This window comes from Halichoerus grypus, chromosome 10 (genome assembly GCF_964656455.1).
Source record: "Halichoerus grypus chromosome 10, mHalGry1.hap1.1, whole genome shotgun sequence".
NCBI classification, from domain to species: domain Eukaryota; kingdom Metazoa; phylum Chordata; class Mammalia; order Carnivora; family Phocidae; genus Halichoerus; species Halichoerus grypus.
The window spans coordinates 11932580-12004446 of record NC_135721.1 but is presented as its reverse complement, the minus strand read 5'-3'; the positions used below and the strand labels follow the sequence as shown (position 1 = coordinate 12004446).

General features: G+C 48.0%; 1 long non-coding RNA gene and 1 pseudogene across 2 annotated transcripts; both read right to left on the bottom strand.

The window, feature by feature from the left end:
- Positions 1 to 13466: 13466 nt before the first annotated feature.
- LOC118528834 (U4 spliceosomal RNA) lies at positions 13467 to 13544 on the bottom strand (annotated as a pseudogene).
- A 5222-nt stretch (positions 13545 to 18766) lies between these two features.
- LOC118528826 (uncharacterized) lies at positions 18767 to 60790 on the bottom strand. 2 transcript variants are annotated; one of them, XR_004913818.2, is made up of 5 exons: positions 60357 to 60790; positions 50113 to 50177; positions 26010 to 26210; positions 24573 to 24688; positions 18767 to 23573 (listed from the first exon to the last, which is right to left on the bottom strand). It is a non-coding gene; the product is annotated as an uncharacterized LOC118528826 (long non-coding RNA). The 2 variants fall into 2 exon arrangements; XR_013441602.1 differs by lacking the exon at positions 50113 to 50177.
- Positions 60791 to 71867: the final 11077 nt, after the last annotated feature.

Here is a 71867-nt window from a genome sequence, read left to right as displayed (position 1 = left end):
ACGTGCTATCCAGTGCAGGACCCTGGAGGCAACTGCACAGAGCGGAGCCTCAGGTTTGAGATTCCATGTCATCCTGTAGGAAGGACTGCGTCTCACCGATCCCTGGCAATGCCAGCCAGGTGACAGCTGCAGCAATGGCCGTGGGTGGCAGCCCATCCTATAGACATTTTTATAGGAGGTGACAGCTTTCCTACTGCACAGCCCATATCTCATGGGAGGCAAGGGGCAGCTGGACAACCACAAAAGGACTTTGATGTCAATATCAACTCTCTAGACCATGAACAGTCAGTTCTCGGGAAGAGGGAAACAAAGAGCCAATAACGGCCTGAAAAATGTCCAATCTATCTCCAACTCAAGGAAATGTTAATTAAAGCAACAATGGGTTATCAATTTGCCTTTATTAAAATAGCAAAAAAGTACACGCAGAATGATACTCAACACAGGAAAGAGACAATGGAATGAGCAGTTATCTTTCATTTGTAAAGGAGAAAAAGTTAGGACACCCTTTTCTGGGAAAAGAAGACATTTGGCAATACAAACCAAGTCGCTTTAAGAATGCGTAAACTTGGCCTCTAGCAAGCAATCTTAAGGAAGTAATCAGAATGTGTTTTATATAGAACGGTGGCTCTCACGGAGCTACTTAGAATAGCGCCAAATAGTAAACAATATAAATGCCCAGCAAAATGGGGGAAATTAAATAAATAATGATACTTTCAGAAGATGAAATATATGAAGTCACTTAAAATTTACATTTTTAAGGCAATGTAATAAATGAGAAAATATTTATTTTAAAACAAAAAGTGAAAAGAGCAACACAAAATTACACCTACCACTTCATACCAACTCTGCAAATAATGTGTTTTAAAAGACTGGAAAGAAATACACGAAAGCAATTAACAGCGACTATCTGCTCATTGGATTACAGCTTAGGTGAGAAATTTTTCTTCTCTATAAATTCCAAATTTTCTTCAATACTTATACATTAGTGTTCTAGTTAGAAAAATATTTACAGCAATTTACTTTGTTTTAAAATATAGACATGTGTGTTAATCCGTCTAATTATACGGGTATACGGACAGGACTCCATTACAGGCCAAACAAAGAATATTTACGTAGTGAAAGAGAAGATAGTGGTGACTTCAAAATTGTCACTCATTGCGCCAGACGTCTTTGTATTCAATTGTGTTCAGTTGGCATAATCATTGTTTTAAGTATCTGGCTGCCTTGGGGACACCTGAAACATTGCTTATTTTTCAATGCCCTGTTCAAGTTTCATCTCTTACTGGAAGACTCCATGAAAAATCAGTCCACAGGATCAGCCTGCCCCTTGAAAGTCTGTCGGATGTGGCACACCGCACAATTCACTGATGCTCTACCGTTTGCTTCCGTCCCATGCGTGTGCGTCATTGCTTTGCTAGACTCTGCTGCACTCTTGGGAGCAGATGGATTGGTTAACTCTTATTGCATAACAAACCATCCAAAACTCAGTGACTCAAAATCACAAGTCTAGAATTGTCTGAGGGGCTGCGACTGGTTGTTTTTAGCTGCATTCACTCCTGTGCCGATGGTTAGCTGCCAGGTTGACTAAGGGCTAGCTGGACTAGAGAGTCTATCTCTGCTCGTGTAGTCTAACCTCCAACCAACTAACCTGGGCTTTTTCTCCTGGTGGAGACAGGATTCAAAGATAGTAACTGAAAGCACATGGGGCCTTTTGAGGCTTGGGCTCAGGACAGGTATACCATCACTTCTGCTATAGTTTATTGGCTCACGCAAATCACAAAGCAAGCCTAGTTTCCAAAGGTGGGGAACAAGACCCCACGTCTCAATGAAAGAAGCTGAAAAGGTGCATTGCGTGGATACAGAAAGGAAATAGTTGGGGCCATTATTGCCATGGAGGTTCGATTTGTTTCAATTCGATATTGTGCCTCATCACTTGTCTAGTGGTAATATATGCACCAACCATTTTACTGATTGCTAACAGCTTCATTCCCACTTTTTCCCCCACTCTGTTCTGAATTGCAGGAGGCTGGAAGCCTGGAAACTATATGCAAGCCCAGATTCCCTTGCCAGATGGCTTCGGATTTGGTTCTGCCAATGAGAGGCGCTGCCAGGAGATTGAAAGGCAGGAGGAAAAGAGAAGCCACTTTGTTTTTCCTACTTTTGCTTCTAGCAATAGCAAGAGAAGCGGCAGAGAGATGCGGGCTCCGGGGTTTCTGCGCAGGTTAACACAGCTCCATTGGCAATGACCGGGAGGTAAGGGACGTGCCAGCAACACCATGCACACGGGCTCTGGCTCCAGGAGCAGCAGCAGCATGCCAGCCATCCTGGTGACGTGGTCCCTGAGGGCTCTGACTCTAGAGGAACGATAGGCATGACGGTGGCCTCTCAAGATCCCGTGGTGGTAACGACAGTAGGCTCCTGACTTCCTAAAAGCAATGCTTTTGTCTCAGTCCCAGCAGCAACCCCAGCAGATCGGTGCCACAAACCGTCATAGACTCTGGGCAACCAACTCTCCAAGCTGGCTACCTGAAATGCGTTACCTGGATATTTGGTCAAACAGCGCGTGAGTAAACAACTTTCTAGAAAGTACTAGAAAGTACTAGATGGCAGCTAGTAGCTGTGCGAGGACAAGTGGCTTGAGTTCTTATCTGCGATTGTCTGTAACAAGGTGGTCATTGAAAGCAATGTTTTCAGAGAGGAAGTCACCAGTGGTATTGGACAGAATGATTACGAGAAATGGCACGATGGAGAGGGGCTTTCTCTGACTCCCCTGGAGAGCTTACCTGAAGAGAAGCTTAAGGGACTTTAATACTTAGCTTAAGGTACATTCGGAAAACTGGAAAACCTCTGTGTCAGCCCTAAAAGAATCTCCAATTTCTCATATCCTCCAGGTTGACACAGGTTAGAGTCAGACCCAAAATTTATGTCTACAAGTTGCAGAATTATAACATCGATTGAATTCACAGCCTTGCCGGGATGAGCATAGGACACTGAGTGGAAAAGAGGGGAATTCTGAATGTTGGAACAAGTCAGTTGAGATGACCTCAGATAAATGTCAGAATCTAGATTTATCAAATCCCCTGGGAAATGTTCTTTGCAGAAGCATGCTGTCCTTCTCTCTGTGAGGAAATCCTGGAATGCAAAATGACCATCATGATATAATACATAAATAACTAGAGGCTGATAGATTCAGAATATTCACAGGAAATGACTCTTAAAGAAACGATAGAAAGAGCAGAACTGGGCCTTCAAAAAGTCATCCCACCTCACCTCCTTAGTCACTTGGGTAAACTGAGTCCCGGAGAAGCTCTGATCAGAACCCTCAGCCCTTCCTATCACTTTATGAAAATGAAATGGGAGCTGAATATTTGCAGGTTCAAGTTCAAGTCATCTTTTTCGGGTCCACTCAAGGACTCATCTCGAGTGTCGTCCCTACCGAAAATCCCACAGGAATGTGACATCGGCTTGTCAAATGCCACTACTCACTGCTACATTGGATTAACATATATTCCAGTCTGGCTTTCTACAGACTTATCCAAAGGTTATAAATTCTGATATACACGCTTAGAAGGCAGACAATCACTGTCTGTGAAGAATCCCATCACTCAACTTTAGAGTCCACAGGGAAAGGTAGCCTCACCCATGAGGAGCACAATACTAGATAAAAGCACAATATTGTCTCAGCAATCTCCCCAGCATGCCATCCTCAACATGATGCTGAAGCTTCACTTCCTTTTAGACTTGCTTAGACTTGGGCTATTTTCCAGGGCAGTATGAAGTGGTAAGCAGGGAGCACTATGGGACCTGTCCAAGGTCAGAGCCAGGATGGAAAGAGAGCAGGTGGCTTCGCAGCTTATGCTCTTAAGCCCAGATTGCCTCCCCCGTGATGATATTCCTGAAATATCTCTTTATGATGTCCCCTCCTCTCCATTTCCTCGGCCACTCCCATGGTCAACACATCTCTTCTGAAGGGTTGTTCCAATGGTCTCTTAACGCCTTGCCTACGGTCTCCTTCCCACAAACATTCTCCAGAGTGAGCTTTCTGAAATGTCAGTCTGACCAGTTCCTTCGACCAATGGCTCTCAAAGGTCCACAGAGGGAAGTCCAAACTAAGTAGCCTGAAAACGAGGCTGCCCAGCATCCTCCCCCTGCCATCACAACTGCAAGTGAGCCTACGTCCCAGCCGGGCAGAACGGCTTGGAGTTGCCCAAGCACACCAGATCCCACACGAAGGTCTTCTCTCATGGTGGTCTGCCTGCCACCATTGACTGTCCCCTTCCACCTGGCTCCCTCCCACTGCCACTTCAAGATTCAGCTTGCTCAGTGTCCCGTTCCTTGGGAACCGCTCCTGGGCGTTTCCAGGCTTTCTGTTCCACCACCTGAAAGTTTAGCTCTATTCTCAAGCCTATCCCAATATAGTGTGCTTGTTTAGTGACAGGACGCTCTCCCACTATGTGTGCGAGCTCTCTGGAGCCACCTCTGCCTCCTACCACAAAGTCTGACACTTAGTTCATGCTCAATGGTATTTAACGGATGGATGGATGATGGATGGACGGATGGATGGATGGATGGATGGATGATGGATGCCTAACATGCTGTTTTCTTTTGCTAAAAAAAATTACCTCTTACCCACCCCCCCCACCAGACTAGACTTTTTTTCTCAATCCTGCAAATTAGAGGATATTATCGCTTCTATCAGTCATAGTTTCAGAAATGTAAAGATTAATACTCACTACAAGCAGCAAATGTTTCATCCTTAAGGTGCCACAGGAATAACATTTGCTAATTTGTATTTGCATTTGAAATTGAAACACAAATTGGCACGAGAACTATTACACATCCCGGCTAATTAATGTTCTAAAAATGAATTATGCAAATCAACCTCAACAGGCCTCAGAAGCTCTCTCCCTGTATAATGAACGACTCGGAATGTGAACCTTGTTTAAGGGCTGATTCTGACGGGGTCGTGCGGTGGAGAGACGCCGGGCTTTGGAACCAGACTTAGCCAGGTGGCAGTCTGCCTGCGCCTCACTTTATTCATCTGTTAACTGGGAATGAGAATGCCTACTAAATCGGGTTTCTGGAAGATTAAAAAAAACAAAAAAAGACTATTACAGAGTCCCTGGCTATTACAAGTAGCTGCCTCTACCCATTTGCTTCCTTTGTCCTTTGGCTTCCTGATGGCCCCCTTCAGACCAACCCCCCCCACTGTCCCTGCCCTGCCCCCCTCGCTGATGCCAGTCTTTCCCCCGACATGGACTCTGCCTTCTGGATCCCGTTTTCATTTCATGTCCTAAGAATCCAGCGAATGACGTAACATCTAGCTTGGCCACCGAGCATTCCTTAGGCCTTGAGAATGGAATGTCAGAACAGCCGGGGGGAGGTCATGGTGACTGATTAGGGAGCAAAGCAGACAGCAGTGAAATTTGGGGCAGCTTTCTGTGTGGTCTGCAGCAATGCCCGGATAACCTACCGTCGTGACCGCTAGCTGTCTCCTGGCTCGGCTGGGCCTACACCTGTTCCTACAAACCCGCCCGTACGATGCAAGAGCGTGGATCGGGGACATTTGCTCAGGAAGGACTGGTGGGCTCTCACTAGAGTCTCACCGCAGGAGGTCTGATGGTGAACACGATGATTACAAGTAACACATTAATGGGCTTCAGGGAGCCCAGCAAGAGCTAAAGCCTGGAGCACATGACAGGAATGTGACCATCAGGACAAAGTAAGGACTTACCAGGGAGACTCGTTGGACATGTAGCTCTAAGCTCTTGGGGCCAAGTCCACTGGCATGTTGGGATTTCCTTTCCAGCTGTAGACACACTCAGTAAGGGTCACAGCACGGTAGGGGCCGGATAGCCAGTTCCCTTCTGAAACCACGACTGCCGCATATTGGTGACCAGCCTGACCTGGACAAGCCAAGTCCCCAGGAGAATGTGATATCAACAGCAAAACCGAGACTGATGGTTCCTCCAGTCAGCCTTCCACAGCCAGGCCAGAGGACTTTCCTACTCCTCTAGTGAGGAAGAAAGGCAGTTTAAGGGAGCATCACACATCACCCAGGTGCACGGTGGTCAAGCCTTCGTGTGGAACCCCGACACAGACGGGGGGGCAGCATCCTCATCTGTCCAGGGCAGATAATTTAGGTCCTTCTCGTTTTTTCCTTTGAAAAGTTCAAGTTAAGGGCTCTCAAGCTAAAGGTACTTTTTAAATAGCAGTAAGAGAATCAAGAGCCGCGTGCTCCCCATCTCAGGAGTAGGGACGTTACCCTCTGATGGAGAGAGCTGAGCCCCTACTCCGCACCCACGCTTGATATGGGTCTCAGACACACAGAAGAGAAAAGCCTTGGGGTTTTCTGTGCTATACAGTAGGAACTAGCTCTGAATTGAAGTATTTAAAGTGGGGATTATAAGAGAAAATTAGAAAGTCTCACGAGAGAAGCTGCCTCTAAATTATTTATGGTCAGCGCCATGTTATTTTACACTTAAATTTAAGCACAGTCTGGTGACTGACAAAAGCAGCAGCGTCGAAGCCAGACTTCCCAGCGTCGAAGCCCAGTTCCACGGCCGGATGCTTGTGTGACCTTGGGAGAGTCATTTTAGCATTCATTAAGCGTCTGTTGCCTCAGCTACAAAATGAGGTTTATCCTGACAGCATGGGATGGCGCATCAATCGGAAAGACATCCAGAGTAGCGGCTACAGGTGAAAGGTCCGGAGGCAAGGGTGTCAGGAACCGGATCCTGACTCCAGCACCCTCCAGGTGCGTGGTTCTACAGGGCCCCCAGTGCCTCCACAGCCAAAGAGGGTCATAATCCCACCGGCCTCCCAGGACTGACGAGCGTCTTCAGTGAGTCCACCATGGGCTGATTGTCCGTGCGCCCCCAGAATTCACGTGTTGAAATCCTAACCCCCAAAGGTGCTGGTATTAGGAGGTGGGGCCTTTGGGAGGTGCTTGACTCGTGAGCGGGGAGCCCTCTGGATTGAGATTAGCACCCTCATAAAAGGGACTCCAGAGAGTCCCCTAGCACCTTCCACCCCGGGGAGGACATCCCCGGAGGTCAGCCGTCTGCAACCCAGAAGAGTGCCCTCACCTGACCGGGCCGGCCGAGTGATCTCAGACTTCCAGGCTGCAGAACTGTGAGCAGTGAATTTCTGCTGTTTGTAAGCCACCCAGGCTGTGGCATTTGGTATCGGCAGCCCGAACGGACTAAGAGTTCATACATTCATACAGTGTCTGGTTACCTAAGAGGTTCTAACGTGTTAGCTTTCAGGATTATTGCTTCATCCCAACACTCATCGAGTGCCCTGTCCACACCAGGTCCTGTCCTAGACACCATAACGCAGGGATGAATGGAGCAGCATGCTCGGGGGCTCGAGGACCACGGGACAAGAAGGCACATGCACAAGTGATTTCCCCTGAGCGCAGGCTCAGAAGAGAGCCAGCCTGGAATCCCAGAAAAGGCGACGTTTGAGACGAACCTTGAAGGACAGCAAAAAACACTCAAAAGGGTGACAGTATGTTCCAGAGAGCCGTACCTGAACGTCCAAGGCACAGAGGTGAGGACAGCGGGGAGCCAAGTGTGCCAGGTGGGAGCCTGCAGGAGAGGTGTGGTCCAGCTTACGCAGACTCTACCCCTTGGGACTGTGAGCCAAGAGACCTTGGTTTTAAACTCTCCTGAGGACCAGCTCTGAGAGTTTGGATTAATTTCCCAACTTGTAAAATGAGCCTATTAACAGGCATGATCCTTGAGGGCCCTCCCAGCTCTAAAGCAATTCAATTCTCACCAGATTGCAAACTTCCTGGAGGCAGATTTCGTGTCCTATTCCTCTGCTTCCCCTCGCGCACCTCAGCGGGGGGCCAGGTTTGGTGCTTAAAAACGCCTTTTTACGCTTCCTGAATTTTCTAGTCTTTTCTAGCTGGGAAAGCTCTCATTTTAACAGTTTGTTCACAAGCAGGTTTCAGAAAGCACATATTTATAAGACTGAGACTCCCCCCCCCTCCCCTCTTGAAGTGTTTTCTCATTATACAAATGATGTCAAGGCTTTTAAAATTTCAAACCAAAACGTGACCATCCCCTGACTTGTCTGGTTCAAAGGACGCTGAGGTCAGGGAGCCTCTCGGACAAAGACAACCCAGGACTCTCCCGAGTAGAGGACTTGAGTATGTGAGAGAACTGCTTCCAGCCCAAGCTCCTGCCGCCCGATAAAATTAGCCTAAAAATGATCTCCATGGCAACAGGAAATTTGTTCTTAAAGAAGGTTAGAAATAATGCCTTTGGAAGAAACTCGGCAGCAGATAGAATATTCTCAGATTACACATAAATGGTGTCTATGCCAACAAAGTGACAGGCCAGGCGGCTCAATTATCTGGATAATTTAGGCCTGAACCAGTGATTTGTAAAAGAATAGGTGGTTTTTAAGACCTGAAGAATGGAATGTGGCAGGTAGGTCCAGGCGATCAGAAGCCCTGCCTCTCTTCCAAGTTTTCTCTGCCCTTCTGGGACCTGGAACAGGACTCGCAGGCCCCCGGGTGTCAGCTACACCGCAAGAACCAAGGAGGGGCGGACAGAATTGTTCGATGGATGGTCAGGAAGTTGTTGGGGAGCAAGGGTGAGTTCTGGAGGGCCCATTCCGGAGCAGTGCCCAGACATTCTCCTTTTTGCCCGAATAAAAAAAGAGCCAAGATCCCAAGACCCTCCCACCCGCTTTCTCTCCAATAGATCTCCGTTTGCTACACGTTAACCTTCTTTCTTCTCTGCCCCCACCTTTACCTCCTTCATTCCATCCCTCCTTGGAAGATTGAAAGTCATTTGGGAAACTGAAACCCATTCTGCTTTGATCAGTTTTGGGAGCAGACAGTAAAGCGTGGCCGACTCTGGAGCCAGGCTGCCCAGGTTCAAATCCTCCAAAGTCCGGGCCTCGGTTCCTCATGGGGAATGAGAACAAACGTGACTTCCTTGTGGCATAGAAGTGAGGATTGAATAAGTTCATGTTTGTAAACATTTGAAACAGCGCCTCGCGTGCAGTCGGAGCTATATCTGCATTTGATGATCCCCCCCAATCATTTAAAAGACTCAAGCCACTGCAAAAATCAGCCTGGACCCCCAGACACAGAGGCACCCTGGTAATTCCTGGGTTGAGATCTCTTTCACTGTGAATCATTAAGGAATCACAAATGATGTGAAATGCCATGTGTCATCCTGTGTCCTTGTCACACAGATGAGAAACTGACTCCCAGAGAGAGAAGGCATCTCTGGGGTAAGGAGTCCCAGGTAGCCCCGGGGGCTTTCTGAAGGTGACGTCCTGTCTTCCAGGCAATGCCACGGGGATCTGGGTGTGGGACTCTCTGCAGCTCCCAGCTCGGGCCAGGCCCTGGCCAGCCCTCGGTAAATGTTTGCCTAACATCTCAGCCTCCCTTTGGCTTGTGTGTGTTTATTTATTTACTTGTTTGTTTGCTCATTAACGCATGAAGGTATTCCTCAGGCAGAGATAAGGATCCCCAGGGGCCCATGAACTTTTCAGGAGCTGAACATATAAACTGTATCTCCAAAGACATTACATCGGATAATTCATTTTGAAACCATCCAGCTGTGGGGGTTCCATGCACCACCCCTTAGGGGGTTTCAGTAGTTCCAGAACCTGGCGGAATCCAGAGCGTAAGCTTTAGAAGCAAAGTGGGAATCCGGGCTCTGAGACTTCTCAGCTTTGTGAGTTAGCCAAGTTACTTAACTGCTCCCAGCCAGTTTCTCCATCCTGAAGTATAATAATATCCAACATTTTTTGAGCATTTACTGTTTGCCAATAACTGTGTTCACAGCTTTATGTATATTATCTCATTTAAATTTCACCATCAGAGAGGAGAAAACAGGGGCATCCAGAACGTATTTTATCACTGAGTAAATAACATACCCATAACGCAAATTTACTTATTGGTTAATAAGTAAATGGCACAACTTGGGCGATTCTCCTCAGGGTCTTCCTGGTGGCTGCGAGCAGTGAGTTTTATAATCAACTGGCTCAGAGTGGGAGTCAGCAAATATTACTTCCTTCTTTCCTCTTGGTTCCAACTACTAGACTTGATCCAAAAGAAAATGTCCTTATTTCCCTCCTTCCCTTCCTTCCCTCTTTTATTTATTAGTCAAACATTTATTGAGCACGTTCTCAGTATTCAGTACCAAGTTCCTTACTAGCAGCTAAGCAACCAACACTGAACCAGGCAGGACTGTCCCTGCCCTTAGGCAGCTAATAGTCTTGTCTTTTGTTTTGCCATGTTACCTAATTCCATGGAAACACAAAGATCCCCCCACACACACACACACAAAAAAGAACTAGCCAAGATCCCAAATTTCCATTTTGTTTTGTTATCCATCAAAGAAGAAAGAAAATTCATTTCTCAAGCGCCTCCATGGGCAAGGTTTGCTTCTTCTATCACCTCCTTGAATGAATAACGCCGCCCTTTGGAGGGTATTATTATGCTTATTTTTTCTGTAAGAACTGCTCGTGGACTTGTCCCTGGAAGCCAAGATGGGCTTGACCCTCCAGCGTCCCTCCCCTCACCGGACACCTACGGTTTTCCTGTTGTCCTGGGCTTCTCAATGTCCACTCCTCTGGGCTGACTTTGAGGAGAACTCAAAGACTTCTGAGAATGCTTTTCTCCCCTTTTGTGGAAGTATTTCTTTAGCCATGCACATTCCCACTAATAAGCCCCCTTCCCGTGAAGGATCACAACTGCTGCTGGGAGGTAGCCCCGCCCTGCACCCCCTGCCCCGGGGAAGGCCTGGGCCAGGCCAGATTTACAGCCGCTCACACAGCTGTTTCCAGCCTAGGTGAGGGCTTCCTCTTAATGGTGTCGTTTACAAGTCAATAAAGCCATGGAGCCCCGTTTCCGCAGCCGGTCCCACCTCGGGGGCTCTGTTGTCTCGCCCTGCAGTCAGGGTGCCAAGGGGCCGGCTAGGGGCCTCATTCCTGCCCTAATGGCCCTGCTGTCCCATCAGCCCCAGAGCCCCCCCCCCCTCCCCCCCGCCAGGCCATAAAGGCCTCCTCCCCTCAGAGGGCAGAGTTCAAACCTCTGGCTCCCCAGGACCCCGGCCTAAACTGTCGGCCCCGCCCTGCTTTAGGGCTTCTGCTCCCCTTCGCTCAGCACCAGCCAAGCCTGGGTTCTTATCTGCCCGGGAGATAAAGACTGGGGCTCTGGGAAGCCTGCGGCCACCCGAAGGCGCCTGGGCCACCGGCTCCCACTCCCACTGCTCTCTGGGGTGTGTTTACTGAGCTCCAGGAAAGAAGGCCTTTCTCAAACCACAAAGAAGACACTCCCTCTGGCGCTGGCTTTCTGTCTTCTGGGGGGAGGGCCAAGGGGAAACCTCTGAACTCTCTGGGGCTCACTGCTTCCCCGGAGGCTTCCCCAGGCCAAGGCGATAATGAGGTGAGAGAAGATGGCGGCTTAATGGGTCTGGGCCTGAGGAGAAGGGGAGACGGTCAGGCCCAGGCCCTGCTAGCGGAAGGGGGAGCAAGTCAAGGTCACAAAGCCCAGGGATGGCACAGCAAGGTCAGAACCGCTCAGGCGTTCACTTATCCGCCTCTCCAAGAAGCAGAACTAGAGCACCTCCCGTGCACACAGCCCCGTGGTAGACGCCGCGCGCTGCAGTGTGGGAAGAAGCACAGGTCTGGGGATTCTTGCCAGAGAGAGGGTGCATCCTGATGAGGAACGGGAAGAACAAGGAAGTGAAGACATTTGCAAGAGGGAATGGTGCCTACACAAGGCCCGGTGTGTTCAGGGAGGGCCAACAGTGTAGGTGACGGAGGTGGAGGCCGTGGGGGCAGGGCTGAGGGCTGGGCTCGGTCCCTCTCCTTATAGTTTCACACTCAGAGGGGAAAGAAGTGCTGGCTGTTCTGTCTCGGCCCCCTGGCCTGTGTCAAAAGCAGAGACACCACACTCACAACTTTCTCCCATCCGGTGCTCACGGGAAGCCCCGTGGTGGGGGCCAGGGTCATCTACTCCTTACCCACACGGTCCAGCAGGGAGGGCCTGCATTGACCGAAACCCAACCCAGGAACTGGAATGACCCGTAGGATACACCGTGAGCCCCCCAGGGAGATAGGAATTCAAGAGATGCGTCGCCTTGCCCCCTGCCAGGTCACAACTCTACCAAGAGTGCAGCGAGCAGCCTCACCCTTGCTCTGTGCGTGGCCTGGCAGAGAGGGTCCTGCTCCCCTGGAGCCCGCAGCAGACGGGGTCAGATTCCCGCTTCTCAAGAGGAACGACTGAGGCCCAGAGAAGTGACAGTGACCACCGCTAATATAAGGCCATCTCCAGCCGATTCAGTCCCTTTGTGTGAACTAGAAAAGGATGCGGCCCCGTGGGCACAGGCGTCTGAGCCGACAGAGCCCCTGTGCCGAGGAGCAGGTGCCCTTCTCCTGGGCAGGTGCAGAATCGAGGCCCACACACAAGGAAGCATCCCCTGGACTGCGGCCTCCGTGGTCGGGCATCCTGTGCAAGTTACAACAGCCACCCTGGGCTAATCGGAGAAAGTGCCTGGGCCACATAAAGCCGAGGGAGAGAAATGGGCTGGGACCGCCGTCAGGCAGAAGTGTCATTCAGCCCCAGCTCCATGACACCGTCTCCTAGCACCGCAGCCATGGGTAACTCACTATCCTTTATCTGTGGATGAAGGCTCATGATGCCGTCTTCACCAGGGTTGGCAAAGATTTAAAAGTAGATAGCAGGTCTTACTATTCCCGTGCCTCAAGAGCAGAAGATAAAGGATCCCCAGAGCCCTGGATGTTTTCCTTCCTTCCTCACTTAGAGACAGGTCTTAGCTATTTGTTTCCTGCCTACATATAATTACAGAGCAAGGACCTCATTCTGCAGGCCTGTTTTCGTGAAGGAGGAAGGAAGTCACAGGCCTTTCCACTCCCCGCTCAGAGACGCCAGCTGGGAATTTGACGAATCTGATTGCAGCCAATAACCTCTCCATGTTCCAGAACAAGGTGCAGCCCGGGCCATTCGGGACTGCTCTTGTGGCCATCAATCCACCACTGTGCTCAGCCCCGACCTCCAGGACACCCATCCCCTCCCATGGCCCTGTGAGTCTATGCCTGGGGAGAAGGAAAGTCCCTCCACACATACCGCACTGCACACCAGGGCAGGCCACTCCAGCCACCAGCTGCCCTGACCTCGAGCTGGACCAAGAATACACGCACAGTGCGCATCCCTCTCTGGAGGGTCTGCGCAGAGTGCTGTACCAGTCTTGATGGAGCTGGGAAGCCGTCAGATGATGAAGCTCCCTCAGGGCGCAGCTCGGAGACCCAAGGTCTCCAGAGAGGACCACTGGCGTTGTCCAGAGTCATTTTCATCTGTACAGGAATCATTTCCATTGAGTTAAGGGGAAGAGATGCAACTCCAAGACTGGCTCTGTTCCATGACCTTGAACAAGTCCCTTCCCGTTCTGCCGCAGACCCTCCTCTACAACAGGGGAGTAGGTTTCAATTAGCAATAATCGCGCCTTGGATAAACCTCATTGGCTACGATACTGTCACTGCACAAAGCCACAACAGGGGAGTAAGAAGACAGAACCCTGAGGGCCCTTCTGGAGCCCACAGTCTGGGATGCTGCGATTCCAGGAGTTAGAGAGGACCCTCGCCTAATCAGGGTATGGATCAGAAGAGAGTATTACTTGTGAAAGTTGAGCTGCAAAAAAGGAGAAACCCCCTTCCCAGGGTGAGGGCTGTGGGATTCAGGTAGCTGTTACAGAAAAAGCCATAAAGTTGTTTGGCAAAAAGTTGACTTTAATGAAGAGTCTTGTGGATGGATAAAGAGACTCCCGTCAGTGCACTAAGAGTTCAGATCCTTGAAAAGAAACAGTCTTTTTTTAAAAAGATCTTATTTATTTATTTGAGATAGAGCAAGAGTGTGGGGGGATGTGGGGGGGGGGTGTGGAGAGGGAGAAGCAAACTGAGTTTCCCCTGAGCAGGGAGCCCTGAGTGGGGCTGGATCCAAGGACCCTGGGATCAGGACCTGAGCTGAAGGCAGATGCTTAACCAACTGAGCCACTCAGGTGCCCCGAAAAAAACTGTCTTTATTATTTAAAGTATCAACAGGGCAGGAAGACTCCAGTTAAGGTCCACGTGCTTTAGAAAAGGCTATTTCAGCTGAGATGTAAGAGACTTACAGCTTTACTCATCCCGGACCCACAAAGTACCTGCCTACCCTGGGCCAGGCCCTGTGCTGAGGACAGAGAAGAGCGTACCTCCTGCCCACAGAATGGGTCTGCTCTAGGGAGAGTCATAAAGAGGACAGTGGTTGACCTCACACAGTAGCTTACCAACGATCCTCGGGAACATGACAGGCCTGAGAGGTGGGTTCATCAAGAATTATCATCTCCCTCTTACAAAATGTTAACTGAAGCTCAGAGAGGTCCATTCATTTGTCTAAGGCCACACAGCCAGGGAGCAGAAGAGAAGTTTGCAAATTCTGAACTTCTGACTCAGTGGGCCAGAGCTCTTTCTATCTTCCTCTGTGTCTATCTCCAACAGAGGGCCCAAGACCAAGAGGTTATCATCCCTCAGGACCTTCTGCACAGAGTAGGTGCTCCATGAGCATGTGTTAACCAACTGGGTTCTTGGCTCCACGACCCTAGACAAAGGCTTGATTGCCTCTTTCTGAGCCCTTAATTTACCTGTCTCCAGTTCTTTCATTCTGAGTGTTTGCTAGAGGATTGTGGCTTCTGCAAACGGAAAATCCTAAAAGACATTACTCCTGCAATCCCCTTAAGCCTCCTGGTATTCCAAGCACAAACCTCAAAACATGCTGCTCATTTCCTCTAAAAATCATAAGCACTTCTCTCTGTCCCAATGGCAGGAAGACAGAGCAGAGCTTCGGAATCAGGCAGGACTGGGTCCTTGTCTCTGGCCTATCTGAGCCCCAGGGGTCCAGTCTGTAAAGGGGATTGATGCTTCCCTTGACAAGATGTTGGATTTGCCCAGTGAAATTCATCAGAGCCTCTGCCACACCTCGGGCTTTTTAACGACGTGAGTGGCCTTCTCTACCCCGGCTCCCTTCCACAACTGGACTTAAACAAGTCCACTTCTCTGGCCCATTTACTTCTCTGCAAGAGTTTTCCAACGATCACACTGTCTGGCCCACTGGTATTTCAGATCTATCTGAACCGATGATCAGAATTGGACCATGATGGAGCACTCAGAGCCTCCTGAATTATTTGGTCATCTTCCTGGACCAGCTTGTTCCATTGACTGAGTGGCAGAGTTTCCTGCCAACAACAGCATTTAGAGCAGGGGGAGATCGCACACTCGACCCAAAGGACAGCTCACAATGAGGGATGATTCCTCTTCATGACTTCAGCTTTGAAGACACAACCACAGGGACTCTGGGGAGGCTCTTTCCATTGGAAAAGCACTAGCCTCAGCCATCTTATTTGTCAGTCTTCATAGCTACAGGATCTGGCTTATGAGCTTTTTAGGATTCCACAAAAATATTTGAAAGCTGAGAAAAAAGAACTATTGTTTCTAAAACACAAAACAAAAACAGCAAAATCGAAGTAGATAAATGTTTAATTAATTGTCAAAAAGAAATAACGTTATGTCATATGCCACTTCATTAATTGTTAAATTTATCACTTGTGAACATTTCATTATGTTAGTAAACAGTGTGTAGGTTATATTTTCTCACTTGGCATGAATTTCCAAATAGATCGAGAAGGAAAAAAAAAAAGAACTTACTGTAAATTAATTAAGTGACCCATAGCTAAATAATTTCAAAAGCAAAATTACAGAAGTTCTTTTGAACTTTTTTGTAGCAAAAGTAAAGAAAACCCCATAATACATAATATGGAATGATGGAGTCGCATCACATGTGATGGGATATTGGGTGAGATCTCCAAGAATGAGAGCCGGGGCTTCTAGAAGTCTCTCAAGAGTGCAAATCATTGTTTGATCAGTCCTGATGCTTTTCATCCAGAGGTAGAGACCCACCTAGATGTCCAGACAGTTGTAAGGACTTTCAGAGATTTGCTTACCCAAGAACTGGGTGCCATTTTCAAATGTTGGGCCACCGTTTTCCCAGCCCCTTCTGCTGAGCATTCCTTCAGCTAATAAAACACTGGTCATCCAGCACTGGGTGAATATTTACTCAGCACACACCATTCTAGAGTTAAAGGCTGAAGGCCACGCTAAAGTTAAAACATTAAAAAGGAAGTCTTACCTCCTGGGTCAGTGTTACAATTTTCTAGGAGTGGAATGTGACCCCTGGTGGATTTTAATCACAGCAGGTGGCATTACCTGGAGTAGAAGAGAGACCTCTGGGACTGGAGCAGAATATTTAGATCCACTCCCAACCACATCCAGTGCTAACATTGCAGAAATTCTTTTTTATTCCCTTCTAGACTTCAGTTTCCATGGCTGTAAAATGGGGTGATGATCTCTACCAGGAAACTGTGAGCTACAAACGAAGTGCCTTCCTCTAATTCTTCTGAAACCCGAGAAACACTGTACAGTTTAACGCGCCTTACGCATCATTTAGCCAAGAATTTGTTTTTTACTTCGGTGTAACAATAAAACACTCCCAATTGAAATGATTGCAGCTTCATTGAACATTTTAACAGTAAATACTGAGATTTAGTTGCGAGAAGTTATGTTTCCCAAAGATGGCCACATCAGTGTATCTCCCTTCCCATGTACCCTCCCTACCGTGGAATGGTCACATTCCTCCACGAAGAGGTGGGGTTCATGCTCCCTCTATTCAAACCTGAGTGGAAATTTGTAACTCCCTCCAGCAATGCAATCCGGTGGAAATGAGGCCGAGTGACTTCTGAGGCTGGGTCACAAGAGATAATAGAGGTTCCGCCTGACTGTGTCTTGGGACACGGCTATTTGGAGCCCTGAGCTGCTATGTAAGCATTCCAGCTACCCTGAAGCCACGGGGCTGGAGGGACCGCAAGGAGACAGAGAAGAGGCCCAAGTAGCCCAGGGTCCCGAAGTGGTGCGATAATCGTTTTGTTCATTTATTTTTTTAATTCTTTTTGCTGATCCGCATTTGTAAGATTTCTGTAGCAAACATATTACTTTCCTCAAAATACGTCATTTTTTAATTCCCCTCCTATCCCCACCCCCTCAAAGCATCACCAGGCATTGGTTAATATCTCCATGGAATTCCAACAACGGACTCTGCAGAATTCACCAAAATAACTTCTCGCCCTGGAATCCTGACAAGCTAATGCTGGTGGACAGACTCCAGAAACCACAGAGGTCCTCAGCCGACACGAGTGGATCCGAGGCTCGGGTTCACCCATAGTGAGATCCACCAGCCCAGCTGCCCCACAGACGGAGCAACCTTTCCTGAGGCTTGAGCATCTTTTGTTGTTGTTGTTGTTGTTGTTGTTTAGCCATGGGAAAGTAAAACTTCCCATATATTCATTCATCCAGTATTGCTGAAGCCCCGTATGTGTCAGGCACGGGGCTAGGCTCTGGAAATACAGCTGTGAACTGCTGGGGGGCTCTGCCTTCTGCCTTCATGCGATGAAAAATACCAATGGAGCAACGATCTGAATGTGGTGTGAGTGCCGCGAAAGGGGGCACCCGAGGCCGTGAGTGGACGGAGAGGGTGCACCTGGCCCAGAGGTGGAACATCCAGATAACACGATACACTAACAGGGATTTAAGGAATCCCAGTGTCCCAAGGTAGAGTGCAGCGTGCTATAGACCACATGTTTATTCCTCTCTGAAGCCTTATGTTGAAATTCTAACCCCCAGGTACACCGGGGTGGCTCATTCGGTTAAGCATCCAACTCTTGATTTTGTCTCAGGTCTTGATCTCCTGGTCGTGAGATCGAGCCCTGCGTCAAGTCTGCTTGTCCCTGTCCCTCTGCTCCTCCCCACCCCCCCACTCTCTTTCTCTCAAATAAATAAATAGAATCTGAAAAAAAAAAAATCGTGCCCCCAATGTGATGGTACTAGGAGGGGGGGCCTTTGGGAGGCAATGAGGTCATGAGGGTGGCATCCTCACGAATGAGATTGGTGCTCCTACAAAAGAGATCCCAAAGAGGTCCCTTCCCTTCTTTTCCGCCCTGCGCAGACACATTAAGAAGACAGCAGCTGGGCCATCTATGACCAGACACGGAACCTGCCACTACCTTGATCTTGGGTATCCCAGGGTCTAGGACTGTGAAAAACTAATGTGTGTTGTTGAAGCCCCCCAGTCTATGGTATTTTTGTTATAACATCCAGGACCGACTAAGATACAAATCAAAGGAGATCATCTTCATGAGCACACTTTGCAAAATGGAAATGCAAGGGGTGGCGGCCTGCCGCTGCCCCCGCGGCCTCCGGCTGCTTCTGTAAACCAGCCGTGGTTCTGACAGGGCACGAGGCTTCTGTTTTCCACATTGGTGAGCACGAAAAACCTCAGACCGTGACACTGACACAGGCCTTCGGTCGCCATAGGATCTCGTACTCCCGTATGCTGTTCACTAAACCGGCAGGACACCGAGAGCCTTTCTCGCGCTGAGGCCATTGGCCAAGGTCCAAGATGCTGCTGGGGACACATCTCCCCTGCCGGCCTGGCCTGACCATGCTGCCGGCCAGGTGGGGCTTGTGAGACAAGTGCCCTTAATTTGTTCTGACGGCCAGCCAGGGAGAGCGCCAATCCTCCAGGGAGCACGGAGAGTTTGTCTTGTCTCCCCGCCCCCCCCCCCAAAGCCACTAGAAGCAAGATTGGAGGCCGGAGTTCTACCCCTCTCCTGCAGCCACCGCCCGGGGCGGGTGGCTCAGGATCCTGGCCCCAGCCTCCCAGTCCCTATGTGTCCTTCCGTGTCATCGTGCGTCACTGCTAAGAGGCTCTTTCTAACAGGAAAGCCCTGCCATCCGCCCTGGGGGTCCCTCGATACCTCCCCTCGGGTCCCTGGACAAGGAAGCCCAAACTCATCAGCCAGGCCCACTGTCTCCTGCTCTTCACCAGCTGCCTCATCTCCTGCCATTTGTTCTACCCAAAGCCAATTCTGACCATTTGTTCCTGCCAGGCCCCAAATGGGACCCCATGCCTCCCCCTTCATATAACTCCTGCCAATCTCTTAAATCTTTGTTAAAGTGTCACTTCCTCCAAGAAGCCTACCGGAAACTGCCGGCCTTCAGCCCCTTCCCTGAGATCCCACAGATATGTACCATGTATTAATCTTGCTGCACCAATGTGGCGAGACAGCGTTCTCCCACCCACTGCCCTTCTTTCTCTCACCGCACCCCGGGGGTCCTGGGGAGTCTTTGGTAAAACGGAGACTGCGATTTGTTGGCAGAGACGTTATGATGCAACAGGAAGAGTCCATATCGGCCACAAAAGTTTTGTTCATATTGTAGATGCTTAACTCTGAAGGCCCCACAAAGGCCTCAGCTCCCTGGGCTGCCCCCACCAGGTAAGAGTAGGAGCTGGGGTCAGATGTTCTTGCTGAGGGAAGAATCCAGTCTGCCCACGAGGGGCAGAAGGGGGAAAAGGTCAACGGAATCCTATGTACACAGTGACTCTCCTAAAGAGATAGAACCTGGCTTTCTTTGTGGAAAATGCTTCTGCAGACTCCAGTTCCCACAAAAGGTCCAGGAAAACCAGTCCGGCTGCATGAGTTCAGGGATTCCCCCAAATACTGGTTCTGTGGCCAAAATACTTAGGGAAATAATTATTTAAACCAAATTTACCAGGTTTCTTCTCGGCAGACTCCTTCAAGTCCTCAGGAGAATGGATGCATTGCAAATCTCCAAGAGGGACATACATGTGAACACTAACTATGTTTATCTGGCCACAGCATCTGATTCTGAGGAACCACCTCTTGATGTCTCCCAGAATCAGTGTTTCACAGAACACAATTCAGGAAATGCTGCTCTAAAGATATTTATGAATTTGAGAGTTCCCAAAGGGTCATATCTCCTAATATCTAGATCTTTTAGAGAATTTTTCTGATATTATTTCTTCATACATCATCCAGAGTCTGTTGTTATGGAGGCAGCTCTGTTTCTTGTTGATACCACGAACCATGGATACGAGTGTTTCCCTCATTACTGTGGTTACCAGGGAGCTCAGAATTGAGTCCTGGCCTGCATTCAGCTACTGCCCAGGCCTCTGGAAGGGAAATTTTGTCTTCTTACCTTTTTTTTGTTACCATCTTATCTCTATTTTTGTTTTCTCTTAGTCATGATTCCTTTATTCATTGTAAACCTATTTTACTGGTATGTCAAAAGCCTTTTGAAAAAGAGGCAAGATGGAGGCACCCAGGTGGCTCAGTCGGTTGAGCATCTGACTCTTGATATCAGCTCAAGTCATGATCTCAGGGTCATGGGATCGAGTCCTGAATCGGGCTCTGCACTCAGCAAGGAGTCTGCTTGAGATTCTCTCTCTCCCTGTGCCTACCCCACTTTAAAAATAAATAAATAAATAAATAAATAAATAAATAAATAAATAAGATGCAAGATGTACATAAATAAATGTAAAAAACCTGTAGTATTGTTAGCAATAATGATGAGAAAAACACTTTGATTCCAAAGAAGAGGTGACTCTCCAAGGAATATTAAGGATTAGCTCTTTTCTGACCAGGAAAAGAGGACCCAAGATGGGTTTCGTCCTCGGCTAAACACTCACGTTTAAGTGTTTCTAGTCTTCAAAGTCAGAAGAAAGGCCTTCTTCCCTCCCCCCACTCCCTTGAGAAACTGAAACTAAACCACCCTCAAGATCAAATAGATTACATTAATGACACAGAGAAGAGAGGATGGTCTGTGCCCACTCTCTGAGCTACCCAGACAACAGGCTTTTGTGCTCAAGGGAGAGACAGGGGACAGGGGGCACTTGATAAGTTGTATCCACTGGATAGGGCCTGCCGGCTGACATGCCTGCCTTCCAAGACTCCTCAAGTTGGGTGGACGGAAGGCCTTTGATTCTCTGCCACTGCCCCCACCACTGAGGACCCCTGCCAGCCCAACACCCAAATAGCCACTCCTGGGGCCTTTTGAAGACCCAAAGGAGAGGTTGAGTCTTCAGATGGCCCTACCCTATTTGAATGTTCTTTCTCTAGACAAACTCAATTTCATCCTCTTCCCTTCTGACAACTTGACTGTGAAGTGACCCACATATGGTAATAACTCTCCTGCCTACCTGTCTCTCCAGAGCTGGAGCTGCAGCTTGTCACCTACAGAGCCCCTTGTCCCCATCTTTGAACAATAGCCATGTTCTTCCTCTTAGTGCTTCCCTCACAGATGGTCGCCTGGGAGCAGACCAGTGGCTGCCTGTATCTCCTTGGAGTTCTCCTTGGAGGCCATGAGCCCCTAGGGGGCCAGGGAACAGAACCAATTGTGTCTCTTTTCCGTTGTGCACACCCTCTCCCCCCGCCCCCAATACCGAAGGGCACTCCTGGCAAGAGGAGCAATGGATATAAAGATGGCTGGATGCATGAAGCTGGGGAAGGTGTCCCCCGGACCCTGAGGGATAGCGGAAACAGCCAGAACCACATCTTCCCTCTCTGAGCCAATAAACACGCCCGGTGCCACCTCATTATCAATCTCCTTGGCTGTGCATCCCAGGAGGTATGAGCTCGTTGAAGACTAGAACCTCAACATATCTCTGCCAATGCCCACCTCTGAGTATGACCTAACGAATCAGGAGGAAAGGCAAAAAAGGGGGTAGAGAGAGTAAGGTCTTCAGAGTTTGGGGAGGTCCGATGTTTTAGTCATGACCTTCTTCAATCTTCACAAAAACCTGAAGGGTTCATATGCTATCATCAACACCATCTCAGAAAGGAGGAAATCAGGCTCAACTAGGAAGGAACCAGTCACGTTGGGACCAAGTTCCAGCCACTTCCACGGACCTGGCTCTCCGGCTCCACCCAGGGCCAGCCCAGGAGTTTCAACTTCATCCCAGAGGCAGTGGACCTTGAAATCTTTTTGAAAACTTGTGAGTTGAGTTTGCAAAGCAATGTTCGAATTAGAATAGGGATTTTCCCCCATGGAATTGTCAGCTTTTGGCTGCAACCCCGACTGGACATCAAAAACAGACTCTTAGAGCATCATATTTGTTGGACACTTAAATCAGACAAATCAGACATCAAGAAAACAGAGATTTTCCCCATTCTTCTCTACACTCAGACTAGGGTCCTTCCGGAAAGACCAGACTTCATTCCACAGGCTTCCTCCCTTCCCCTGGGAAAAAAGGACAGGATGTCTAGGCCTATTGGCCAGGTCAGCTCACTTCAGTGTAACCAACAAGGCCTCATTAGGCAGCCGTGGGCACCAAGGAGACCCCGAGGCCACAGACCCCATCCCCGGCCCATTGCGCACTAGCATCCAGATGGGAAGCTGGAGTAGAAAGAAAGTGTTCACAGGTTCACCACGTGCAATGAGAGGTTTATGCGAGGCCCGTGAACGTTGGGCCAAGCCAGGGTTGTAAAAACTGCAAAAGGATTTCTGTGTGGCTGTCCCTTCGGTGGGTGTCTGCTCCAGGGGAAAAAGCAAATCTTTGTGAGGGACCTGTTGGTTCCTGTGCATGGCTCACTTTGCTCAAAAGAAAAAAAAAAGTCATTTAAACGATTTAATTGGCCTAATTTGTGTTCTTAAAAAATGAAAATGAAAAAACTGAGATTTTTATGGGTGGTGTTACATTTTTAATGGGCAAGTATCCCAGGCCCATACTTTTAATTGGAAAATGTCAAACACCTGGTTGTTTCAGGCTCAGAAATAAGAATAATACCCACCACTTGCTTGAGGGCCCCCATTTACAAAGCACTTCGTGTCAGATGCCGTGCTTGCTGCTAGCACATGCTGAGATTAAATTGTGAGCTCCGTATTTATCTTCGCCATGCTGTGTTCCAAAGGTGGTTTGAGACAACCAGCAGCACTTGCTCGTACAACACACGGGCATGAGGCCTCACTGAGATTAAGCTCCATTACAGAAGGTGCGTCCAAGAACTTGGAGCATTGCCACGGCCGAGACTTTTCCGGAACGTAGCACTTGGATCCTCCTACTTGCCGTTAATCTTTAACAATGCCTGGAAAGACATTCAGCCTGTCCCCACACTTCTTGGCCATTTGCTAGAGCAGGAAGGACCACGTTACGTCGTCTGAAGCTGGGTATGTTGGGACAAGTGCGGAGCTGGAGGCAGGAACAGCCTAGTGTCCCCTCTTTTGCCAGCATCCTCCTCCTCGATGCCTGAGGCCAAGTCTTTGTCCTCCCCGAGCTCCCGTTTCCTCATGGGCAGAGACCGAGTCCTGCCACGTCCGATTGTCAGCCTCACGCCACGGAGGCTGTGTGATCATGTGTGAGAGCCACAGACAGTTCTGCGCTGCTATTTTGTTGTTGTCCTAGACCTCCGTGTTGGGAGGCCCGGCTACCAACTGCAGCTCTGTCTCTTGCTGTGAAACCTCGGACAGGCTCCTTCTTCTCTCTCAACCTCTAAGTCTGCGTCTGTCAAATGAAGACAGTGAAGACTGCCTGTTCTTGGTCAGTGCGCCTCGAAGTGTAGCCATCAGACTAGTGCAAGATAAGGAGCTTGCGCTAGAATATCCATCAGTCCCCTGCCCCCTTCTTCGAGAAGGCCTTGCTGTGAAAAAAAAGAAAAGAAAAGAAAAGAATAAAGAAAAAAAGCCAACTAAACTAGACCATAGGCTGAATGAGCAGGAGTGCTATGTTAGCCCTTCCATGACTAGACAAGATGATTCCAACGACAGTCTTATCCTACTGACAAGATGAACAGGGACCTAGGAAATGGGTTTGATTCAGAGATATTGCTGTCCAGGTGGGGCCACTATTCTAATTAGCCAATAGGGCTTTGAAGGGGACCTAACAGGGCACAGCAGGACCACAGTGGTCCCTGCCCGGGAGCTTCCAAACTCGGTGGGGAGATGAGACACGAGCAAGAGCTTATCAAGAACGGGCCAGAGCTCTAGCCAAGGGGCGGGCAGCAAGCAGCCCTCCAGGTGGCCGTCGGCAAAGGAGGCATGGAGGGAAAATTCACTGAGACAGCGCAAGTGGGGAGGGCTTTCCAGCTGACATGGCGTTGTCAGAGTGAACCTTCCATTGAGTAAAATTTGGATGGTTCTAGGAACATGGTGCCCTGCACACATTATCCTTGTGTTCGCTTTTCCGTAATCTAGAAATGAGTTCTGGGGCTCGTTTGTGAGATGGTAGCCAACTTTCTCAGGCAGGTGATCTAGACTTCTGACGCATAGTGAGATTCTGGTTAACACCCCGATACACTTGTGCATATAGGCAAGCATCGATGTCGAGATCTACGTGGATATACACTAGCATCTACGCAGGGGACCCCACTTGCTGGTGGTAGTGATGCTGCTGCCTCCCTCAACCCCATTCTCAGCTGGGACTCAGACCTGCTTTTTTTTTTTTTTAAAGATTTTATTTATTTATTTGAGAGAGAGAGAATGAGAGACAGAGAGCACGAGAGGGAAGAGGATCAGAGGGAGAAGCAGACCCCCAGCCGAGCAGGGAGCCCGATGCGGGACTCGATCCCGGGACTCCAGGATCATGACCTGAGCCGAAGGCAGTCGCTTAACCGACTGAGCCACCCAGGCGCCCCTCAGACCTGCTCTTGAACCTGTTCTCGTGTGTCGTCCACTCCATCCTCTCCGTGTTCAATTTGCTTTGACAACTGGAAAGTTAGATGCACAGTCGTCCCCTTTGTTCATTTTCCACACTTCACTGTAAAGAACAAGAAATTATTAGGGAAAATATATAGGTACACCTGCTGGGAAACTCCTTTCTCCCCTGGAGGTCAGCATTTTGCATATGGGGATGTTTGTCATATTTTAAATCACCTGATGATAATTGGCTAGGACCCTATCTGCCTATATGGTACTCTTTTTTTACCTTCTGGTTTCAGGCATGAACTTTCTCCTTATCTCTCTGAATTTCTTTCTGTCTGTCTGTCTTTTGGTGGACTGTCTTTTTTTTTCTGTCTTTATGGTTTTTCTATACAATCCACTGGCCATGTGATTGTTCAAATTTAACTTCCAACTTTCAAACTGCTGCGTGTGTGTGTGTTTGTGTGTGTGTGTGTGTGTGTGGTTTCCCACCCCCGTCTAGAAAGGAAATATTCCCATGGGAAAAGATAAGTGTGAAACAAGGGTGGCTAGGGTCCTATCTTTGAGGTGTCCAGACTCATACAAAGAACTTTTTAATGAATTGTTTTCCCTCAAAAAAAGGAAGACATGTGTAGTCTCTCCCCCAGAGGGTTCTGAATTCTTGGCTGAGGAGGATAGAAAGAGAATGCTTCCAACCCCTCCCCCTTCAAATCCTAAATCTTTGAAAGCTACCCTAGAATAAAGCAACGTTTTCGTGTAAATTTTGCAACAAGAATTCTGGACGGTTTGAGTGTAAGGCATATGTGAGCTTACTAAAGGAGTGAATCGCCTTGGGTTTTCGGGGGCCATTCTAGAATCCTTGGGAAGGGCTCCCTTTATTCCTGGACCGCCTTTGATGACACATGACCTTTGACTCTGATCAATGCATCCTCCTCCTGGAGCAGCAGAGAGCAGATCAACTCTCTCAGCGCCCAGAGGAAGAGTGGGCAGTTAGGCCCTGACCTCCCGCCCTGCCCCTAACCTCACTGATAATTGAGTTTTCCATCCGTGCTCATCAGCAGGGTCAAAACACAAAGAAATAAGCCCCTCCTGACTCTGTCTTTGCCCAGATGAAACCTCAAGCCAAATCTGTCCAGCTCACACCAACATCCGGCACCGGAACACACGCGAGAGGGGCTGAATCTCCCCCATTCCAGCCTGGGCCTCCTGGCACCTCCCACGTCCCTGCCACGGGCTGTGTGGCTCCAGCCGCATCTGCTCCTCCTAACACAGTGCTCCGAGAGAGAGGCCCCGTCTCCCTGAAAGATTGCACAGCGACTGAGAAAACACACCCCCCATGACCCCCCCCCCGCCAGGGCCCTCTGTAAAAGTGTGTTTCCCAGACTCTCCTGGAGGACTAAAAAGTTAAGAGAATTTAAAAGGAATTTTCTCCACCTCACCTTCAGTCTTTGTAAAATTTCTTGTTTTACAATAATGTAAGTGATAAATAAGCTTCTTCAGAGGACTTGCCCCCTAGGTGTGCCCTCCTCGTGGAAGGAGCGGGCGGCTAGCATCATGACCACGGCCAGCCGCAGGCCAAGCAGAAGGTCCATCCGTGGCTCGCGGCTCCCCGGGCGGGGGAGAGGCCCTCCCTGGGTCGCCTGTGAATAATAACAACCTCATTAATGGGATGCCTCCCCACCTTGCGGCTTCCACCGTCGCCTCTGACCCTCCCGCCCCCACCGAGGGAACTATATTATGTCCCAAGAAACCAAAGGGCAGCCAGCTTCTCCAAGGTCGCCCGGGCTCGAAGAGGTGGAGCAGAGAGCTGGAGCCAAGGTTGCCGACTCCGCGGCCCATGAGCTCTCTGGAGCATCTCGCTCCTTCTGGAGGAACACTCCGGAATGCAGAAGGAAGGAGGAGGCTTCCAGGCTCTGACAAACACCCAGAGAAACAAAAGCGGAGGTCGGAGCAGCCCAGAAAGATGGGTAGAGGGAACCAGGAAAGGTGCTTCAGCAGAGGGAACAGCCTGGGGGAGGCTCCGAGGGAGAAGTCAGCCCAGGGACCATGGCGAGCCTGGCCCATGGACGCTTACAGACCCGCAGCCCCGACCGCGAAACTCTTAGGGGCCGAGGGAGGGACCAGGTGTGGAGGGCCTTAGCTGTCTGGCCAGGAGTTAGGGCTTTCTTCCAGAACCTCGTGGAGTAGCTACCGCACGGATGTGGTATGTGTGCAGCATTGAACAATCAGGATCTTTTCCCATTTGGAAACTGAATAATGGAAAACCCCATCCATAACAGTGCCTGTTACCTGGGCCTGTCTGAGTGGTCTTCCCAAAGCTGGGACCTATCAGCATAAACATCTCCTCGCCATCCCTGCTACTTGCCCTCTTGCCTGCGTGGTGGGAAGCTCCCAAGGCCCTTGCTAAACCTCCAACCACCAAGGTCCCTGTGCTGCCCGTTCGGATGCAGAAGGTATGGAAGTGAGGCAAGAAGCTGTATTTTGGCCCAGTGCCCACAGGTGGTTATTGGCCATGGACAAGTTTCAAAAGAAAAAACAAAACCATAGACACCACCCAGGGCACTGGAAAATAATAGGGCTCCTCTTGGAAAGACTGAGGTAGTAGGTCTGGGGCCGGGGGGGTGGGGAGCAGGAATCTGGATTTTTTAACAAAAGCAGAGACAGGATTGGGGTAAGATAAGAGGTGGGTCATGCAAGTGAAGACTCAGACCCTTTCTTTATTTAAAAGCTTGCTCTGTTGCTCATCATTGATATCTTTGCACTAATTTCTTTTTTTTTTTTTTTTGGAAACTTATTTTATTTCAATTCAATTAGTTAACATATAGTGTATCATTAGTTTCAGATATAGAGTTCAGTGATTCATCTGTTGCATATAACACCCAGTGCTTATTACATCATGTGCCCTCCTTAATGCCAGCCACCAGTTATCCCAATCCCCAACCAACTCCTGTCCCGCAACCTTGTTTGTTTCCTAGAGTTAAGAGTCTCTTATGGTTTGTCTCCCTCCCTGATTTCATTTTGTTTCATTTTTCCCTCTCTTCCCCTATGATCCTCTGTTTTCTTTTTTAAATTCCACATATGAGTGAGATCGTATAATAATTGTGTTTCTCTGATTGACTTATTTCGCTCATTATAATACCCTCCAGTTCTATCCATGTTGTTGTAAATGGTAAGAATTCATCCTTTCTCATGGCTCAGTAATATTCCATTGTATATATGTACCACATCTTCTTTATCCATTCATCTATCCATGGGCATCTGGGCTCTTTCCATAGTTTGGCTATTGTGGATAATGTTGCTATAAACATTGGGGTGCAGGTGCCCCTTCGGATCACAACATTTGTGCCCTTTGCACTAATTTCTGATGTTCTATATCTCGGTAACTGAGTGTTTTGGCCCTCCTTAAATTTTGTACCCAAAATGAGTTCCTCATGCTCCTTACCCTCGTCCTAGCCCTGAACAAAAGCCCCAGATGGTCCTGAGTCCAACCACTGGGCACCACCTTCCAAGGTCTTGCCTGCATTTCTGGCCTCATACCCCTCAGCTCCTCACACTGCCAATGGCCTCAGTCATCGGCACTGGCTCTGTACCCCTACAGCATCCCACCCTGATGCCCGGCTCTTGACCTGGCCCTTGGACATGCTGTCCTGCAAAGTCCTTGTTTCCTCTGGGATCCTCACTCCTCCCAGTCAGCTCCTCCTCCATGCCACCCCGGTCTCCTTCCTGTACACAGCACCAGGAGCCCTGCAACACACTCTCCCATCTACATCACTGACCCCCCAACAACACCAGGGGAGAACAGTTTTTTTGCACTTCTGTGATCACTTTGCACACACCTCCAAGACAAGACTGTCTCACCATCCCAGGATTTCTCTGTGCCTGTGAGCCTCATAAGAAAAAGAAAACGTAGGAAAAAAAAAAGAAAAAGAAAACATAACTGTAGATTCCCCCACACCTAGAACATATGCTAGGTGGGAAGGAAGGAAGGAAGGGAGGAAAGAAACTCAGGGCACAATGGGATAAGCATAGACTTTAGTCTCACAGCACAAACTCAAGCTTGAATCCAGATCCACTACTGACTACCCTCGTGCTCCTGACAGAGACTCAGCATCTCTAGGTTCCATTTCTTTATCTATAAAATGGGGCTGATAAAGCTACCCTTGCAGGGTTGTCATGAAAATCACCAAGTGCCTGGGACACAGTAACAGATGTTCCATAAACTTAGAAAACACAAGAGATCAGCTAGTAGATCCTCCCCTCTAACCATCTTCTGGTGCTCTCTGCTCTGAGGGGTTTGCACTCGTGCCCTCTTGGGCTCACTGTTGTGGTTCTTGTATCATGGCTGAGTTTGGTTTGATGGGTGATCTATAATGATCAAGGTTTAGGTGAGAATTGGCCCCCAGATCAACTAGATGGTTTGCACAATCTAAATCCAGACATAGGAAAGAGTTAATGTGGGTCTTTGTTGAATTTCACTGATTCAACCCAAATTTCAGGATCATCATCCGGTGCCTGTACTTGTGTGTGGTGGCACTCTGCTAGGGGCACTCCTAGGTACTGTCACAGATAGAATCTCCTGAGGTCCCTTGAAGGTCTTAAATGTCATGAAAAAGATCTTACTTTGGAGTAGATTTATCCTGACCCTCCCCATATTAGTAGAGTTCTCTAGAGAAACAGACATAGGGTGGAGAGAGAGGGAGAAAGAATGTAAGAAAGTGGCTCATGTGATCATGAGTGATGACAAGTCCAAAATCGGTAAGGCAAGCCAGAAGGCTGAAGACCCAGGGAAGAGTCGATGTTGCCGTCTTGTGTCCAAAGGCCATCTTGACATAGACTTCCCTCTTCTTGGGGGATCTCATGCTTTTTGTTAATGCCTTCAACTAACTGGATGAGGCCCATCCACATTACAGAGGGTAATTTGTTTTATTCAGTGTCCTGGTTTCAACACTAGTCTGCTCTAAAAAATATCTCCCCAGTGACATTTAGACTGGTGTTTGACCAAGCAACTGGGCACCACAGCCTAGCCAAGTTGACACATCAAAGTACCCATTATACTCCCCAAGTTTACAGCATGAAATGAAATCAGCCCATCAGATAATCAACACGTAACCAAACAGGAAGCAATCATGGGAAAGCACTTTGTGGGGGTGGCGGGGAGGGTCCCACAGAGTAAAGGTACCACTGGGGTGAGGGCTGTGACCAGTCTGCTGCTGGAGAACAACTGGAAGTCACCAGGTGCTCATCCAAAAGATGCCTGGCAGAGCCCTCCCCTCAGAGATTAATTCATTCACCAAACATTATTGGCCCTCCAAAGTACCAGGCACCTCACTAGGCTCTGGGGTACAGATACGGATCTGACAATGGACCTCAGGACCTCACGGTCCAGGGTGGAGGCAGACACCCAAGGGACGCGTGCTATGACAGCAGGGTATGCCAAAAAGGAAAGGCAGGTATGAGCACCTCCACTCGAGGAAGATATGATGGCATTTGTGGGGATAAAGAGCTGGCACCAAACATAGCAATCATCACCAGGGAGATGAATAAGGAGAATGTGATGGTGCACAATGTGAAATGTTTTGCAGCATTTAGAAGCAAAGACCTAGATGTATGTTCAGCATTAGATTTTTTAAAAATGCAGTGTGGGGGCGCCTGGGTGGCTCAGTCCTTAAGCGTCTACCTTCAGCTCAGGTCATGATCCCAGGGTCCTGGGATCGAGCCCCTCATTGGGCTCCCTGCTCAGCGGGAAGCCTGCTTCTCCCTCTGGCGCTCCCCCTGCTTGTGTTCCCTCTCTTGGTGTGTCTCTCTCTGTCAAATAAATAAATAAAATCTTTAAAAAAAAAATGCAGCGTGGAATGGGGGAAAGAAGTAAGAAGCAAAACTGGATAGCACGGTGTCATTTATATAACTTCAAAATACACTACACAGAGAAACCTCCTTCAGAGAGCTGCATATGATTTCAAGGGTACAGAGCAGATGCATTGGGACGGTCGTCTGTGAAGATGGTACTGGGAACGAGGACGGGCGAGTACCTCAGTGAGAAGAGGAGCCTGGCAGGGACCAGTGAGGGATGTTGCATGAACTGAAGGCTATGAGTGACCCAAGCCTCTGCACTGAGTTCCAGAGAATATACACATCGACCACTGTGGGCGAAAAATCACGATGAGAGAGATAACGGCAACCTGCTTATAATGACTTGGTCCATGCCTGCCTTCCCTTCCAGGCCAGAGGTTGGCAAACTACAGCCCATGAGTCAAATCCAACCACCATCTGTTTGTGTAAATAAGGTCTTACTGGCCCACAGCCACGCTCATTCATTTGCGGAGAGCCCATGTCTGCTTCCACGTTACAGTGGCGGCTTCCGGAGCTGCAACCGAGACTGGGCAGCCTGCAGGGATATTTACCAAGTGATCCTTTCAGAAAATGTTTGCCAACCCTGTTCCAGACTAAAAGCTCATGGCCAGGGCCAGGGATAAAAAGAAAAGGGAGGACTCCACAAATGAGGATCAAACCCCAGACAAGCGCACGAGCGTCTAAAGACCTTCTATCGGACTCAGACAGCGAGGGAGGGCCGCTCGGTTCTTCATGAGCACCGGGCCTTTGTACCTGCTGCTCCTCTATGTCCAACACTCTCCATCCTTGCTTTCCCTGGCTGTGCTTCTCCCACCTCCCCCGGAGGCCTCTCTGGTCCCCTGCCCCGAGGTCGCAAAGCCCTGCTCTGCGCTGTCTTATCATGCTGCACTTTCTGATACCACACAACACTCTGGTAATTATTTGTCCATTGTTGAACTTCCTTTCTTCACCTGGGCATGGGCCACATCCTGCTCAATTCTGGATTCCCAGCAACTACAGGAATGGGTAGGGGAAGGGCAAGGAATACAATCAGAAAATATTCCAGGAAAATACCAAAAGGCCAGGAGTGCCAAAGAGAAGTGGATGCTTTCACCCAAGGGGCAGGTGCTTAGGCCTGACTTCCCCATACAAAGAAGACTGTCTGCTCCAAGAATTACGGAGCCGGAGCTAGAAGGAGCCAGATCCAGGCCAACCCAACTCCCTTCCAGAGGCTGTGCTGCCGCATTCCCATCTTTGTTCCTCAGTGAACCAAGATGGCTCATAGAGCATAGAAAGCAAAAGGATTGTCTGAAAGACTGGTAACCTGAAATCAGGAGGAGGGTCCCCAAATTTGGAGCACAGATCACCCCCGCCTCCATCTATCTCCCACCTCCAGGCACTGTTCCAAGGGCTTTACATAAATTCATCCATGGAATCCTCATGACAACTCCTCTTACAGATGAGACTGTGGCACAAGGAGCTCTCGCCTCTCACCCGGGGTTGTATGTCTCTCCAGCCCCAGAGCCAAATTTACTCCCTGGGAGCCTGGTGACAGATCTCAGGCCCTGACCATTACTCTACACCACCTCTACACCACCTCTTACCTAATATTGCTGGTGGACTTCTCATACTTGACATTCAGGTTCTTATGTGCTCCCAGGAGCACCTTGTGGAGGGGCAGGCAAGGAGGGGATTCTTATGCCCAGCTAGCCGGTGAAAAATCAAAGAAGCCAGGTGTTCTGAGCAACATTCTAGACTCTTCTGCTGTCTCTATTACCAAACCCCAACACAGCGCACCCCTGGCAAGAGGTAAGTCATTCCATAGGGGAAATGTTCACCGTGCACTAGGCCAGGCCAGGTCCCACACTGGGCACCCAGGAGACCAGAGAAAGGGTAAGACTGGACCAGCCCTAGAGAAGGTACTGGGGCTGTGGATGGTAGGACATGGAGACACATATCTGTAACCAGGGGAAAGTCAATCCCTAGGGTCAATCCCTAGGTGTGATCGTTTCCTTCTAGGGTTACCAGGGGGTCTTCCTGGAGGAGAGTACAGCCGCCAAGTTCCTGAACTGGGTCCCTGTCCCCACATTTCCTAGCCAGTAACCAATAAAGGGTGCCTTGGGCTTCCTCTACCTATAGCAGGAGGCTTCATACCAGGCTCCCTGACTCGGATTCAGCCTTGGCTCCCACTCCCAGCTCAGCCCAGAATGTCTCCACAGAATGTCTACTACACAGCAGCTCGGTCCCTTTCCAGCTCCATGACCTCCCTGAATGAGGTGCACAGAATTTGACCCCCGGGATCACCCAGGAACCCCTCTGGAATTCACAGGCTCTTCCCTCCTGGCCTCTTCTAGAGCCCCTCCCTGCTCAGCCCTGGGAGCTGGCCCAGCATCGGAGGGACTAGAAAGGACAGAACCGAAAGTGAGGACATGCCCCAAAGACTCCCAGGCTTCCTTCCTCTTCTGGAAGTTGACGACCCATGCTTGGCTGTCTTCGACATCCTGTCCTTCAGTTCTTGAGGCTGTTTTCCCAAAGGAACCCTTGGGGATTGTGTCTGTGGGGATTTGACAACTGCAAGGGGACTTTCACTTGAGCAATCTTGACTTCCTGACGCCCGAGATGGCTGTGTGCCGTGCGCGGGGAATAGAGAGATACATGGGTGAAGAGTAGAAGGGAGTTCTTTGACACAGAAAATGAACCCAGGCCTGTGCAGGAAAACGAGAAAAGAGAGAGGAAGACAAATCTCCCTCCCAAATGTCCCAGGATCCCAAGGATCCACCCACAGCAGCGACACGGTTCTAGAATTGTGTCTCCACCAAGCTTCGGGAGAGACCTTCAGAGGATGCCCCCCCGAAGACCGCAGCCAAGTGCCACCTCACAACGCTGGTGTCAGCCCGCCGGCTTCTCCTCCCTTCTGCCTAGTACATGAACCACACAGCGCCCCCGCCCCTCTCCCTGGGTCCTCTTCTTCCTTCTCATGCCACCAGGAGGGTTTAAGGCTCGGCTGCAAGTGAGACCCCTCTCCTAGCTGTTGTCCCGGACCCTTCCACTTTGTTGCCCCCAGACCCTTCCACATGGCCTGTTTCTACCTCCCGATTCCTGTCTCAAACCTTGGGCCCTCTGACCCCTGGCCTCTTCATGCCAACTCCCACCACCTGCCCCGGCTTCTTTTGTACCCATTTATCTGATTGGCTGACCTCTGCCCATCCTCTAGGCCTCTTGACTTGGTAAGTCCTCAGCAATGAGGGAGCCCACTTGAGCCGGAAGCATGGGCCTACTGGGCAGCCTGTTCTGCCTCTGACCAGGGAAGGCCTCAGCCAGCCCGGCCTTGACCTTTGCAGTGATCAGCTGGCCTACAGGCCAAATTGCTATAGACACACAACAGCCAAGGTGGCCTCACCATCTGCTCAGCTGTGACCCAGACCCAAGAGGCTCCTCCGGAGCCTGTCCAGGCTCGTGTTCTGGGGCCTGACAGTACAAGGAGAGTCACCTGTCTTATAGGTTATCGTACCAGCATCATCGAGAAATGAAAACAGACTCTGTCCCTTCCACCAGTTGGAGGATCTTCCTGTTTCCAAATATGATAAGGAAAGGAGCCCAAGGGAACCCGTCAAGGGGGATCTCTGGGGTGTGGACGGGAGATGCAACACTGAGCAGAGTGTGCACCACCCTCTGCCCAGCAGGCCTGGAGCAGTGTGGTTAAGGGAGACCCTGTCCCCTGCTCTGCATTCCCATAGACTCTGGTCGAACCTCAATCACAACACCTATCCATAGTTAATGGCTCATTAACTTGGTGCAAGGTGGCCTAGTCTGCTAGAATGGTAGATTTTTAAAGGCAGGGAAGATATCTTCACTCATCCTTGTATTCATTCAGCTATTCACCCTCATATTCATGTTGTCACTTCATTTACTGAGCACCTACTTTTGTGCCCAGGCCCTGCCCCAGGCCCCAGGGCTACAAAGATAAGTAAGTCCAGTGAAAGGAAAACAGATCATTAAGCCTTAATGTGACAAGTGCAGTAATAGAAAGATGCAGAGGGCAGTGGGAGTTCAGAGGAAGAAGCATCTTTCCCTGCTTCAGAAGATCTAGGAATATATCACAGAGGAGAAGTCCTTTTCACTGGGTTTCAAAGGATGAATAGGAGTTCTTTTGGCCAGGTCTTTTGGCTCTGTAGTCATGGACACATACCATCTTCATGGATGAAGGCTCAGCACTTCTCACCCAGAAAATGCTCAGAAACTGGGGCATCGTAACCAGCACAGACTCAGTGCTAGGACAGGGGAAAGAGGGCATCGTCCTCACTCCTCTGCCTCAAACCTGGAGATACATTGGATTTCAATGCACCGTCGTGTTTGAGAACCCCTGCTTGAGACCAATGCTTCTGAAGCTTAGTGTGTAAATGCATTCAGGACATCTTCTTACAATGCAGCTTCAGGTGTGACAGGTCTGGGGCGGGGCCTGAGAGCCTACAGGTCTAACAAGCTCCCAGTAATGCAGATGCTGCTGGTGCTGGGACCACACTTTGGGCAGCAAGCCTCTGAGGCTGACTCCCCGCAGGAATTCACCAGATGTCAGGATCTGGCCTGCACGCAGGGCCGATGATTCTGCCCTCCCAGCGCTAACCTTTAGTTCTGGATCGGGAGGGGGCTGTTTGTTGGTGTTTCGAGAGCTGGCATACCTATCCCAGCCAGCTGCCCGCCCGGCTGCACTCAAGGCCAAGGCCCAGCCAAGGGGGCCTGGGCGAGCCAGCTGACATCCCAGTGCAGAGGGGGTGGCGCGTTGGCAGGGGCTGCCTGCTGGGTAAACATTGTTCTGGGTTTTTTCTTTTTTTCTCTTCAAACAAGCCCTTCCCAGCGCCCGGCCACAGAACCCTAAACAATGCCTCTCTGTGCTGTTGACACAAAGGCACAAATGGTGTCATTCCAGCCCAGAGATAAAACTCTGATCCTCCCATAATGGGGGGCATTTCCTCTTGGGAAGAACACCAGCAAATCAGGAAATTCAACAAGCCCAGTCTAAACCCTGCCCTCCGGCTAGGCTCAGGTTTTTTGTTGTTTTGGGTGGATTTCTTTCTCCCCAAAGCTCTGCTCGGTTCCTGTCCCTCCGTCAGCAGATATGTCAGCCCCAGACAATGGCCTCTTTCTGCAGACAATGGTCAGCGTGAGGAATGTCGCAGGAGGGCAGGGCCTGAGGAGGGACAATCAGCTTTCAGAATCCAGTGGCCGAGTGGGTGCTGCAGGGAGGGTCCTGCTGTCACCCGGGCAGCCTCCTCAAAGGCACCATTTATAGGACCCGCAGCCCCGGAGAAATGGATGCTCGGGGGGCGCGGAGCTGGAGGGCCAGTAGCTCGCTGGCCACCGCCGCAGGCCGAGCCCCGTCCCCTGCTTTCTCGGCCTCCCCGGGCGCCTGCAGCCACGGCCCCTGCCATGCAGACTTTGTTTAATGAAAAAACAGTCACCCCCAAATTAGACCGAGGCCTGCTGTTCCCCACGCCGCCCCTCCTGCAGTCCCCGGCCTGGGCCTCCATTGGCCAGCTCTCCAGAAAAGAAAGGGCTTATTCATCCCCTAAGGTGGAAACTCGCTTTCTCCGGGGGGAAATTGTGTAACCGTTTTGTAGTGGAATTGACTACAGTCCTCAAGGTCTTTTGGAAAAAGAAAAACAGATAAGGGGGCGGAGGTTGGAGCCAGCGCCGGCAGTCTTCTTGTTAGATTTGCTCACTGCAGAACAATTTTTCTGACAGAGGCCACAGGCCCAAACATCATATCAGCCAGTCCCTGGATTTCAAGGACCCTCACCGCCGCTGGAAAATTAAAAAGAAACTTTTTGGCAGATAGCCACGCATGCATGCCTTCCCTCACTCCTCTAGCACAATGCCTAGCACACAGTAGGTGCTCAGTAAACATTCATTGAGTGAATGAAACATTTTGTAATATTGGATTCTATCTCTCCCTGCTTAGAAAAACCTTCAGTAGCTCCCTATTGCCTATAGTATAGATTTCATTTTTCTTGACATGGGCTCCAACTTGTCACCTGGCCCCTCAAATACCTCTCCAACCTCACAATCACCCCGTTTTCCCTCATTTGTCCCCAACACACAACAAACATACACACATATGCTGCCCATTGCTTCTTGAACCAAACCATTGTTATACGAGATCCTAGGCCTTTGTCCCAGCTGTCCCTTAGCCCCAAGGCCCTTCCCAAGCTTCTCTGGAGATCTGGTGAGCTCCTCCCCACAGTGTTTGCCCCACCTCTTAAAAGCCATCCTGGTGTTTCTGACTCCGCGGCCTTGCTCTCTCGTGCACATGGCCCTATCATGGCATGTGCCACAGTGTCATATTGATCTGTTCTGATCATATGTGAACTCCTTGAGAGCAGGAACTGCATCTTGATTTAGCCCCATATGCCCAGTGGGGGCCCAAGGCCTGGTCCATCATGGGTTCTCAGTAAGCAGGGGACGATCCAGCCCTGGCGTGCCTAGGACACTCCTCACTTGAGGACTGAAAGTCCACTTCCCAGAAAACAACACGGTCCTAAGCAAACAGGATGGTTGGTCTTTCTATTGTGAGTTCTATAAGAACTCACTTTCTATAAGTGAGTTCTGAATGAGTAAATATCCAGTCTCCATTCATTAATTCATTCATTCAACACATGTAGAGTAAAAATCTGTGAGCTGGGTCCCCCACTCATCCAATTGCAGGGCGTATCTAAACAACCCAATATCTCTTCGAAACAATTCCACTACCCAGTGTTGCAAAAGGATGAGTCTTTGCTGTTGAATGAGAATTAAGTCCGTTAGACATCTTTCCGTGGCCCTTCCCGTGGCCCTTGTTTATCTTCCCGGCTATCTCTTGGGGCAACCAGCCACACTGTTGGTAACACATCTGTTGACATCTGCCTTATCTCCCTGGATTTACCCGGGGTCTCCCTGAGTCTGCTGCCCTCCAAAAGGATGAGCTCTCTAGACTCGAAGCCTCACAGTTGAATTCCTATCTAAGGTTTTATAAGTCACAAAGTGCAGGCTGGAGTTCGCTTCCCAAAGCAGCCCCCAGCCCCAGGCCCTCAGAACAGGGGCGGTTGCAGCCAGGACCCATTTGTCTGCTCAGCCTCCCTCAGACCCTCAGGCAGCTTGGACCCATCTGCTTCCCAGTTCTAGGTCAAATCAAGCTGAGAAAGGATCAGGCTTCATTTGACCCGAGATGGCTACGGCATCTGGCGGCTGCCTCCACCCCCCTCCTCCCCATCCTGGCCAAATGAGCCTTAATCCCCCTCCCCCCTTGGTGGGCTTTCAGGGACGCCATCTCCCCTGGATGATGCTTGCAGAGCTTCTGGGAAGACGGACACGTCTTGTTTGAATCCCAGCTCAGCCACGTAGCTGGGAGATCAGGTTAAGTTACCTAACCTCTCTTGTGCTGCCTCATTTAAACAGGGAAATTCTTAATGTCCACTTCGCAACATCATTACGAAGATGATAGGAAATTGACAAGGCATCCAGTCCTATGTCTAGCACACAGGGGGCGCTTCAACAGCTACTTCTCTCACCTTCGGCGCCGAGGGAAGAAACCACCATTTAGAGTGAATCCATTCAACACCTTGGGGCCAAGCCCATACTTTTGGGAATTTTACTCCATTGAGTAAAGAAGAGACAGGGTCACTGGGCTGGGTCACCACGTTCTGCCCCTTCTAAGGTGTCCTGTCCACATAGGAGGAGGGCCCAAGATGCAGAAGCTGCCCCCAACCGAGGTGGATAGAAGCTGTAACTTTAAATTGGGACATCCCAAAAACATCTTTGGTTAACGAAAGACAAGACAAATAAATATCAACAGACAGATTTCTTTTTCATCCTCGCCCTAAAAATTTACGATGGAAATGTTAAAATTTGCCAAAAATTAATTTTAAAGCATAGCATGTAGACAAATACAAGGCATCTTAAGGCTAACGTTTGGAGGTCCAACTTCAGAGAAGCAATAGTCTAAAATTCCTCTCGTTCCCCATGGAAAATAATGATTTCCTTTCATCCAAACTCCCTGGCTCTCCAGCAGACAAAGGCGACGAGTCGTGTGCATGACCACCCACCTTTTAAAATGCATGTATTTAACCAACCTGCTCCGTTCACATTGCGCACACTGCCGTAACCTGACATTTCAGACAATCTCTATAGCTCATGTCTCAGTTTCTTCCCCTCCATATAATCTTAATGCCCCTATTTATTTCTGGCTTGTTTCCATGAACACTTTGACTTTTTATTAAATCAAAATTAATAGCTTTGCACCCTAAGAAATCAGGAATCAGCTACAAAACTATGATATTTTGAAAGTCCTTCTAAGGTTTTGGTGTTTTGGTTTTGTTTCATTTTTTTCTCAGTGGTAGCCCTGGATGAATTACTTGAGGGAAATCTTTGTTAGGACATCGTAAGGCTATCTGAGCTCACACATGTTTAAGAATGCATCGTGTGTATGAGTGCACACAGGCAGAAGAAGGGTGAATATCAACAGTCAAGAATCGTGCTGTGGATGTAGCACAGGGGAACCCTACATCAACAGCAGGTGCCTAATATCATATTCTACGTTGTTGCAAGTCAGGTTGGAGAGAAACTGGAAATTAATTGGGATAGCCATAAAGACAATATCTGAAACATTATTGCACATGCTGCACTCATTTTTTCCCAGTTAGCCTTTTGAAATACTTGCTTTTGTTCCTCACTAATTTCTGGGTAATTGTCCACTTTGGAACTCTTACAAAGTGGGTAGGTATTTGAGAACCATGATGACCTATGACCTTTGACCCAAGGTGATCTTTACTGGGAGAGATCCATGAAAGATTGATTTGAGCAGAGCTGAGTTAGACAAACAAGCCATTCACATAACTTTAAATCCGGAGGCAAATCAGGTAAAAATGTTAGCAACCTTAGTGGCCTGGAATTTCCTGCCCCCATAGTCAGGAATTAGGACAATATTTCTCCTAGCCTCTGCGAGTATTGATGAAGAAGTTTCTGGATCTTCTCCTTCAAATGGACCCCTAGAACCATCCAGTGGAGCATACTAAGTCCCATCAACAGGTAAGCTGGCTTCTTGACAAATAGTTTAAAAAAGGAACTCAAAAGTGTGTCTTTTACATAATTTAGAGCAATAATTCTAAATATTTCAATCACAGACATATTGAATCACAAGGATATTCAATCGTTCTTCCAAAGAGCCCACATTTTAGGAAGACTCCCTCTTAAACAAACTGCACTATTTTAATTAGCGTTCCCAGCCTTTAGTCATCAAAACACAGGAAACTGAATATCAGAGGTTCTGACAGGGCTGGGGTCCCAGGGGCTGCCACGCAGACAAGGCAGGATCACAACCTGAGAGAAACTGTCTGGGGCTGCGCTCCCAGTGAGGGGTCTTGCGTCAGGGTAGGATGGCGGCTACACTGGGGCAGCAGGGGCAAGCTTTCAAGGCTGCACTAACTGCCATTCCAGAAACTTCGGTCCGTGTAGAATGGCCCAGCCTGGGAGCTACCGACCCTGATGCCTCATTCCCACCATCTCTGAGCCCACTGACCAAGCCGAGGGAGCAAAGTAGGTAGGGAGGGTTTAGGGAGCCACCCGTAGGCTTCATGTTCATTTTCCCTGAGGTGTATTTATTGTAAAATGTAGGGAAAAAAACAACTTGATAACATTAATGAAAAATTTTTCAAAGATTTATTTATGTATTTGAGAGAGAGAGCATGCGCACGAGCAAGAGGGACAGAGGGAGAGAGAATCTCAAGCAAACTCCATGCTGAGCGAGGAGACTTACACGGGGCTCAATCTCAGGAGCCTGAGATCATGACCTGAGCTGAAATCAAGAGTCGGACACTTAACCGACTGCGCCACCCAACCGCCCCAACATTAATGAGAATTTTAAAACAGAAAAGCATCAATAGTAATCCTATGACCACTGTGTTTATTTTCTTCTACATTATCTCCAGTCTTTATTCACAGGCACACACTCATTATTTGTGGATTCCTTATTGGCAAACTTGCCTACTCGCTAAAATGTATCTGTAACCCCAAAACCAGCACTCAAAGAACTTTCATGGTCATTCACAGACATGCACAAAGTGAAAAATTTGACTGGCCCCACATCCAGGTTCTCAGCCAAGGCAGAACACAGAGATGCCTTCATGTTTCAGCTCCATACTGTAAACAAGTGTCCTCTTCCCAGTCCATTTAGCACAATGTTTTCTGTATTTTTGTGCTTTCTGTTGGTGATTTCACTGTTTAAAATAGCCACCCGCCAGAGCGTTGTCAAGTGTCCCCAAGAGCAAGAAAGCTGCGATGTGCCTTATAGAAAAAGTATGTGTTAGGAAAGCTTCGTTAGGGCGGGACCCGTAGCACTGTTGGCCACGAGTCCCATGTTAATGAATCAACAATAGATAATAAAACACACATAAAATAAGATTAAGAATTGATCAGTTGACAAAGATACTATAACCAGAGGCTCACAGGAACCTAGCCATGTATTTCTCCTAGGAGCAATGGTTTGTGTTCACTAAGTCAGTGTTTGAAGTGACTTTGTAGAACATTACCATGAATACTGAGAATTAACTGTCCTTAAAATTCATCTCCCTCTTGCTTCAGTTACTATTATATAAATAATATTTGTCAATGTTATCATATAATAATGCTCCTTTGTGTGAGTAAATCATCTACTTAACCATTCCCTTATTGCTAGGGCCTTTGGGTTGTTCCCAATATTTCAACCTTACAGACAAAGCCGCAGAGAGTATATGGTATGTGCACTCCATAAAGACATGTAATCATCTTATCCTTGTCTGAATCCCCAGAACAAATCTCAGGGCTTGACATATAGTTTATCTAGAAAAATGTTTGTTGAGTGAATGAATTCATTCAGCTTAAGGTGGGACCATGATGGGCAGGGACCATCAATTCAACATGGAAGACTCTTAGTAGGTGTTCAACATACGTCTGTTGTTTGACATATTAACATCTGCTGATCACCTTCTGTTTGTTATGAAGCTCACACCAGGCCTGGATTCTTACTTTTATTATATTGTTTAATCCACATTACCTTTGGAGGTTAAGTTTTATTAGCCTCATTGTACTAGTAAGGAAACTGGGACTTAAAAAGATCGTATGTTCAAAGTCACACAGTTAACCAGAGCCACCACCATGCTTCCAGCCCAGGTCTTGATGATTCCCAATCCCTGCTCTTTCTGCTGCACCAGGCTGAAGCCCTCAGTGTGTGCTGAGCCAGGCGGGCCCAGCCCTATAGCCACCAGATCAGGGTGAGCAGATGAGTCGGCCTCCTACAGAGCCCACGGGACACCCAATCCCTGGGGCTCTGCTTTCTCCCCGCTTCTCATAATCCTCCCACCTGAATTCCTCCTTTCTCCCATAATCACACAAGCCTGACGTGGTGTCTGTCTCCATTCTTCACTCCCGGGCCCTGCCCTTATAGCGGTAATTAGTGGGCACTCAGCCTTCAATACCTGGTCGCGGGTAAACTGAAACCCATACCTGGCTTGCCTGGACTATGGGAATGGATGAGATGAGGCCAGCAAGGCAGAGGCTATTGGATTCCAGGAACTTTACAAAGTTGGGATTTTGATCTCTTCTTTTGATTTGAATGGGTCAGAGATGCTGGTGGGATGGGGGCACCTTGGGGTCTTTTTTTGAAGTTTATAAAAGATGAGGTAGAGATGGAAATAAAGTTTGTTCCATTTGATCTGCATTTCACAAACAGAGGCATCACCTTGACTGGTAACTCCTCAGCCAGGGAAGGATGACGGGTATTTGGCTTTAAACCCAAGGTTGGTATTGTTAATAGAATAGCTCAGATATGGTGGTGACTCCCAAAGCAGGGGTCAGAGGCCTCCTGTAAATTCAGAGGCTTACCAGTTGATCTGTCAGTAAGCTTTCTTATTTGCTGTTTTACAAAACAGTTACACAGCCGTTATGTTCTCTGTTTCATGAAGCCATCAGGAAGGAAGAGAGTAGATGGTGTTCCCTCCTCTGAGAATGTCCTTTGCCTCTTAGTTGTCTGGGGCACTCCCACTCATGGGTCTTGCAAGACGCAGGGCAAATGTTTTTCCTTCTCTGAAGACTTCTTTGGGAGAACTCCCCCAAAGTAGTCACAGCCTCCCCTTTGCCATATACGGCCCCATGTAGACTCATTGTACACAATACACTGTCCTGAAAACATGGGCTTATTATGTCTGTCTCTCCGGGGATAGAGGCCATATCTCATCCATTGCCGGGTCCCCAGAGCCCATGCTGTGGCTGCCACATAGAAGGTGTTCTGCACGCACTGATGAATGAGTGGGAGTAGGCAGAGATCAGCATCTTTTTGAGAAGTTGCAATATCCTTTTGCAAATTTATTTAAGTACCCTAAAAATTCACAGTATTGTCTGGAAGCATGGAGCCTTTGAAAGGGACACTAGCCCTGGTTTCTCTGACCTTGGAGGAATCCTTTCAGTATCCCAGAAAAAACCATTGCTCCGTATCTCCCCTGGACACCCCAAGTGATGATAAGCAGGGGGAATTGTTCTTTAATCCTGTCGTTCTGCAGGCACGCTGCCTTCTTCATCACCAAGTGCCCTAAGATTCTGGAAGATGGAATAACAAACACAATTACAACGATCGTGGTTTGTCGATAGCAATGTTCGTTATAGCAGCTAACGTTCACTGAGTACTGATGCGCCACATACTTACTGTTCCTGGTGCTCACTTCAGTTCATCTTCATTCTATTCTCCATCAACCCTACGGGGTAGTATGATTGTGTCCTTCACTTTATAGACAGGAAATCTGAGGCCCAGAGAGGTAAAAATAAAATTGCCCGAGGCCATACAGTAAATTAGGATCAGAATCCAGGCAATCTGGCTCTCGAACCCGTACCCTAACTTCTAAGCTCTGCGTAGAAACGAGTGCACTGGGTACTGGGTACTATGTTAGCCCTTTTCCATAAACTAGCTCACTCATCACTGGGGACAATCCTGTGACACAGACAAGCGAGTGTCCCCACTTGGCAGGTGAAGTGACATTCCAGCCCCTCCATACCCTATGTGTCACAGGTACCATAGGTTGGCCAGGACCACACCTCGTACACCTCAGAAAACATTTCTTCCTTGCTCTGCAGAAATGCATTTGCTATAAATTCATTTTGGATCTCTCAATATACACCTATCATGTCCATTTCTGCTCTGGACCTGTTTTCTCACATATAAAATCTGGAGACCAGACAGAGCTCTAAGGCCTTGTCCTACCCCGGCATAGCGTCCTGGTCCCCTAAGGTCTATGGGAGAAGAGAAAGGCAGAGGGAGGGGGAAGGAGAGGGGGATGGTAGAGTTGGCAGTTATAGGAAGGTGATGTAGCATCAGAACTCCCATGTTTTAGAAATGGGCAGAGGAGAAGAACCTACAAAGTGCAGTAAAAGCAAAAAAACAGGAGAGGGCTCTCAGAATCTCCTGGTGATCCCCCCAAGATTCTGTTCTCTACCCCCATTCAATACAGAACACCCCTTCCCAGACCTTCTAATAGAAGCTAGGCTAGCCCAATTTCCAGGCAGCTAGGGGAAGCTGGTGGCAGACGGACATGTCTTAACACTCCACAAGTGAGCAATTCCAATACCGTCCTCCCAGCCTCCCTGCTAAAGCCGCGGCCCCACCGTCCTCCTTTTGCTAGCTGCGCTGGGAGGAGAGAAGTCCTCCAGGGAACACCGGTGGCGGAGAGGGCGTGCCCCTCTGACACACCCTGAGGTTAGCTGAGGCTTGACACCCCACCTGGAGAGCAGGTGTGCCCAGCTGCTGTCTGACAAACCACCTCCCCTGCATGGGGGCCAGCACCTCAGTCTTCTGCGGCCCCAGACCATGCCGGGAACCCGTTGCTTTTTGTGTGTCGCTCATGGTCTGGGACTCCACAGTTCAATTCAGCCCAGCGGGTCGTTGGAACCACACTGTCTGGGCACCCCGGGTGCGGTGGGCTCGTGGGGTGCCAGGACTGGGAGGCTTCGAGCCCCTACCCTGTGATCATTAGGGGTGCACTGTGCAGCCTCTCTGAAAAGGCGATGAAGAGATAGTGACCTGAATGACAAATCACCCAACCTGAAAGGAGAAGTTTCCGGGTCCAGCCCCATCACTTCACCTCTCAGGGCTTCCATCTGCTCATCTATAAAACAAGGGGAAGAATAGCCTTTTCAATGAAATGACCACAAATCATAATGTGAGGAGCGTTTGCCACCATTGGAGGGAGTCTTCTCTGAGAGCTCATTTCCCTCCATGAGGACCCCTCGCGGCCCGGAAGTGTGTACCCTTGGCCTTCTGGCATCGAGGGACAGATGCCTTGCCTGACACACACGGAGTGCTTGTATATTTGTGAGAGGGAGGGGTAAGGGGACGACTTGGTCCCATTTGCAAAACTAGTTGGTGTCGCTGCGGCCACGCGGCTCTAACACCCACCCAGACACGGCTTGCCGAGAAGTCTTTAGGATTTCGCAGGGGCAAAGGGACAAGGGCTATGTCCAATAAATGAGGCTGAGACCTGCATTCCCCATTTATAAAAGCTGATGTTGAGCACTCCAATTGAGAGAGAGAAGCCAACCAGAACTTTTTCAGAGTTAAAACAGCTCCCAGTGGGAAAAGGCCGCTGGGGCTGGTGGAGGGTATTTTCAGGGCCCAGGTGCACTCACGTGGGTGATGCTGCTCAGCCAGGGCAGGAGGGGAAGGGGACGGGGGCTGGGGCTGCTCTCAGAGTTGGCAATTATCTGTTGCCCTGCTCCCTCACACATGTGGCAGGCAGAGATAAATCAACGGCAATCAACAATAAGTCTTCAACTTTCTAATGAACTTGGTGGAGTGCGCCTTCTATTTTTAACTGGCCCAATTTCTTGGTCACATCACATGACTCCTATTGTCTTGGCTGATAATTATGAGAAACAGTGGGGGGGGCGGGGAGAAAGAGAAATTGGGCCATATTTTTTAGTTCAGCAAGGTGACAAACTCTCTAGTTGCATGTGTATTTTCTCTTTCATTTGCAATTTGTTAAGTGACTTTAGAGAAAAATAATGACTTCTTACTACTTCGGTACTCTATTTAAAGAAACTTACTACTTTAGTGCTCTATTTAAAGAAACTTAAAGAGCTATCAAATGACCTTATTGGGGTCATGTATAAAGTTCTCAGATAAACAGGAAGTTGCTTTAGAGACTATGCCAATGTTCTAGGTTCATTTAGCTTCAGGGGTCTCAGAAACTATTTTGTTTTGGAGATGGGGTGGGCCCATCTTAAGTTTTTAAGATTCACGTAACATTTCACCTCGTATTGGGCAGCACTATAGGGTAGTGGAAAGAAGCCTGCCTTAAGCTTGGAATGAAACTATACTCTGCCTTTCTTGAACAGCATGGCCTGGCGTGGGCAATGCTCACTACATAGATGTGTCCCCCACATACTGTCCTTCCCTCAGTCTCCATATATGACATTCTCCAGGGCAACTGTCAATGTCTTAAAGACAATAGGTAACTCATAGCTCACCATCCCTGAGGATGGGGGGAAGAGATCCTTGTTTCTCATGTGTTACATATAAAAGAAAGCCAAAGTGGTCCCTTAATTCATCAGTTTCAACAAATCAGCTTAACTACACAGACTCCGAATTACCCAAGTTCAGAGTATCTGAAAAATTTGAAATCCGAATGCCCTTGTTAGGAAGTTAAGAATCTGCACCCTCGGCATATGGCTCGGTCCCTAATTCTGAGTCTACTATGTTTAAGCCCATGATTCCCAGACTGTGCGCTGAGGTACCCTGAGGCTTACAGCAAACTCATGGAAGCACAGAAGAGAATTTTGTAGTTTGGAGCAATGCCTGACAACCATTAAACATCGCACAAACCACGAGCTCGTAGTTGTTCCTTCGTGCAGCATTAGATTGGGCTATATTCCTCTCCATGACATCATATCCTTCCTTGCAAAGCAGGGTTTGGGGGTTCAGTGACACCAAGCATATGAAGTATGAAAATCAGTGTGAAACAGGAAACGAGGGGGGTGGTGTCCAATCAGATGCCAGAGAAGCTGTGTAGCACCTGAGAGGACCACAAGGCTCACCACATCCTGTTACTGTAATTATTTAAGAATGAAATAGGGGCGCCTGGGTGGCTCAGTCAGTTAAGCATCTGACTTCGGCTCTGTCATGATCTCAGGGTCTTGGGATTGGGGCCCGCGTTGGGCTCCACATTCAGTGGGAAGTCTGCTTGAGGATTCTCTTCCTCTCCCTCTGCCCCTCCCCTTGTGCTCACTCGCACTCTCTCTCTCAAATAAATAAATAAAATCTTTAGAAGAAAAAGAATGAAATAAAAATAGTTATTTTTCCTCCAATTTATGACTATTATTTTGGCTACTATTCAATGGCTACTAATTTGTTAGGAGATAAATACTTATTATGTTGTTGGATGTAACTACTTAATCAACAGAACTGTTAGGTATTTCTTTTGGCCTAGGGGCACCGTGAGCCAACATAGTTTGGGAAACCTACAACATAGCCTACAACCCTAGAGGTGGCCTTTCTAGTTTCTTACTTATAAAACAATATTAAAATACAATGGAAACAATTAAAAATATTGTGGCAGGTTGTCTTTTCCCCCAAAGAACCCACAGCAATATTTCCAGTCTTATTCTGATTTTTGAGAACCTTGCCTCTCCTTTCATTAAAAGGTTGAATTTAACTTCCCTTCCCTGTTGAACATGAGTCAGGTTTAATGACTCCCTTCTGACAAATGCTGCGGATACAATGTACAGAATCGATGCAGTGTGACTCTTAACACCAGGCCAAAAAGGTGCTGTGGCTTCAGACCACTTCTCTCTTTGGATGCTCACCCTGGGAACCCAACCACCATGCTGTGAGGGAGCCAAAGCAGCCCACGTGGCGAGTCCACGTGAAGAAGCCCATGCGGAAACTGAGACCCCTACGGAACAGCAATCATCAACTGCCCCCCTACTTATTCAAGTCTTGATCAAACAAGCCTTCAGATGATTCCAGCCCCAACCTTTGAGTCTGTCAGCTGAGGCCCTGGACATCATAGAGCAAATATAAGCCATCCTTTCTGTGCCGTATTAGAATTCCTGACCCAGAGATCAGTGAGCATAAGGCATGGTTGTTTAGCCTCTGAAATTTGGGGTACTTTGTTTTGCAGCATTAGATAACCTAAGCAAGGATGACAGATATTTGTGAGATGCCTCTCCAGCCCAATAATACTGGCTTTCCCAGCTCTTCTCTAGAGCTCTCTCCACATGCATTCACCTCAGCCACATAACTGTAGGGAGCATGCCCCCACACCTCTGGCCACAGAGGATTGGATGAGGAGTAACAACCTGACCAAACTGGGCCAATCCAAGTCCTGTCTCAGGAATGTGGAACTGAGAGGGAGATGAATGCCCCTGCCATGACTGGGTCCCCTGACGTGTAACTTCAGGAGCTTCGGGGCAGCCATCTTGCACGCCATATTGACTAGCAAGCAGAGAAAAAGAAAGAGACACACAAGGAAAAGCAGAGGTGAAGGAAAGAGAGAGTATGTTGCCCAGGTCTTGGAAGGACTTGTTCTAGACTCCAGTCCTTCCTGAGGCTCCAGGGAGCAACCTCCAAGGCATTTCTTTAAGATAAATTCCCCGCGTTTTGCTTACATTTGCTCAGGTCGGTTTCTGCAGCCTCAGGGTATTTTTCACGTCTACCCAGCACTTTACGGCCCACTGAGCCTCTTTATATGCATGATCTCATACAATCCTGACCAGGACTCTGTAAGATGTATGTTATTACCCCATCATTGAGAAGAAGAAACAGAGGTCCAGAGAAAGTGACGCAAGCAAGGCTCACAGGCAGAAGCAGACGTTAAACCAGAACTAGAACCTGCCCTCTGTCTCCAAACGCCAAACTCTGTTTGGGAGACATTTCTTCCTCCTGCTCTGTAGAAGTGGGGAGGTGACATCCGGTTTATCCTCAGGAACCAACCATATGTCCACAGCCCTTTCCTGTTGCTGCATAGGACTCAGAGATGTCCAGCATTCAGGCCAGTCCCTGGGAGACCAGACCCTCAGCCAAGGATACAGAATGTCCAGTGCTCAGCACCCAGCAAACTCAGTCCCCAGAAGCTTGCCCAGTTGGCACTGCCGGGCGCTCCAAACAAGGGACTCCTCGGGCCTGAGGTGGCCAGAGAGGCTACCCAAAAGAAATAGCATTGGAAGGTTGGGAGGACTTGGATAGGTCGGGGGGTGAGGGAAATCGTGCTCCAAAATTGCTGTTTTCTTCCAAGGGTTTACTCAGGTTCTTTTGGGAATAAGACATCTGAACTTTTCAATCCTCAAAGCCTACAGCTCTCCCTGAGAAAGTCTGCTGAAGAAACACCTAGTCCAGCCTCCAGGCAATGCATGAGACCCCCTCTGCCAAAGCCCAGCAATGTTCTACTCTCTTGTTCTCCAGCAAGAAGTGGGGGGCTGTGGATGTGGACAGGGCATGAGCACAGAACAATCTGGGTTCAAGTCCTTATTCCACCACATATCCCCGCCGGTCCCTAAATAAGTCACTTAACATGTCTAAACCTCAGTTTCTTCCACTCTTGTCTTCAACTGAGATGTTGTTCAGCTCAAAGAAAAGGTAGGTGAAGTGCCCAACATCAGGCCCGAGTCACCATAGATGCTTAACAAAGTCTAACATTTAAATGATCTCATCTGACAGCCCATCCGATCCTTGTTCCGTTCTAATTGTTAGAAATGCTTTCTTCTATGTGGATGAGCGGAGTTCTGCCTGCCCAGAATGCCCACCATGGATCCTGCCTTTGCCTCCAGAGCCCCGAGAAGGACAGCCCCTAGGCCCCCAACATTCCTGCAGACACCACTGCTTCCTGCCTCCCCCGCTCACACTGGTCCCTTCCCTGCTCCCCACAGGCAGATTTTTGAAGCTGCAGAGGGCCTAAGTGTTCCCAGAGAGACTGCACATATTCAAAGCCTTGTTTGCATGGAAACTCCTCTCTGAGCCGGTTCAGCGGCCTCCGTCAATACAGCCCTCAGATAAGATGCTGTAACTCAGAAGGCTTGGCTCGAGAGAAATCGGCTACAACTGAATCATATGGCCTGGGCTAACGTCCTCCAAAAGGCAATTTCAGATCTCTCCATCCTTCTACCCCCTTCTCTCCCGTGCCTGGCCTCAGCACTGCACAAACAGAAGCCAAAGGGAAAGGTCCAATTATTCCATGGAGATTTAGCTACTGTATTGACAAAACTCAGCGTTAATTCCCAGAAAGCATTCAAGCCCTGAGGTGGGGGCGGGGTGGGGGCAGGGAGAGCCCGCTGGATAACTGGGTGAGAGTCATAGCCGCTTTGCAGCCGAATCTGACCTAGTTTAATGAAATCAGGTCATCTGTGAGCTCTTCATTACCCTCAGACTAAACAGGACCCAACAGAGCAGTCAATGTCCCTGGCCTTTCTGAATTCCGCTCGTTCGCATTATGACATTTTGATGTTGGGTCTTAATGCGTGTTGACTTAGTGGCCGGGCCCTTGCAAAGGTAGTAAACAGCCTGGGTGAAGGCAGGAAAGTAAACAAGAGAGCTGCTGTTAAAAGCACACACACACAAAGGCAGTGTAAATACCCCAGGTCCCCAGCCTGCATCCTCAGGGAAGCCGGCAGACAAAAGGCGTCATGAGTGTCTGTGACTATTATCGCTGATGGACGGATGGGACTCACCCATTATCCTGCCGCCTCGTCAGATGGAACTCGCAGTTTCAGCAGATCTTCGGGGCAGGGGTGGGCTGGGAGGGAAATGAAATTGTCAGGTTCGGGTTGGGATATTGGCTTCAAGGGCAAATTGCTCCCTGGCAACAACTGTGGAGGACTGGGCCCGTCACTCCTCTTGAGACTGTCCTGTGGGATGGTGATGGCTTTATTTCATCTGCTGTCCTGATCTGCATTTTCCGGAAACCGAAGCCTGTGGTCTGGGAGTCTGCAAATGAACCCTCTCCGCTCGCTGGATGCTCATTAATGGCATGACTATTTACGGAAGTAAATGATATGTGTGAGTTTCCCTGTCCCTATCAGGATCGTCACAGACTGTCAACCTCAGAAAGGGCAGGATGCTCCATCCGTAACATACACAACAGAGGCTTCCGTACAGAGGTGGCCCAAGGACTGAGGGTTTAGGGTGGGGTCACATTTTTGACTGAAGAGAAACTTAAGAGGCACAGACTGGTGTAGGCTGACAGCCAAGGGGGGCAGGAGGGAATTCCTGCACACACTGGGTAGTCTCCGAAGTCCCTAGTGCTGGGTGGGGTGGAGAGGCTCACGTTGTGATGAACTGGGTCTGGGTTTGGCTACTGGAGCACTGCCTTCTGCCTGCTGAACAATGGCTTGTGGTGGGAAAACGCCATCCCCTCACCCTTGCTCCTGAAGGCTACCCCTCAAGGAAACACTCCTGGCCAGTTACCTCATTTACGCTCCCAGTCCCTGTTGGGAGAAGCTTGAGGTCCCACCATGTAGACTGGAAGAAGCAAAATACTGCGACCTAGGGGTGACCCTGGGCAAGGGGTATCACTTCTCTGGGCTTTAGTTTGTCCATGTATTCAGTGAAGAGGCTCTGTTGTTTAACTTCTAAGGGCTTTCTATGAATTTCTTTCTGATTTTAAAGCCAATCCCTGCCTCAGTCCCCAGGTCACCGTACTCTTCCTCAGAGCAGGTGTGCCCTGGAGAAGCCATCTGTGTGGTCTTCTGGGATCCACCACTGACCTTGACTTCCTTAATCTCAGCCTCAGACATGAACCTGCTCCCTCCCAGTCCCGCCATTTGATAGTAGTGCTTGGCCTGGATCTATTGTGTCCTTTAATGATTAGTTGACTTGGAACAGAGCCGAAAACCAGTTTGTTTCCCAAAGGCAAGGACTGCAAGCTGGTCTATTCCATGAGTCTCCAGAGCCAAGGGGAGGAAAGGTGTTGAATCTGTCTCTGTGCCTGGCCCGACGACCAGAGTCTGACTGCAGAGAGAAGCCAGATCCCACCAGCAGAATGACCGCTGAGATTCTGGCTTTAACCCATCTGTACTATCTAATCGGGAAAATGGCAGGATCGGGTTTCCTGTTTTATTGGCATTCGATAATATATATTGAGTGACCATGTCTGCAGTGAGGCAATTGGTTTAAAAGGGGGTTATAAGGATTGACTTGTGTTTAAGTGCTTAGAATTCCAGGATGGTAATTATCTCGATGTGCATCCTAATTTATAGGAACTCCAAAGAGCTCAACAGCATATAAATTTGAGCCTGTCTAAATGAGTCTCTGAAAAAAACATCTACAGTCAGAGAGGCAAAAAACACATTGCAAGAAGAAAGGCTAGAGAAGTTTAAGCCAGTGGTTCTCAAACATTTAACCTACAGAATCTTGTTTTTGAGATAAAATCTTACATGAAAACTGAATACATAAAACAGACCCAAGGGGAACAGATCAGGAAGAAGCAGAGGAAGGGCCCAGAGCCCTGCCTCTTGCTCACTATTTTAGCCCCCTCCCTAAGCCACCACAGCTCAAGGCACCGATGGAAATTCTGGGGGCTCTGAGGAATGCGTTTTGAGAAGCAATGACCTACTCCAAGCTCCTCCGTTTGTAGATAAGGACCCCAAGGTCTAGAAAGATGAAATGAATTGTTAAAATCAGAGTGCAAGTCAGAGATAGAAGAGGAAGTAGATTTCCGGGTCTCTGAGTGATGCTTGCTCACCATTACATGAAGTGCCTACTTTTTAATGCCGCCCCAACCAATCTCCATTATCTTCTCCCATTCAGAAGTTAACTCTAAAAGTGCCCTTTCCAGAATTGAAACAAAGTTTTAGCCATGATAAGATGAAAAGGCATACTGTTGTGGTGGAAAGGCAATTGTCCTGGAAGTAGGAAGGCGTGGTACATTGCCTTAGATAAGTCATTTTATTTCTGGAACCTATCATCTTCATCTGGGAGATGCTAAACTCAGTGGCTTCTAGGTTCATACAGATTTTAAGGCTAAATATTGGAGATTTAGATCCCCAAGGTCATCTCTTCTGTATTCTCCTGTAAATGATTCTTTTGACTTAGACAACATAGCGAAACTAGAAAATTCAATAGAAAGATCAGAAAATAAAGTTATGGAAACTTTTAATGTGTTCTCTATACATATATATATAAAACAAAGAATTGGAAAATAACACAGAAAAGCTGAAATGTTGGGATCAATCCAGAATAGTCAACATCTGACTAATGTTATTTACAGAAAGAACAAACAGGGGAGAAAATTATTACAGACATAATTACTTTAAAAAATTTCCTAGAAGGGAAGATCACGAGCCCCAGGACTGAAAGTATAGCAACGACCAAAAAAAAAGGACAAAAGACCCACAGTAAGTTACCTCAGTGTAAAGCTTCAAAAGTGGGATAAAGAAAGATCTTAAAACTTTCACTAACTAAAGAGGAAAAAAAAGCTTCCAGGGAAGAATATTTAAATTCTATCCAAGGTTTGGGGATCAGAATGGTATCAAATTTCTTAATAGCAACATAGAATATTAGAAAACAAAGAATGCTTTCATATTTCTGAAAGAAAGTGATTTTCAACATAGATCTCTATACCCAGCCAAACTAGCTAAATAATATAAAAATAGAATACAGATATTTTTTGTTATTCAAGAACTCAAAACTTTTACAGCCATACACCATTTCTTAGGAAGCTGGCATGGGTTATGCTACACCAAAACAAGGGATTAAACAACAGAACAGATCAGTAGATAGCTAATGAGAGAGAGAGGTGATAGATCAGTTTAACAAATGAATAGGAGCAGAAGAGCCAACGCGAAAAGGCAGCAATGATAAGTCACATGTCCCAGACAAAACAGGCTATGGTATGCTGGGACTTAAAGCTACAAAGGTTTACTTCTTGCTACATGTCCACTGTGGGTTGGTTGTGGCTCTGCTCCATGTCATCTTTGCTGCAAGCTGACGGAGCATCCTCTATCTGAAATGTTGACAGCCATCATGGCAGAGGAAAATAGACCACAGCAAACAATACTCTGGCTCTAAGATTTCCTCTCAGAAGTGATACACACACATGCCACTTCTACTCACATTTCATTGGCCAATGGACTAAACCTCAGATCAATGAGACTCAGAGATCTCATCCTCTCCAGGAAGGGACTGTGAATATGTTTTAACATGCAGTCTACCACATCCCAGGATGACAGCTGACTATCAGGCTTAAAAAACAGTCCAAATTGGAGCACAAGACAACGAGCAATGAGAATGTTCTAGAGGTGGGAAAATGCAACTGATAGATGGTCTGCTTTATATAAGCACTTGCAAAACACTGTTGGTAAACCTTAAGGATTAAAAAAAATTGAAAATATGGGGCTCCTGGGTGGCTCAGGTGTTGAGCATCTGCCTTCGGCTCAAGTCATGATCCCAGGGTCCTGGGATCGAGCCCCACATCAGGCTCCCTGCTCAGCGGGGAGCCTCCTTCTCCCTCTCCCACTCCCCCTGCTTGTGTTCCCTCTCTCGCTATGTCTCTATCTGTCAAATAAATAAATAAAAGCTTTTTTAAAAAATTAAAAGTATGGACATAGTCTTAAACAAGGAATTACTAACTCCAGAAGAAACCAAAAAAATTATAGTGAAAAAGGAGAGCATTCATAATACGTACTAATTGGCTCTTTAGTGAGCAACATTTTCATAGTAAAAATGTAAATTCTGACTATTGATCTAACTACAGATTACTGGGTAATTGTATTGGGAGGATAGAAATAGCGGAAGTGAAGGGCATGGTTTAAGAGATTTAAATCCTCAACTCTACTAAAATAACCTGAAGGTTAAATATATTCTTCCTGGATTCTGATTCTGTAATATCTCACTCTGGATGTGCTCCATCAAGAATCAGTAATGCATAGTAATCAACCAGAGGTGTGCTGGCAGTCAATATGGATAATGCCTAGCATTAATAAATTTAAAAATAGCAATATAAGCACATAGAAAATGGAAATAAATCATGTAAAAACCAACATAGTGTTGAAACTGGGTCGCTTTTAAGGAGCAAAATCAGGAGGTAAAGAGCAGAGCAAGGGATTTTTGTTGTTTTTAAAACAATGCACAATTTACTTTAACAAAAATACAAATAAAATACAAAACTAAAATATGGCATGCTACCTCTGATTCATTTTTGAAGTCAGCAGGGTATAGATCATAAATAAATAATAAAATACTTAAACTTCAATGATTAATTTTCAAGGCATCGAGACATAATAAATTGAACCTGACATTATAACCACCCGGGCAGTAATGCAATCTTTCTTTGATGATTCAGGAGGCACTTTAAGGACCTGGCAATGACCTGAGGTCATTTCTCTGAGCATTCTTCCTCATTCTTTCCTAATTTGTTAGTCTTGTAAAAATTGATTTCATGTTGGCCATTCTAAAATTCCAAAGAATCTTTCTCTCTAGCAAATGCAAAACCCCTTCAGAGGCGAAGGGGCTCTACTAACAGTCCTGGAAATGTCCAAGGCTTTCCCTTTGCTCCTGGGCTGACTGAGGTAAAGCTGGGGGCTTATGGCCCAGTCACAGAGGGCCAAGCTAGGCAAGCTAAGATGTGGGAATCAGGCTGAGAGGAGACAACCTGGCTTTCTCAGGGGCAGAAAGTACTGAGATAACCAAAGTCACTCAGGAATTTGGAAACCAGGGGCCCATAGTACCCAAATATCACCATGTGGGAAGTATAGTCAAGCTCTTCAAGCCAGAAAATTGGGGGTAGGTGGGGTTGTTTTGCCTGCCCTCAAAAAGCTGGGCTGATGTGTATCGTGCATAGTTTTAAGCAGATTTCACCTGGAAAAAAAAAAAAATACAGCCAATCTTCCAGATAAGTTCACTATATGATATATCATATGATAGCATCTTCTATAAGTATTAAAAATCACATTTAAAAAAAAATTCCTAACATCATGGTAAAATATTTATGAGGTGTTAAGTTAAAAAAGCAGAAATGAATTGATATATAATATAAAGGGCTAATATCCAAAATATATAAAGAACCCCTACAACTCAGTGGCAAAAAAAACTAAATAACTCAATTTAAAAATGGGCATAAGATCCAAGTAGACATTTTCCCAAAGAAGACATACAGATGGACTGTTAACTGGTACATGGAAGGATGCTCAGCGTCATTAATCATGAGGAAAATACAAGTCAAAACCACCATGAGATATCACCTTACACCAATTAGAATGGCCATATCATAAAAAAGACAAGAAATGACGAGTGATGGTGAGGATGCGGAGAAAATGGAACCCTCTGGAACTGTTGGTGGGAATGCATACTGGTGTGGCCACTCTGGAAAACAGTATGGAGATACCTCAGAAAATTAAAAGTAGAACTACCCTATGATCCAGCACTTCTACTTCTGGGTACTTATCCAAAGAAAAGAAAAGAAAACAAAACAAAACAAAAAACTAATTTGAAAAGATAAATACACCCCCATGTTCATTGCAGCATTCTTTACAATAGCCAAGATATGGAAACAATCTCAATGTCCTTTGATGGATGAATGGATAGAGAAGATGTGGTGTATATATACAATGGAATATTATTCAGCTGTAAAAGAAAATGAAATTTTGTCATTTGCAACAGCAGGGATGGACCTCGAAGGCATTATGCTAAGTGAAATAAGTCAGACAGAGAAAGCCAAATGCCATATCATGTCTCTTATATGTGGAACAAAAACAAAACAAAACAAAACAAACAAACAAAAACAAGCTCATAGATACAAAGAACAGATGGGTGATTGCCAGAGTCAGAGGGTAGGGGGTGGAAGATATGGGTGAAGGCGGTCAAAAGGAAAAAAAAGAAGAAAAAAATTTTTACATGTATAGAATCTATAAATTGTATAGGTTTGTGTATGCATATGTGCATTTTTTAAATGTTTTGAAGATTTTTATTTATTTATTTGAGAGAGAAGGAGAGAGCCTGAGTGGGAGGAGGGGCAGAAGGAAAGGGAGAAGCAGACTGCCCCCTTGAGCAGGGATCCCCACGAGGGGCTCGATCCCAGGAACTGGAGATCATGACCTGAGCCGAAGGCAGATGCTTAACGGACTGAGCCACCCAGGTGCCCCTGTATATGTACATTTTGAATGTTAACAGTACCTGTCTCTGGCTGGGGAAATTGACCAATTTGGGGGGATTTTATTTACGAAAATCAAATGCCACTTAAATTAAAAAGAACCCTGCAATCACTGTAGACAGAAAAGCAGGTGGAAGGTCCAGAACTTAGTCCTGATTTACAGACCAATCAACTGGATTCACTTCTTTGGCCTCAGTTTCCCCATATGTGACATGACGCTACTGAATGAGAAAAGTGACTTGCACTCTTCCCTGGAGCCTGACACCAGCACCTGGGGGGTGTGAAGCACGTGGGGTTCTACATCCTCCATACCAACTTTATTCCAAACAGCTACCCTTTCATCCACAAATACAATTGCATAATCTCTAAAGTCACTGCTGATGATATTTTTATGAGAATCTGATGTGGACAATTATGTAGTCCAGCCTGTTTTCCTTCTTGACTCGGGATCAAGAAGCTTGAAACCAAAGGTAGTGTTCACCTGAAATAACATGTCATCCCAATGACCTGTCATGTTTTTCCCCCCATATAAGAGATTCACATCTTTCTTTTGCTGTTTTATTCATTAATGGCTTTGTTTCATGGACACCAATAGTGAAAGCTCTCCCTTATCCCTTTTCAGAAGAGGCAGAGTTTTAATGACAAGGTTTCAGTACCATTTGGGCCCAGGTCAGTACTGGGTCTCCAACCACCCCACTGTGGAAACTCAAAGGAAAATATTAAATCTGGAAAAAATCTGTGCAAAAAAATAAATAAATAATCTGAGCAAAAATCTGGAAATAATCTGTGGAAAACGTGCATCTTTTTTATTTACCTGGCATCTAATGTCTTATTAAGTAAACAAGCAGAAATCCTTATAAAGTGGCCACACCCCTCTGCCCACACTTCTATTTGGGGTCTATATCATTTATTTTTCTCATCCAAAGAATGAATACAAGTTCCTCACCCAAGCCAAGGTTTAGAGACCACACATACAAGATTTGCTAATTGATTTACTAAAGAATAGACATCCCACTGCTTAGCTCAGTCTCCACATCAGAAAGAAGGACGTCTCCTTAATGAATCAAAAGAAACTCGGCTGTACTTAATCCTTGGGTTCTGGCTCTGCAATATCTCACTCTGGGTGAACTCCATCCACCCAGAAGCAGCAACAAATATCAGGCACTAGGCGCTCCTAAACGTACACACCACTCAGAGTAGAAGAAAACACACTGACCAGGGCATATGGTCACCAGAAGGCAGAAATGGGCCTCATTCTCCCACCAGTCCAACTGGCTTGGCCTCAGCCTGGGCTGGAATCCCATTTACTGTCCTTTGTCTTCTAGGGCAGCTCTTCAGTGGGTCCCAAGGAGCTCGGATTGCAGAGTGGTGTCCTCCAGGCACACTGATCTTGTTCATCTCGAGGCCAGCCAGCGATCCTATAAGGCATGGAAGTTGGCTGCCCCAGGGCTCACCGCCCTACTGAATTCTGGCTTCTTCCATCCACCGTTCCATCAACATTGCCCTCACCAACATTGCCTACCACCACATTGCCGAATTCAGTGGGCTTTATCAGTCTTTTCCTTTCTAGACTTTCCTGCTGCATTAGACATGTTGACCATCATCTCCTTCCTGAAATCTGTTTTCTCTCATTGAGAGGAACTCCTCCTCTATCTCTGAATTCTTTGCAGATATCCTCATGCAGTCTCTCTCTCACCATCCCTGACGTCGGGATGCTCCTCAGAGCTCTGTCCTCAACCCTCTCCTTTTACTGCACATGCTCCTGGTTGATGTTCCTTTCTATGGCTTCAATGGCCAGCCTTGGCCTTGGACACACCGCCCCCCTCCAGCCCTCTCTTCTGTGTCTGTGGCCCTTGCAAACCCAAGTGCCCACTGAACATTTCCACCTAGATTTCTACAACTTCAAACCTGAATTCACCCTCTTCCTCCTCCAAAAAACCTCTCTCATCTCTTATGTTCTCCTTTCTTGTGAATGACCTCACCATCCAGGCCCCTAACTGAATCAGGAAACTGGAAGTCAGTCTCAAGCCTCCCTCTCCCACCCCTCCCTCCAGCCAACTACCGGGTTATGTCAGTCCTCATACCAAAGTATTTCTCCCATCTGCCCCCTCGGTTTCCCTGGCTACTGTCCTTCTTGTTCAAACCTATGTCACGTCTCACCTGAAGAAGTCTCCTCCCTGACCTCCTGCCTCCAGGCTCTTCCCGGCACACTGTCAAGTGATCACATAATGAAAGACTGACTGTATTCTTCTTAGCTGACGTTTACTCTTCCTTCATGATCAAGCTCAATTATCACTTTCTCTGGGAAGACTTCCTTGATTGCTGATCAGTTAACTGTCCCTTCTCTGTCTTCCTCAAGTACTTTCCTCAAGTACTTTGCCTCTATCATCCCCCATACTCCTATGCATTGTTTGTTTACTTGTCTCTCAATAGGACTCTTAGCTCCTCCGGCTCAGGACCTGGTCTTCTGTCTTTTTAATCCTTAGCGTCTTTAACAATACCTGGCCTGAGTAGTCCTCAATACACCAATACAGGGAGGGAGAGGGGATAAAGGGATGGAGGGAGGGAGGCTCCCGGGTTCCTCTACCAGCTCCGCCATCAATCTTCTGTATGACCTGGAGCATGCCATCTTAATTCTTGGAGTTTCAGTGTACCCATCTGCAAAATGAGCTGCTTCGTTTATTAAAGATAACTATGTTTTGAGCACCTTTTATGCTGGGCACAATGCTCCCTGCCCTGCCTGTCATAAATGTAAACAGATTCTTTCCTTTCCTAGGACCTTGCGATCAGAATCATATTTTCTTGGATCCGTTCTGCCGCGGGGACAGATGGCTCGCTTCTAATGCATTTGCCATAGCTCTTTCGTTATTTGCATGCCCCCTGCATGCCTCTCCTGGGTCTCTCGCACTCTGAGGAAGATGTGTTTCTAACCCAACTAGGTCCCCTTCCACAAAGTATTGCAAGGGATAGAAAGGTAGGGAATGACCCATTCCACCAACACGCAACTTTTCTAAAGATCCCCTGCCTTGTGGAATATACCACATGGCTTTGGGATCTGCATGTACCAAGCATCCTTCACCTGGGTAATTTTAGCCCCAAACTCCCCATTTGCCACAATTCCCTGGGAAACAGTTTTATGTTGGCCTGGCTTGGGGAGTCTGAGCTCCATGTTCTGTTTCTTGCACCCCCTTCCTGGCCCCTTTCCAAAGTTGTGATGTACGGGAGGAATGCAATGTTTCCGTCAACAGATGTTGAGAAGAGGGACAGTCGCCAAAAAAGCTAAATCGTCGTCTTCCATAGTGGGAAGCCAACAGATTGCTCCTCGAACTATCACATCAAGAAGCAATATTTTACTGACAGAGGTGGAGGAACATGACAAGAGTCTTAAGAGTTAAAAGTTGTCGCCTCTGGGGAAAAGCAAATAGGGAGGAAGGAGTTGGGGGGCAAACTTGCTTTTCTTAAGAAGCCTTGCAGAACTGTTGAAATGATACGCATATATAACTTTGATTTAAAAAAAATTTAAAAACCACATTAAAGAAAACGTAAATCCTCCCTGAACTTGAGTCCTAGCCCTCGTCGTGATGCCAGTACCCTGAGCCACTGGCCATTGTGGTCTCTGCTGGTGAAACAGCAGTTCTGAAAATCCCTTCCAGTCCCACCCCTCTGCCACCCCGATCCGGCAAGCCCTCCCCCCTCCCCCCGCTCCTGCGCCCCTCAAGATGCTGCAGCACCCACAGCGGGGTGCATCCCGACAGAGCCGGGTGACTTGCAGCTTCAGCAACATTGCAGACTGCAGGTGGGACCTGGGGCAGCCCGGTTCACACCCACCTCGAATCCCGAGCGTGCCAACCATCACCGCGTTCCTCGCAGGACTCCTGGCCAACTTTTTCCTTGGGTCAGCCCCGCCTCCTCATCAGCTTCTAGGAATCGAAACCAAATAAATGCCTCCCGTGGGAGAAGCAGCAAAGCTTCGTTTACGGGTGAACTCCGCCAGACCCAGTGGCAGAGAACAATTTCTCTCATTACACCAGCTCCTCCCGCTCTGGCCGCGCAGGCAGCGGCTGCCCCATTAGGAACGCATTTGCCACGGTGTAAACCACCCTGCCACCCACTGGGCTACGGCCAGTTTCCGAGCTGCCGCCGGAGACAGCTGCAACGGGTCACTCCGATCCGCGCACTGCGGCGCCCAGAGAAACATTAGTCCCCCAGATAGACTGTCTCCTTCCCATGAGAGCGGTGGAGAGAGAAAGGCGCCCGGGGAGGGCGGTGCGTGTGTTGCAGTGATTGGAATCACACGGAAGAACAGGCTCTCACACACACTCAAACGCTCCTGCACGCCCACACACACACACACACACACACACACACCCCGCATCCCTGAAGACGAGCTAGAGCTCTCAGTGGGCACCAGGCAGAGCCCAAGCTCTGGTCCTGACACGTTAAAGAAAGGCATGCAGTCAGCCACCATACCCGTGGACCCCAGGGAAAACATACACTGATGAGCATGCCTTGGGCTCACACTTCACTTTTACTCACAAATGGGACAAAGACATTTTTTTTTTTAAATCTCATTTCTAGGGCAAGGACGGAAGGGCGCTTTTTCAGTGTTCACAGAGAGATTTGGAGGGTACAATAGTCTCATCTGACAAACGCTCACCATCTCCCCCGCTCCCCCCTCGGCCCCCACCTCCACTCCTGCCAGAATCAATAATATCACTTGATTTTTTTGGTCAAAGATAATAAATATTCGATTTGAACATCCCAGTCCTAAACAGACAGCTTGTGCTGGCCCCGGCAGACTGCCCACCAGACTCAGAGTGCTCGGCTGCATTTTTAAAATCCCCCGGACAGCTCCAGGCATTGTAAGCAGGTCCTGCTGACCAGGCTGATGTTTTTTTACAGCCCGGCTCCCCAACAATGCCAGTTACCGCACACGAAAGACCATGGCCAGCAGATGTGGGCGGCCTCGCGCTGGCCTCTTGAAATTGCATCTGTTTTGAAATGTGACTCGACTTCAATCCGAAGCTGACCATAACATCCATGGCATGGACAGGAGGTGTTTACTAGATAAGCTTTTGATATTTGATGTTTGCTAATCATATTAAAGGCTTGAAACAAAATCCCAGCCACAATAAATCCCCACAATTGTACACATGAGGCAGGAAACGCCGAGAAGCTCTCTGCCTGGGGCTGTGATCTGACGCTGGGTGGCATGGTGAGGAGAATGGGGGTCTTGGAGGTCAAGGAAACAAGGGGGTAGTGACTCATTCTAATTCTTTCTGGGAGTAGCCATGCGTAAGTCACTGCCTCCGCTGGCCCTCAGTTTCCCCATCTTCGGATTATGGCTCAAAGGTGCTAGAGTCCTTTTTGCAGTCAGTCCCTGGGTGGGACCAGGAGAAAAGGAACCTTCCCTTCATAACATCACATGTGAAGTGTGAACAGTCACGTGGTCATGACTTTACAGTAGTCCCCTTTCGATTCCCAGGGGATCCTGACTCCTTAAAGACCCGATGCTTTGGTGTCCTGAGAGATCAGCGCATCAGAAGTAGCCTGTCCATCCCAGTGGGTAAAGCCTGCTTTCACTGCCCAGGCAGGATAGAAGGCTTAGGGCCTGGACCACAACTGTAACTCTCATAAAGGGTCAGCACCGATTCCTTCCCAGGAGTCAGGCTCTGGAGGTCATCTAAACCCACATACCCCCAATCCCTAGATGAACAGCCAGGTTCCCTCCTGTGCACCATGCATTCGTGCCCCACTATCTCAGTGACCCCATCCTGCACTTGAGATGTCCTCCTAGATTCTCTCCCACCTTACTCATAATCTTGTTTTAGGTTGAACTTACATTAAATTTAAAAGTGGATGAAATCTAAAACCCAGGGGATTGGAGAGGACTGGTCTACAGTGTCTCCACTGCTAGTCTCCTGTCTGGTTTCACCCTTGCTGTCCCAACTTCTCAGAACATGCCCAACACCCTGTCCTTATTTGTCCCTATTAACCCGACTTAATAGCAATGACTTCTAACAGCATAGGATGTGACCTTCCCAAGACCATCTAACTTTTAAAGGGAGGCCATGAAGCCGAAGCACCTTCAAGGCTCTGGGGCATGGGAGCTATCTTGGTGGAATGGCAGGCATCATTGTCCCTATTAACCCGACTTAATAGCAATGACTTCTAACAGCATAGGATGTGACCTTCCCAAGACCATCTAACTTTTAAAGGGAGGCCATGAAGCCGAAGCACCTTCAAGGCTCTGGGGCATGGGAGCTATCTTGGTGGAATGGCGGGCATCAGGTAGGTGGCTCTTTCTAGACCCGACAATCTCCCTGGGAACCCCACAAACCCCAGCTGCCTCAGCTCTTATCTTATTGGGTCATCTTGGGGCTCCCAGGGCTTCCCAGAGCCATCTGGCCAGAAAATCCGTATCAGCATGTGTGAAATCCCCCTTTGGCAACAATGGGGAGATTTGCCTCTATCCATGGAGTCTAAAACTCTTCTCTGTCCCAGTGCCAGGCAGGTAGAGGACAGCAGCAGAAGGGCACAAAAGCTTGCCTTGCCAGGAGTCATGCCCAGAACCCTGCCGGCCACCGTACGAGCTGGTTTCGCCTCCCATTCTCAGGTCTTGTGGAACCCCTCGGGAGAGTGACGTGATTGGCCGTTGGCTTTGTCTTGTGGGGAGGGGGACATCCTCATTGGCTTCAGTGCAGGACATCAGTAAAGCAACATCCTTTGTGGGACTAATTTAGTGCCTGCTCACACAATGAGGCTGGGCTGCTAGGCCATGTCGTGAACCAAACCAGCTAATTTAAGCCTGGGATCATCACAGCAAGTGCTCACAGGCAGGGAAACCTCTCTCGCCAATAAAGGAGGAAGCAGCATGCATCAGCTAAGAAGGATCCTGCGAACATGAGCTCCCTCGGCCTGAGTCCCTCCTCCGAGTCGGGTACTGGGCAGACAGCACCTCACCGGCATCTCCGGGTCTGCTTCTTTGGGGTCGGTGTTGTGATTCCCTCTTTGATGAATGAAACCCAAGACCCCAGAAGGAACAAGTACAAGCAGGACCTGAGCCTGAATCTCTGACCCAAAGTCTAGTCTCTGCCATGAAACTTCTCAGCCCCCACTGTTTCCCAAGAAGATTAAAGATAGAAATTAGGCCATTTCAACATTTCACAAAACCCTAGATAGACAGACTCACCACTGTCTTCATGTCAGTGCTGGTTTCTGCAGGTCCTGACAGATGCCTGGGACTCAGTCTTACCCCCGGGTGCGTCTGCCAGAACCTCTGAGGAGCTGGTCTCACTCGGAAACTTCCATGTCGGACCCAACGCCCACCAACCACCACCGTCTCAAGGGCTTCGGGGCACAGTCTCTGCCCGACACCCTCTTCTGAGGCCTCCAGCTAGCTGCCTTCTGGCAAGCCTTGGACACAGCCGTAGTTACCGACTGCCAGGAAAAGGAGAAAGAATTACCTGGCCTTTGCATGAGAGTTTTTGTTGCCATTGTTTTGCATTTTATTTTTTTAACATATTAATAAAGTTTGTCCTTCTTATTCGAAAAATAAAATTAATTTTTAAATTCACGAGAGTTCCATCGATCAAGTATGGTCACCATTAATGCTTTTTTTCTCATTTTTTCTAGGCGTAATTGTGTGTTGGGTGCTGTGTGACACTGTGGTTTTTTCATTATTATGACTAAATGTACAGTTTTATATCCTGTCCCTCCCTCTTAGTGTTTATGACATAACCGTTTTCCCTCTGTTCTTATAAAGTCTTCGTAAACATCCTTTCAATAACTGTAGAAAACCTATTGTGAGGATGGAACACACTTTCCATGGTGAATCGCTTATTGTTGAGACTCTAGATTATTCCTAATTTTCCCTATTATAAACAATGATGTACTGAACATACTTGTTTATAAATTTCCTTCAGAAAGATTTCATGAGGTGGAATTACATGATCAAAGTGTATGGAAAGTTTAAGATTCTCAATAGATGTGACCAAACAGCATTATAAATATTTAAATATATTTCAAACACTGACTCACAGAGTGTCGAAATAGGAAGGGAGCTTTAAAATCAGCTGGTTCAACCTCTTCTTCTTCCAGATGAGAAATCCCAGTGGTTCTATGAGATCATGGCCAGCAGTCACCACCCGCTCAACAAAATGGCCCTCACCCTCTATTTTATTCACATCCAGCCACAGTGTGCATTTGGCCTTTGCTCACTTCTTTGCTTTCTTTTGCCTGGAATATCCTCACATCGCCTCCTGGCCCGTTTCTCCATGCAGAGAAAAATACACAGACATCAAGTCCTGTAGGCTCCCCCTCTGGGAGGTTTTCTTCCCTGTCGTTTGGTCATCATCTGTGCCAGGAGCATGACAGGCCTGCAGGAATCCAAAGGTCCACTGGTGAGACCCCCCCTTCCCACCCTGAGGACGACACCTCTGATCCCATCCTCTATTCCAGGGGTATGCACACAGCAAGTGTTCAATCATACTGAACATTCTCTTCCCTCCCCACTTAGCCCCAGCCCAGCCCTCTACTCCTTGCCACACTGAGAAGCAAATTCCTCATTCCCTTCCTGGACACACTGCTATTCTGCGTAGGGCACCCCAACAGCCAGGTCAACATCCAGCAGTGAGGTGGTTGTGGGGAAAAAAGGCAAGCTCTCCAGCCAGAGACTGAGGTTCAAATTCCGACTCCAACTCTTAGAGGCAAAGAAACCTTGAGCAAGTGACATGTGTCCCTGAGCACCAATGTTCTCACCTATGGAACATTCTAGTAGCTCCCTTATAGGGTAACTGTGAGGGGCAAGCGTCTGTAGGGCACCACTCTCCCTTTCCTATTACCCAGCTGCTTGCCTCAATTTACTTACCCCAAGTGGCATCAGCAATGGGCAGGCAACAGAGTGGGTAAGCTAGAAAGAACCAGAAATGATCATCCCCTCTTCCTTCAAATGGCTACAAGCTAACTGGGATGTCTTTGTCAGGAAGTGATGTGTACAAAGACACTGAGCTTAACTGTGGAATTATGCTGGGATTCCTTCTAGTAATTAGCTTTTCCTTATGAGAAAGGCAAATAATTATCTTTCTGCCTCAGATGCAGACAGCATGTGCAGAGGCATCTATCCTCATAGCCTGGGGCGGGGCGGGGCAGAAGCCACCCAGCTGAATACGGAACAGTTTGAAGCCCCTGACTCTTCTCAGAAATCAGCTGCCCAGACAACGCAAAACTTTGCAGGATGGCGAGGCTTTTGTGTGCTGCTGGGGTGTTTCCATGTGACAAAAGTGGGTCCTGTTGGAAAGTGGCAGCCAGAGTCCAGCAGACAGCTTCTGCCAGGAGGTGACGGTCCCAGCCCGCTCCATCCTCAGGATACAGCGGGAGGGCCCACACAGAGACCACAGGGACAGACTGGAGTTCGCAGCCCCGTGCCCTCCGGGCCCTTCAGAAACAAGGGTCAGAACCCACTCGGGGCTCTCCTGGAATCTTGCTTCAATCTCCTGGTTTCCAAGGTCTTGCCCGTGCCCCCCTTCCTTCTGAACGCAAACACGAGTCTCCACCCCACCCTGTTCCCTCACCTGGCTAATGCCTTAAAATCTTGCAAGTGTCATCTCAGCTAGCAGAACTTTTGCCTTCTTTGAATACCCCCGGAAAAGGCTAAGGCTCCTCTCGGATTTTTGCTAACATGTGGTATTTCCCTCACCGTGGCTCTTCCCAGGTGGCCTGGTCAGTGACCCTCACTAAAATAATGTTCTCGAGGGCAGAGACCACTGTGTGTTCATTTTATAGCTCCTGAAGCGAATATGGTTACAAGCACTCGGTAAAGCATTTGTGGAATGAATGCGTGAAAATAACTCGTTGACAGACAAAGAATAGATTGTTGATTAGAAAGAAATGAAGAAATGAGTGTATTCATGAAAGGAGGCAAGTTTACCTTCGGACAGCGCTAAAACTGGGCTGGAAAGGAGCAGCTGGGAGACTAACAGTAGACCCCACCCCTGCCGCAGAGGGGGGCTTTGGGTAGATCCCCAAGGGTTGGCAGCTCTAGCTGGCTGCCGAAGGGGCAGCCCAAATATCCTGAAGAGGCCTAGAGACCAATGTCAGTAAAGTGCGTCCCGCTGTCTACAGGCAGCCGGACGAGGCTGCATTGAACTTGCTGTTGGATGCTTCCGTGTAGTTTCCTCCAAACAACTAAGTGGAATTTGAACCAAGATCATGCGCTTTGGAGGGAATATAGTAATTCTCCCAGGCTGTACAACATTGCCTAATAAATGTGTTATTGTGGACATCTTAGACCTGTCTCAAGAGGTTCACCTTCCCGCTCAGATCCAGTTCCTTCTCTCTCTACGTAGAATTCAACATGCACCAGAATTTACCCATCATCACACCTCCGGATGGGCCATGTTCTCCTACGTCCGGACCGTGAGCACCACCAGACTGAGGCCCCACGGACAGGGACCGGGATCTCTTCCCCTTCTGCGTGCCCAGTGCTAAAAGCAATTTAATAATTACCCAGAGAAGGCGCTTGATGCCTGTTTGTATAAATAAGCGAGCAAATGAATTGATACCTCAGACATTTTAAAAACTCACCAAAACCCTTCCTGATACCTCTGCCCGCCTCTCAAGCCCTGAGAACCTGTCAGAAGTGTTCAGATCATAAACCCTCTTCACTCCCGCCTGTACTATAAAGCTCCTTCTGAAGGGGTCAGAAGTCACCCTACAGCTGGCTAGAAGCGACTCAACCCTGCACCTTCTCTCTTCCAGGCCCCGCTGGAGTCGCCTCTCGGGAGGAGGGCCGGAAGAAGGAGGAAGACAAAGCACCTGCCTTCAAGGAGCTCCCAGTCGGGCCGTGGGGCAGGGCCTGTAACTGCCCGCAGCTGGTCACAGAACTGCGAGACCTGAGGCCCAGTGACAGGAGGAGTCACATTGGTGTGGAGTCTGCAGGGAACTTGTGGAAGCCGAGGAGGCCAGGACATTGCAGGGGACAACAAGCAAGCAGGGAGTCCTGGGAAACATGCTGCGTCTGGAGGGACCCGGGGCAGAGGGGTGGCCCAGTGGGTCTGTGGAGGGCTGGGCAAGAAGGAAGAAGCCCCCAGGCCCTCTGGCTTTGGCATCTTGAGGAGCAGGGGCCTCCTAAGACCGGAAGGAAGACTGGAATGCACCCCCACGAGAACCCACCCTCTCCGGTTAGCTACATTCCAACGCGCCCAGGGCCCACTGGGCCGGTGGGCGCTCCCTCCGGTGGGCGCGTCCAGGCCCCCCCTGAGGGCTGCAGAGGAGCGGGGCTCTAGGTAGGCAAGATCAAAAGACCCGAATCACCTCTGGGGTCACAGTGACAAAATGCTTATGGGCTGGAAGAGGAAGGAGCCATTCGAGTGAGGAAATGAATGCTGGCCTTTCCCCCCCCACGAGTAGGCACAATGGGAGCCGGTCGGGAGGGAACAAAGCTGGCCCACTTGGGCGGGAGGCGGGCGGTGCGGAGCGGGCCCTGTTCTCTGGCCCAGGAGTTAATGCAGGCCAGCGACACAATGGGAGCACTGACCCGACCTCGGCTTTAGAGCTACAACACTGCCGAGGTCAGAGCCGCCTGACCCCCAGCGAGGTTAACCACATCAAAGCCCCCGCTGATCGCCCAGCCCACGGTGCCCCTAATGACTGTTAAATTGGAGTTTCCACCAGCTTCGGGCTAGCTACCTCCTCAGGTAGCCCAAGAGCAGGGGTGGGAGCCACCAAGGTGGGGACCCCTCCAGCCCATCAGCTCACTGACTCAGTGACCTCACCCCTCTTTTAAATTGTTCTGCTGGGCCCACCCCCTCACCCACCCATACTGCCCAGGGCATCCGTCACACCTCCTGCCTTCCCTGTTGGGTTTGAGGTAGCAAAAGCCACAGAGCTTTTTACTTGCTAGAACGTTGAATCAGTAGGTAAAGAAGTTCAGTGGCCATCCTTTTGTACGGCTTCTGTTTCACCTATTAGAAAAGTAAGGCACGCCTAACTTCAGAAAACAGAGAAAAACAAAAAGGAGAAGAGAATCATTCCAGAGAGAAGCTCTCGCTGACATGTTGACATCCTTGGTGTATTTCTTGCCAGGCTTCTCTCTATGCTTTTGTTTTTACATAGCCAGGGTCATTGTGTGTTTCTAATTTCATACCCTGAATGTTTTGAGTTAACTTAAGAATATTCTCATAAGATTAAAAACTCTTCATAAACCTGATGTTTAATACCTACAACAAGGTCCAAGAAAATCATACCCAGAATAGCCTAGAATGGGCCACAGTGTGATTAAGCATTCACCCTTAGGCAGTGTCTAATATTTTGATACAAATGCTTCTATCATGAACATCTTTGGCACATCCCCGATTATTTCTTTGCAATGGACTCTCAGAGACACATAATGAAATTATCCAATCAAAGGGTATGAATGTTTTGGAAGAAAATTCATTTCAATTTTTTTTCAAAGATTTTATTTATTTATTTGAGAGAGAGAGAGCATGAGCAGGGGGGAGTGGCAGAGGGAGAGGGAGAAGCAGACTGCCTGCTGAGTAGGGAACCCCCGATGCAGGGCTGGGTCCCAGGACCCCAAGATCATGACCTGAGCTGAAGGCAGAGGCTTAACCAACTGAGCCACCCAGGTGCCCTCATTTCAATTTTTTTTTTAAATGATTAAGAACCAATCCATATGGTGATCACTGAGGATACAGGGACCATTAAGATATGGCCTCTACACTTTGAGAGCTCACAGAACATATGCACATACACCACCCTAATGCCCATGCTAAATGGACCACCATTACCATTCTGCATGGGCACAATTTATAAAAAATACACTGTAGTGTTAAAGAGCAATGGGGATGGGGGTGGGTAAAGTCTTCCCATAACTCTGGGAAGGCTTTCCTATAACACAGAGCTTGGAAGTTCTTTTGCCATGTAAGAGTCATTTACATGGCATGCTTGATCTATGATGCCCACTCTTCTTGGAGTCAAGCCTTTGGAAGATTAATAACTTGAGACAGCACAGACACCTGCCATCCCCTCTGCCAGGCTGGTTCCTGCCTCTGGGCCTTCGCTGGAATGGGCCCCTGCCTAGAATGCCTCATCCCAGAAAAGTTCTTAATCAGCCTCCAAAGGGCAGATCCAGTCCCATCCCAGAAGTTTCCCCAGGGCCTCCCCAGCCCACATTGAATTCATTTCAAACCCATTGCCATGACCACAAAGGTTAGCCCTCAATGAAACGTGAGCAACTTGACAACAGAGACCCTGACTTATTCATCTCACAGAACTTGGCATATGACTGGAACCCAGCAATGTTTGATGAATCAGTCAAAAAACATATGCCACTTGTTAAAGGATAAACTGAGGCATGTTAAAATTTGGGGAGTTCATTATTTGAGCAAAAATCGATTCCAATTGCAGCACCAAACCAGAATTGGTTAGGAGTGCTCCATGGACAGGAACTAGGGGCAAGACTTTTATGGAGACCAGCGGAAGCAAAGCAAGAAAATTATTTGATTGGCTATTGTTCCAGAGGGTGCCTTACTTGGAAAAGCCTAGTTGGCTCTTTGTGATTGGTTGTCCTTGGGTTTCGATTTCTTAACCTTGAGGCAATGCAGGCTTAGGTATGGGTTTGCTTACTAAGCTGCTAAGCATTAAAGCCACCTTAGTCTAATGGCCCCCTAGTGAAATTAATTTAACACGCTCTTTGCTATTTGCTAATTATTTCTTTTGTGTTCTTCTATCTCTTCAAATAGACTATGTGGCGTAATGGTCAAAAGTTTGGAGTCGGGGGTGAAGATTACATCCCAGCTCCACTTTCACTGGCCTTGTGGCCTTGGGCAATCTTAGTTTTATCTTGTGTAAAATGCCAATAATAATAGAATCTATCTCTTTGGGGGTTGTTGTAAGGATAAAATAGTTTTGTATCAGAAAGCAAGGAAGTTCTCTAAGATACTAGGGCTGTGTCAGAAAGACACAGGAGCAAATTTGAAGGATTGCCTATGACCAAAAGTAAAGAAAAATACAAAAATAACAAGAAAGAAGGAGAGGGAGAAAGAGAGAGAGAAAGGAAGAAAGGAAGAAAGGAAGAAAGAAAGAAAGAAAGAAAGAAAAAGAGAAGAAAGAAAGAAAAAGAAAGAAAGGAAAGAAAGAAAGAAAGAAAGAAAGAAAGAAAGAAAGAAAGAAAGAAAGAAAGAAGAAAGAAAGAAGAAAGAAGAAAGAAAGAAAGAAAGAAAGAAAGAAAGAAAGAAAGAAAGAAAGAAAGAAAGAAAGAAAAAGAAAGAAAGGAGGGAGGGAGGGAGGAAGGAAGGGGGAAGGAAGGAAGGAAGAAAGTCAAAAGGAATGAAATGTGAAATATATAAAAATTCATGAGTTCATAATAATGTTTTAAATGTCATTGTTCACCAAAGAGTTGTTTAGGCACCAAGGCATTCTAAAAATTGATGAAAAGGAGGAATCTATCATTTTAAAAGAGAATTAAATAACCCATATATCTCACATTAATTTGTTAGTATAGAGTCAAGGTTCAAGAATGTTATGCTTTACTGAACAATTAGAATGTGAGTTTTTCGAGGGCAAGAAATGAATTTCTTCCTCTTGTGTGTTTTAATTCCTTTCTTCTTTTGATTGATTGTCTCTTGTTCACCAGTGACCAGGTCGTGCTTAGGCTCTGAGTAGGTACGCCATAAGTATTGGTCAATTCCCACTTCTGAATCTGCAAAAGTCTTCCAACCTCACATTCCTCTACCTTTGACTTGGCAAGAGGCAAGACGAGTAAGTTCTATGGGCAGAAGGCAAGGGCTCTGGGAGGCCACACTTTGATCCAGGCAGGCAGTTTCCTCCCCTCCTCTTTCTGCCTCACTTCTTTGATGGGAGAAGAGGAAGGAATCTGCTTTAAGAAACCAGGTCATTAGAGCTAAAAGGGACCTTCACAAAAACTCAACCCAACTGCCTTGTTTGCAGATGAAGGGACTGGGGCTCCCAGAGGTTAAGTGACTTGCCCAAGATCACAAAACCAGTCAGCTGGGCTCCAGCCGGGGATTTTTTCCACTCTGCTCTTCTAGTAAAGTCACTGGAAAAGAAATCAAAGTTCAGCTTTAAGATTGCGGAGACGGATTTGTTGAGGCAGTCAAGCTTAGTTCTGCTTCTGGAGAAAGGGAGAAAAAAAAAAAAAGAGTGGTTTCAGTCACTCTGGGCGATACCTGTTCTCAGGTGGTTTTCTGCACAGCATTTGGAATGTCATTGGTGGAAATTTCGTGGATGTGTCAAGGTGAAATCACAGCTTCTTCCAAATGCTCCTGGACCAGAGAGCTACGTACCAGGCTCAGAAAGGGCCTGGCATTTTGAGGGAGC